Source organism: Pinus tabuliformis, chromosome 7 (assembly GCF_031772625.1).
Source record: "Pinus tabuliformis cultivar Carrire ecotype Pingquan chromosome 7, CPIR1, whole genome shotgun sequence".
In the NCBI taxonomy this organism is placed as follows: domain Eukaryota; kingdom Viridiplantae; phylum Streptophyta; class Pinopsida; order Pinales; family Pinaceae; genus Pinus; species Pinus tabuliformis.
Window position 1 is genome coordinate 1,319,062,231 of NC_142293.1, and position 72,089 is coordinate 1,319,134,319.

Consider the following 72,089-nt stretch of genomic DNA (forward strand, 5'->3'; position numbering starts at 1 on the left):
ATTTTTTTCTCATCATGAGTTTCCTTTACTACCCTTTCACCATTAGTAAGCATTTCTTGTAGCAACTTTGTCAAATCTATCTTCAAATCTTCCATGTTGCCTTTAAGTTTTGCTTTTATACCATCCATCTTAGCTTCCATGCCATCCATTTTAGCTTCCACGCCATCCATCTTAGCTTCCACACCATTCATCTTAGCTTCCATGCATTTCTTTAAACCATCCATCTTAGCTTCTGTTACTTTTTGTGAGAGTGAAAATTGTTGCACTTGGTCTTGTAATTTTGATATATCATGTTGCATTTCTTCCTCTTCTTCATGATTCATGGTAGAGCTTTCAGGCTGTTTACTAGGTGTTTCCATTTTCTTTCTTCAGAGCATTAATAAATGATAATTATGCCTCACTATGACCTTTGAATCACTTCAAACTAGTTTTTCAAACCAAACTTATGCAAATTAAAAAAAAAAAAAAAAAAAAAAAAAAAAATGCACACCTTTCTTCACTTTATAGGAGCTCGATATTGAATATGTTGTATCTATGTAATTCGGATCTCCAAGGTTTGAAATTGCGTCCTGTGGTAGCCCTCTGAGTCCTCTTTCTAACCACACTAGTCTGACCAATATTGGATTCTTCAAGAAATAGTTATGCCAAATCTCCCACGATGACCTAATTATAGACTAGTTCAATAGAGCGGACTTGTATGACCTGCCACGTGTCACTGTTTCGACCTTCGGACCTGAAAATAATACACAGAAAATCAAAGTCCTTCCTCTTTCTGTAAATTCTTACTAAATTTCAATCTGATGCTGAGAGAGAAAGTTATGACGATTTTCCCAAGGTCACATGTTTGGGATGTAATTCGAGAGCCTTCGAAAACCCTAACTTCCTTGGATCATATCTCCGAAAATGTAGCGAGAAAATGTCTGAAATTTGGATCTGAGGTTCATCAGGATTTCGGCTCAAATGGATTTTAATTTCAACTTTTGAAACGTCGTAGAAAAAAGTTATAGAGAAAATGCCACGATGACCTGTTTGGAGCAACAAAACCCTAGAATCCAAAGCTCTGATACCAAATGTTATGCAACCAGCTCACAAAATAGAAGAAAAGATAGATAAATGACTTCAAAATCAAGCTCTTCGAGGGGGAAACCTCCTTTACATTACACAAATGAACCATTCTTGAATGATACAAATGACAAGACCTCCTTTCTATATATAGGAGTCTAAGGGGTCACAATATAATCAGAGCCGACATAACAATAATAATGTAAGGGCATAACAATAACAATAGTGGGCTTCTATGGGGCACAATAATAACAATATGGGGACAACATGGGCACAACAATAACAATAAGGGCTACAATGACAATACTAATAAAGGAATACACTAGTATTATAGGGACCTAACATATTGATCTTGTGGAACCAATAAGATGTAATACATACACACATTAATGTATATAATGTTGTTAAATCATCTTTACAAGATCACCAATATCAAAAAAAAAAAAGGAAAAAGCTTTTACCATTGCTTATAAACTGTTGTTGTTTTTTGTTTTTAGTTCTTTTAGTTTTATTGACTTTCAATTTAGACTCTTCTATTGCTTTTGTTTTCTTTTGTGTTTTTTCGTATTTCCAATTCAGTGACCTTTGCTTTTGGCATTTTCTCATGTTTTTTCCTATTTTAAATTTAGTAGTCACCACTTTGCAATAAGACTTGAATTCTCTCCACCAAAAGAATGATACAAAGAAATATACATCACTAAAAAAAATTATTATCATTTTTTAGATCTAAAATTGGGTGAAGCTAGTATCAACAATCAACAAGCTAATACTAGTAGGGATATGTAACTTGGCAAGGGCTAAGATATTCATAGAGACTCCATTCAAAGATAATTTGAGGGCCCACACCAAGGGGGACACATACTCCTCAAGTATTATCATGGCGATCCAATATTAATCAAACAACACCTACAAACTATGCCCCCCTCTAGTTTTGAACCTACGATCTCCAAGGAGGAAGCACAAGTCCTTAACCAATTGGAGCCACAATATAACTAATGCAAAGTCAATGACTAATTGATTGCCATGGTCTTGATGTAAATCCATTAAGGTTAAGGGCGCATTGGGGTGCACGTGAGTGCTTAAAGACGATCACCTTAGTTTGATTACTTGCACATATTTTGGGGTTTCCTTACTTGGAAACACATGGGAAACACCCCATATCATGGCACACCATTACACATTGGGAAACCACACGACTTGCCTATATCCATGGGTGGGTAAGCAGATGAGTCACACACCATCATGATGACTTGGTGAGACAAGTTTTGTGAGATGAGTTGGGTGCCACACTGAGTTGTGACTTGATGGGCACGATTGTACGACATGTGTGTGCCCAAACATTTAATCAGATCCTTGCACGAGAACACACATGCATGAGCAACCCAATTTTGGAGTTTCTCATATCATGTAACCATGGTGGGCAATGTGACGAATAGGCATGATCAACATGACAACATGTTAGCTAATGAGAGTTCAGTTAGTTGGTTAAGCACAACGCAGGGGGTGCATCCACTTGAATGAATGAGGGGACATGTTAGAGAGAAGGACATGTTGTCGCGTTGGCCCAGTTGGTTGGAAGGAAAAACGACATCTACAAAGGTGAAGGGGCATCGATTAGCATGGGTATGCGCGCATGGTATATATAGCAAAGAGTTGAGTGGGGAGAAGACAACTTTAAATGACAGAGACATACAACCGTAGATCGAAATGTGTGTGTACAGTGAAACACATAGCACAACGTGATGGATGGACATGAAGTCTAGATGCGAAGTGAGGATGTACCTTGCTTGACAAGTGTAGGGGCATGCGAGCTTGGTGTTCTATGGTTATACCACGTGTTGGCTTTATGACTAGCTAAACATAAATGAATTTTGGGGATGTGAAACTTGGGGTTTGGAAAAATTTGGTGTTTTATAGAAAATTTGGGGATTGACCAATGTGAGGTTGTGTCGTATTTTTAGTTTGGTTTTTCCAATGTTGTAAAAGCCTAGCAATTATTCTATGTAACTCTTTGCCATTGATATTATACATGAATTTGTGTATAAGGCGAAGGCCACCCATCTTATTTGAGTCTTTTGCATTATTGGAGATTGTTGGAATTATATATTGTTGAAATCAGTTATGTAACTAGTAAACACTTAACTAAGTGTTGACGGTGTTGGACCTGCGAACATGTCAGGGGATCTCCCTTGTAAGAAGTCCCAACAAGACCTCATACCGTTTGGTGTAGGAGTCCCAATAGCGGGTCATACAGTATCGCCTTGACCGCGGTTGCGCGCAGAGGCAAGTAAGATGTCCTTGTTGGTAGCAAGGGTGTGAGATATGCAACAAGTCAAGGAAGGTGCATGAGCGGTTCTAACACACAGAGGGTGAGGTGAGTGTGCCCCTTGGAAACCTATGAAAGCACGTAGTTAAGAAGGGAACACACAAGCAAAAATGCGTCACAAACTAGAAGGCAAGCAAGCTAGCAATCCAAAAGTGATGGTTAAACCAACAACACATTTCAGTAAGATTCATACATACATATACATACATACATACATATATATATATATATATATATATATATATAAAGAGTCTATACACACATGTGTAAGCAAACATATACATATATCATTTAGAGTAAACAAGATAGCTGAAATACAATACGACATATGCATGAAACATGTTGGCTCTGTTATATCAAGAAGTGGAAGTTCTGATCATACAATACAACCATGATCAACCACTACTTCCGACAACGGAACATTACAATCATTGTCGCCTACTCCTCTAAAGAGATATACCATCTTTGCACAGTGGAGAAGCCAAGGCTCGTTACAATACTCTCCAAGCTTTCTCTAAGATACTCCTATCAGAAGCTTGGCTAACCAAAAGCCTCTACAATGAGTTATGAGGGACTATATATAGAAAAGGGTGGGGTGGCCCTTGACATTCCCCTTTGTGACTGTTCATCTACCCTCATGACTCTTCATCTACTTTATGACTGTTACATCCAATTATCGACACTTGAACTTCACTTGACAAGACGTTACATACAATCTGCACATGTACCCATGTGAGACAAAATAGGTTTGAGCAAGCCATGCAAGACATCACTATGACTCAGACAACTGTGGGAAGACTAACTCTTCGACATCCTCACGATGGTCGACGGTGGTGAACTAATGCCAAGCTTGGTAGTCCGTGTACTCTGTGGTGACATCTTTCTGGAAATGAACTCTTGCCTTCATTGCATCTAGGTACACTGCTCTAGCTCCTCTCTCCAACTCATCTAATAACATGCACATCATTGTATTGAGTGCAGTCGAACCAGCGACATACTGATGCATGGTGTCTGCACTGATCACCAAGTCCACGCTGGTGGCTATGCGCATCAACTCGTCAAAGTACGAGTCAAGCTCCAGTCAGACTTCTGCCTTTGTCTTTGCCTCGGTGGTTGTCCCAATAGATGGGATCGCATGTGTGTGCACAACAACATCCATACCCCTGAATACCTGTGCATGGGAAGCCTGTAAACTAGTGATGAGCTGCGGGAGATCTTCATAGTTCCGCATTTGACTCTAGATGTGTGCCTTCAGCTCGACCGCTTTGGGCTTCATCATCTTGGGCAAGGGTAACGAGGCTCCCTTGTATCTCATTTTCCATGTTTGCATGTAGTCAACATCAGTATGCACATTTGACAAGATACGTGCTCTCCTAGCACATCACTGCTGCCAACTGTTGAGATGGACAACTACCTTATGCATAATACCAAGCTTCTAATACAACGCCTGCATGACTGTCTCAAGGGACGATACTTCATCTAGTATCGCCTTCTTCAACTCTGCTCAGGCGGATGCTGTAACCAGTTCTCCTCCTTGCTTGGCCATTTGTAACTCCTTAGCCATTCGCTCATTCTCAGTTATCAAGAAGTGAACACTCGAGCTAGTGGCTTCGACATATGCTCTGGTAGCATCAGTCAATGCTATTGGATGCTTGCGCACGTCAAACACGATCACTTGTTCCTCAAACTGCGCAGGAGATGTGTGATCGTCTAGAATAGACACTCTGCATGATTGCACTACTCCATGTTGTGACTCGTCAAATGATATGTTGTGCATTTCTCCGCTTGGTCACTTGGGACTTGCTCTACTTCTGGATCCGATGAAGCTGGTGGGTCGACCTCTTGATGGTAAGGCGTGAGGTTGATGTCTTTCTCTAACTCTTGTTGCTCCATATCCGTATCCATCTTCTCAAGTGCTGGTTCAATCTCTTGAGCAAAGTCCTGCTCCTGCGACTGTTCACCCTACGTGCTTTGTGCCAGTTGTTCGAATGATTCTACTACCTGTACGGGCACAATTTCACTTGTCTGTACATGTTGCGCCCCTTGCTGTACCTGTAATTGTTGCGCTTCCTTCTCCTGTATGTGCAGCTCCCATTTTTTCTGGAGTTGCTCCTTCAACTCATGCAACTCCTTTATTGTTTCCTTCATTCTGTGTTTTTCTCTTTGCCTCTATGTGGTCCTCTTGTCGTGCTATTGCCACTTCGCCTCTATTGCCAAAGATGCTTTCTGCATAAGTGGGTCTACTCTAAACTTGCAAATTTGTTTTGCCTCTGCGTTGTTGACAATCTTTCTCTTGCCTTTGTCGTGCGTCGGTATGTTTACCTCTATTAGTGCTCTCCTGGATGTTGCTTCACACTACTTTGCCAACCATTCTACAGCGATGCCGACCAGTTCATTAGGTTTGGAGAAGCTGTAATAATATCTCCATGGGTCTTCCTCCACCCAATGACATGCCCTGTGGATCCACTGAAACTGTACTCTCGCGTAATGATCCTTTATAAAACAATGCGGGTCATACGGATCGAAGCTTCAAGTGTTGAAAGGATATTTCTTGACCTCCTTTGTTTTGACATCTGCATGCTTGAGATTCTGTATCTTGTACAACCCGATCCACAATGGAAGAGTGGGCCAAGGTGCCTTCTTCTTCCGGTGCAGCCTAGCTAACAATCATGTCGAGATGTGGTATGATACTTCTTGCATGATGAGCTTGTCCATGGCAAACTTCGGCAAAACATGTGGAGGCTTCTTCGTGCTGTACATTCGTATGAAGGTGCCAAACGGTGAGGCATACCATTCCACTATGTTGATTAATGCCTCCATTGCTGCCTTCGACATGTAAGGTGGATCCTGCTCAAATATCATCTTGTACACTAGGGTGACAAAATGATCTGACAGCTATGTGATAACTCCTCTGAAGTTGCATTCGGAAAACAATTTACAATAAGTATTGGCAGAGGTTTCCGTTTGTGTCCATGCCCACTTCAAACTCGAGAACCCCTGATGGGCATAGATTTCATCCAAGGTGTAGGTGAACATGTAGATTTATGCTTACTGACCTTTGGGCGGTTTCTGAGCTCCTATTACCTATTACTTCAACCTATGAGCCAACATGTCAGACCAGTTGCATGCTTTTCCTTCGCTGGCTAGTTGGTCCAACGCAATCACCCAACTTTGCGGGAAGGTCTCCGTGCTCTCTTAGCCATACAAGCGACATGCAAAGATGACCAAGTATTGATACGCCTTCCGCAGTATCTTCGTCTTATAAATCTGGTTGGGTGTCATCCTGAATTTGGCCGGCTCCTTTACCCAATTCTTCAAGATATCCCTAGAGTTGGCATTGTTGTTGGGTGTCTCCATGGCGATCATTGGCTTCCACAAATGGCACATCTGCTGATAATCCTGTGCCCTGAAGTTAGCAATCTCCATCCCGCTGACACTGCTCAATGTCATTGTCTCAGGATCAATGTGCGAGACAATCCAATGCATCATGTCCATGCATGGGAATGCAGGATACCTGCATGCAATTTGGTACAAGCCAGACATGTGAATGTTCACATAAACTTGATAGTCTTTGAGACCTTCTCCAAATGTGCCTGAGAATGCATCATTGACCTCTTGTCACTTCATCTTGATGTCCTTGTCTATGATTAACTTGGTGTCTTCATAAATCGGCAAACTCGTAGACACTCGCTCAACTGTTGCTCCAGTTGCGTTTCTGTCGGTGTCCTTTGACCTTGCTCTCTTGGAGGCCATTGATCCTGAATTGCTGAGAGACAGACGAACACCTGTTGTATCTGGAGACATGGCAACATGCATGGAAAGGAATCTGTCAGTTAAAACCAAAGCAAACTTAAGGGATGACATGCAACACACCCGAGGATATTCTCATGAGATGGATGCGACTACTGGATTAACTACCCAATTAATCCTGACCACGGGGGAGCTCAATATACATCAACATGTCATAGGTATTTTGGGTATTGGTATAGGAGTATGTCATGAGGTGGACATGAAGATTTCCTAGTGCTATGTGACTGGGAGTTGCAACCTTGTCTAAAGTAGGGACTTAACAATGAGGCAACACTTTGCTCACAAAGTTGACTTTAATTAGTGACTTGAGGGACAAGTTGTTGATTGGAAGATGGCTGAGGATGACAATGATTTTGAGAGGGGTGGATGTAAGATTCTGAAGCTCAAGGACACATTGAGCACACAAGTGCACTTAGATATGATCACTTCAATTTGATTACCTACACATATTGTTGGGTTTCCTTACCTTGGCGTTGCATGGACGACATGCCATGTTATGGCATGCCAATGCACATTAGGTAGTCACAAGCCTTGGGCAGACCCATGGGTGGGTGAATGGGTGAGTTGCATGCGATTGCAACAACTTGGTGAGACAAGATGGGCACCATTCAGAGTTGCGACATGATGGACGTGATTAGATGGCATGGGTGTGCCCGAGCATTCTTTTAGGACCCCATACGAGAACGTATGGGCATGAGTGACCAAACAATGGGGTTTCTCATATCATGTGTGCATAGATGGATAACGTGACAAAGAGGCATGACTAGCACAATGACATGGTCAACATGACATCATGTCGATGAGAAAGAGTTTGGTTGACCAATTAAGCGCGATGTGGGGGCGCATTGGCTTGAATGAACGAGTGGACATGCTAGATGAAATTGCATGTGGGTATGTCAACCTGGTTTGTTGGAAGGTGAAACAACATGCGTGAAGTTGAAGGGGCACATTAGCTCACTCCACCTAACCGACACATCAGTTGACATGGTTGCACACACATGGTATATATAATGGAGAGTTGAGTGGGGAGAAGACAACACCAAATTACAGAGACAAAGAATCATAGATTAAAACAAGTGTGTATCGCAAAACGAATGACGCAACAAAGGAACATGCACAAAGTCTAGATGCAAAGTGAGGTCACACCTTGCTCAGTTGGGGTAGGGGCGTGTACGCCTGGTGCTTTGGGGTTATACTATAGGTCAGCTTAAGTGTTGTGAAATTTCAGGATGGAGCATAACCAAATTTTAGGGATGTGAAATTTGGTGTTTGGTAGAATTTGGTGTTTGATTGAAAATTAGAGATTAGGCAAGGTGAGGCCATGTTGTATTTTTGACTTAAAAACCAATGATGTAAAAGCCTAGGTTTTGTTTCATGTAAACTTTACCATTAATATTATACATGATTTTAGGTGTTAGGTGCAAGGCACCCATCTTATTTGAGCCTTTTGTATTATTTGAGATTATTGCAATTGTATATCGTTGAAATTGGTTAAGTAATTAAATATTTTGCAAACACTTAATTAAGGAAGATTGTAAGGTGTAACCCAAGTCTAGTACAAGTGATTTAGGCAATTTGTTGAGTAAAACAACATTCATGCTACACAATTTAGGAGTTCATGATGCACCTTGATTCATACAAATTTACTTAGAAAAATAATATATCAATTAGTTATTATTATAAAATAAAAAATTCAACACATTACTTGTAAAAATTAAATCTCCATAAAATAAAAAATAACAATCTAAAATAAACCCCATTAACAACCTTGTATAATACATCCTTAAAACCACACATTTTCAGCAAATTCGCAGTATTTATCATCTTCGCATAGAGTAATGGCAGCGCCTAACGAGCCATATATTAAGTATTAAATGCATCCGGAGATGCACGCTATATAGCTCGTTAACACGCAAAATGCAAAACTCGTCACTAAATAAAAAAAGGCATTTTGCGTGTTAACGAGCTATATCGCGTGCATCTCCAGGTGCATTTAATACTTGATATATGGCTCATTAAGCGCTGCCTAGAGTAATACCCACTTTGAGTTCTTAAGCGCTGCCTAGAGTAATACCCACTTTGAGTTCTGGTCCGATCAAAATGAGCCATAAATTCCATCTTACAATCAGTACGAAGTCGCTCTCAATTCATGAAACGCACCAACGAGGTACGACGAACTCGGTCTTCACCCGTGAAACGCACCAACCAAATCGTTTATAAATACAGGCCCCAAAACAAGCATGTTGAATAGAAGAAGACGGGAGGACAAAAAGTAAAAGAAGACGGCTGGAAGAACGCGTCAAACAGACGTGGCCAACTTCACTTTGAAGCCAATCTAATCCCAGTTTCTTAGGGACGGAGGAATGCAAGGCAAACGAGGATTACCCACTTTATTAAGTCGGAGATTCCATTTTGCTATAATTTTGCTTTACTTCTCAGTCTCCTCACTGAATTCCGACGGCTTTTTCCTTGCTGCCGCAGTGGGGATCTTTCTTCTTCACTCAATGAGGATTCTCCTGCAGGGCTCAGAATAATGTCAAGGGCCGAGGTGTTTGCAGGGGGGCAGTCCAAGAAGGAGAAGGATGATAAGGAAGAGGCAGTGAGGAGGCTGAGAAATGCAGAGGCGAGCCTGAGAGATGCCATCGAGGAGGTGCAGAAGAAGCACAGACATCACGAGGGGCAGGGCCCTCCCTGTAATCATCCGGACTCCTGCGTGGCCAATGCGATTGGGAATCTGTGCCAGAGCTTTCTCTTGGCGTATGGAGTTAGGGTGGGAATTGGGATCCTTCTGAGGGCATTCAATCTTGCCAAAGGGCAGTCGTATCGCTCCATCCTCGACTTGAAGGTCAGTTGACTTTAGATTTTGGTAAAATTTGGTTCTTTGGGTATGCGTATTTTCATTTTTTCGGGGCGGGCCAGGGAGAGAGGGGTCTGCAGTTTTGATTAGTATTAGAAGCCAGGTTGATTGATTTGCAGAAAATGGCTGCTTTCGTTTATGGAAGATGAGTGTTGATTGCTTGGGAGCAGGAATGGATTATTCTTATGTCATCGATTTTAGGATTTTTATTATTACTGGGTCGGTGCTGTGAATCGCTAATTCTTTGGGCAAAACATGGTTTCCTTGTTTATTGTTTTGCAACAAGTGGTTGTTGCATGTATGGTTTATTTTTGGTTTTTTAGTATGTCAAAAACGACTTTGTAGCGTTGATGCCCACCTGACATGTGACTTACAGCAGTTGTCCTGAGGTTGACAGAAGGCACTAACTTGGTGGGATCTTATTGGCAAGATGACAGATCTTATTTGATGCAGTACTACATCATCAAGTTGAGGTTGGACTGCAATATCTGATATCAAAACAGGTTACCATGATGAGATTGGACTGCAACGCGTGATACCAAAAATTATCATCATGATGAAATTTGACCGCAATGTGCGATTAGCTTTTAGCTGGCAAAGCAGGGCTCAAACATAACTCTGTGCTTATTAGGCACCCTTGTTCTCACCTTGGCTTGCTCGGTTCAAACTTCACACCTCGTATTTGTGACGTAGCATCACATCCTTAGAATTAGATTGGATTATATTTTGTGATATGGATTATATTGTGTGATACTCATGCCTCAGAACATGCTGTCTCTAATAACTTTTGCTTTGTAGACAAATGTTCTAAAATGGAGAGGAGAGATTGATGTTATCAAGAATGGCGTACAGGTTTGGATTTTGACAACCTCAATGTTGTTCAAGATCTATCTTGCTTATGAAATTTTGTCAGCAATTGTGGTCGGTCATCAACAACAAGAAATACAGTTACCAAAATTCCCATAATTTTTGAACTTGGACTCTGAAGACTGAACTAACAGTGAATATTGTTAACACTAATTAGCTCATTAAAGTGTACTCTCCATTGCCTTGTTTAAAAAGGAATGCAAATTTGATCATCAGCGACGATCAAATTCCAAGTGGAGTTTTGATTCATAGCCTCGGTGATACCATTGTGGCCTTTCAAGCGGAGACAAGGAGGTAGGAATTGTCGGATTCTTAACTGTGAATAGTGTTCCCTCCTCAATCTGATATTTTCTTAAGTTCCTCATGCCTACTTTCCATCTTCGTTGTGCTCCACTGCAGTTGCCCATTCTTCACGTATTCTCCTTTCATCAACTGTATAAGTTTCTGTAGTTTATGATGTAGGCTTTCTTTATTTCCAAGACAATTTTGCGCAGCCCCTGCCAAACCACAAGCCACAAATTCCAAGGGCACCATAGCCTCCTGATCATATAGCAGTTCAACTGAATGTGTTTGTAGTTACTTTATATGGATTTATGAAAGCCCAGGTAATGTTAAAATTGGCAACTAGGGCCAAATTCCGCCTTAGGACAGCTCATATGATGGAGATTATTATTGCATTGGATTCCTCTTTATGAAAGGTCCAATTTTGATATAAAGATCATCTCATTTGGGCAAGTGGAAGTGGAATTTTGAATTTATTCTCTCTCATGTACAAATTGTCAAGGTTGGCCTTAGTGAAATGTAGGCTCAAGAAGCCCAATGGATGTGTCTCCTCACCCTTGGGCCTCAATGAATTGTATAAATAAGAGTGACCTCTCTCCTCATTGGGACATCAGTCATCACATCATTCTTCTCTCTCTTCTCTTGATTGGTTCGTACAGCTTGGGCAGCCTTTCTCTCTCCCTCATGTGGCATAGAAGGACAAAAATTTCAGAAGTGCAGGCCAAAATTTCAGAGAAACAGACCAGCGTTGACCAGGGCTCATTTGACCATCTTTGACTTCGGTTTTCAAGGCAGAATTTCGATTTTCCTAGGCCAAGTTGCTGGGCACAGAAACTGAGGTGTTTTGGGCAGTTTGACCAGCATTGACCTCAACATTGACTTCAGATTTGACTGCAAAAAATTACAGTAGTATTTCTCTCTCCTTTGACCAAGTTTGACTGAGCTGTTTTGGGTTGACTTTGACCTCTTGTTCAGGCTGAGTTTGACTTGGGTTGACCGAGCTGCATTAAGGACGTGTTGCTGCTATTTTGACCAATGCTGACTTTCTGGTTAGGGCTGAAGTTTGACTGCAGATTTGATAGGGCTGTTTTGGGCAAGTAAATTTGATATTTGTTCTCTCTCTCTACTGAACTATTGAATAATAATAAGAAGATTTGATCAAAGGGTTTTATCCACATTGGGGTTTTTCCCTGGCATTCATTCACCAAATCTTGTGTCCTCTTGTCTTGGCTTGTCTTCTGCATTTGTTTTTATGTTTTCTCTGCATTTACTCTCAACGTGATTGCTACTGGAAATAAGTGGAAATTGTCTTTGGCCTGATAAGGAACATTGAAGTAAATTGTGCTAAAGCATAGAACATAAGAAAGGCAGAATATTTTTTTATACTTGATAATTATTTGTGATGTTCTTGACTTCTTATTAAGTTTTCGTTATATCTTCTTTCTTTAGTTCATCAAGCAATTACCAAAGCGAAAACACATAAAACAATGGACACCAGATATAGGCACTATGCCAGCACAAAACCCCCCTCGAGGGGAAAACCCAGTCAAAATTCTCTTCCTTTCAATAGTATTCTTTGAGACTCTTCACCCTAGACAAAGACCAAACCTTCTCTCCACACCAAGTCAACCTCCCAGATCTTCGACCTCTTTTCCAGCAACTTCGACTATGTAGCAGCTTCCGGCATCAAGCAGCTTTAGACATTAAGCAACTCCCGGCATCAACGAAACTTGGAAGACTTCAATGTCCCAAACTAGGGTACGAAACAGAGAGAGAGGCAACACAATTTCGTCTTTCTTCTTCTCCTTAGACTCCACCCAACTCACGCTTCTTTTGGCTTCCCTACACCTACTTCCACTTCTCTGGCTTCCTTAGAGATATTGAACTAGCTTGAGATGCAATGCTCCAAATGAATTCGACTTGCTTCTATTTATAGGCTTCAAGGGAGGTCGAATTGAAAGAAAGAAAGAAAGAAATTATTTTAACGTCCATGAGGCTAAAGATAGCCTATGGGACAAATTGCTTCTTCATCTACTTGATGTATTCGACCCTTTTTTTGTGAAGCTTCACAATAAATGCTCCCAACTTCTCGACAAACCCCTCGCTAAATAGATTATCCCAAGAGCTAGCTGCCAGCATATCTGCATAATTTTCCCTATTGTCTTTGAAGGACTCACATTCTAAAATGAAATGCTTTTCTGTTTCCACTTTTCCGGAAGAACAAAAAACACATACTCTTTCCTCCCACACTTCTTTTGGCCTTTTCTAGCGCTCTGTTTCACAATGAAGTTGATGAGAATTAGTCCTTAACTGAGCAACGAAGTTGATGTCCTTAGGCCGACTTGATCTCTTTTAGGCCGACTTGGTGTGGAGGAAACATAAATTATATTTGACTTAATACTAAACATTTTTATATGATTCAAAAGCCCAAGAAGGGTCTCTTTAAAAGTACAATGACTCTATTGACTTAGAATAAATCATAGATATCCTCAATGGGGACTTTGACCTAAAACATGATGACCCAAGCATGAAACCCATGCTTTAAAAAGTCATAATAATAATAATAAATTCTTTTCTTTATTCTTTTGACAAGTACATTACAAGATGACTCAGTTGCATTAAATGAAGACTGAATCTAGTTACATTTTCAACATTCCCTCTTAACTAGGGAGGTATTCATAATATACAAATACAATGGAAGATCTCAAACTCTATGAACAATGAAGAACTTTAGGCACCACAATGCCATGGACTAGATTCCTGATTAGGGCAATCTGTTCATTGGTCTCTCATCAATTTAAGCACCACAATGCCACAAACTAGATTCCTGACCAGGGCAATCTATCCATTGGTCTAAAAAATTTAGGCTCCGCAATGCCATGAACTAGATTCCCGACTAGGGCAATATATCCAGGTGGGAATAAGATGGATTCAAACTTTCAGCTTCTCTAGGTACCATCAAGCTTACTTGCTAACCATCAACCCAGAAATCCAGGTGCGTGTCAGAGCTCAATGACCAATGACACCTTTCCAACTTCGGGACGTAGACATCAACACAAAGTGCTAGATGTCCTCCTAGGCAATGCTTCACTCATAAAACCTCAACACCCCTTGATTTAGTAGATCAAGGACCACAAATCTCTCCCGATCAAACTGATCGGTAACTAGCATGCTATAAAAAACCTTCGAGAGATTTACCTGTACAAACACAACCCCAATCAATAATATACTTTCACATGTACATAATCAAATACAAACCTTTGAGGTCTTTCAGACAATAGATGTTGCTTCTCAACACAGTAGGACTATCAACCGAATCTTTGATAGAAGATTCCTTAATCATACACTTTCCTTTCCTACTTCACATGCAACAACATATCCTTCATTCTCCAATCAAAACTATGCTATGCCCTCCCTCTCAACTAGGGAGCTTTCCTTTATCCAGGCTCCCTCTTAATTTAGGGAGATCAACTACTTTATTTCGACATCGGAGAATCTTTTGCGGGTTCCAATCATTTCATTGGAGTTGTCATCATCCACATCATTCTTATTAATGAGCATCTTCACCTTATTGAAGATTGTGTACCTGTACAACTTAGATAACAAGTACAACGAAATCTATAGAAGCATGAAGTTAGCCATATCAGAATTACAGAGCATTTCAACCTTATATATCAGATACCAAAACAAACAAGAGACATATACTCTTTCAACATCTTACTAGGGACTTAGTCATAAACCGTCGACTACTTCATAACAACTTTCATTACATCTAGGGTTCCAATGTTTATTCCAAAGGTATGCCATACCTTTCCCTTGAAACAATTCAAACAAATATATATCAACAAAGCATCTAACAACTTTCAGAATTCATATGTTAGACTTCCCACTAGGGTTTCATACAAATCCTAGATTTCATACATGGGAGTTAATCAATCAAAGCCATTCACAGCTTAGTCATCAACATGACCAACTTCCACTAGGATTAGTTGCAAACCCTAGATTTTTCAATCAAACATTAATCACAACTAAAACTCAGATTTCAATGATCTTACACAAATCTCAAATTATCACATTGTCATCAAAGATTTTTACTTCTACTAAGGTTTAACTCCAAAACCCTAGAATTTCACAAATACTATCATCCTAGAGAAACAAACATTGACTAGGGCTTAGTTCCAAACCCTAGATTCATGATCACCGATAAACTCATACATCTAGGACTTCATCATCATGCATAGGTATTTCGTATCATGTGTTAGTCAAACCCAATTTCACAAATATCAATAAGAGTTAGACATATAACAAACTTGATTAGACTAGGGTTTGATCGAACAAACACACATTCCAAGGAAATCATTTCTAAGACATTATAAGGGTCTCACTTACACATTCCTCCAAACCCTAGTGAGTTAGGGTTTCAATATAAGAACATATCAAACCCAAAATTACGAAAACTTCAAAGGTTCGGGATTTTGGACTTTATCATTCAACCCTAACAAGATAGGTTTTCCTGATCATATCGAAAATCCCAAACATGACATCATCAATTAAGACTTCAAATAGCATTTTTCAATAACCCTAAGTAGTTTAGGGTTTCAGTCATTCACATTAACATACCCTTAGGTTAGGGTTTTTCAGAGAACCTGTCTAGTGTTTTATAAAATCAATTAAGAATATGATTGGGGTAGATTTATCAAGTGATGAATCACCCAAAATAAGAATCATTATGATTCAATATAGCTGGACATAGCAATGTTAGTAATATATTGTCAAATGAGTAAACATTTAATATAAAAAAATCAATACTTTGTGGTTTTAAGGCATACCTTTGTTTCTTGACAAACCTTATCTTGGGTGGCACTCTTCAAACTCCTTGAGGATATGGTAGATGTTTTCCTAATCAAGACAATAGGAGGAGAATGGTGATTAGTATTAATATAATCAAAACTTAAATAAGTACATGAAACCAAAGATTGAAAGGAAAAGAGATACTTCTTTGGGAGATGTTGGGGGCTCCCTCCAAAGCTTTTACGGGATCCCTATAAGCTTATAAAACAAAAGAAAATGTCTTTTCCAAAAGCATGTTAAAACATATAGATTCTAAAACATCAAAAATACAAAATAGGACATCTAAGACTAAAAACAAAGGACTTAGTAGTGCAAGTCCCTTATGTCAGATTCTTCGGGTTTGGCTTTCTTTGGATCTTCTTCTTTAGCAATGTTAGCATGATCTCTTTCTCTCTTCTTATTTCTTGGGTTGTCGGGATAGTCACTTATGTAGTGACCCTTCTTATGGCATTGATAGCATTCTACCTTGGACATGTCAACTTTCTTCCTTGGTCCTTTCGATTTCTTTCCTTTATGTTGAGCAATGTAGGCATTTGAAACATCTTCAGAATTGGCAACTAATGAGATCCTTAATTTTTCCTAATTGCAGATAGTTCATAGTTATTCAAAAGTGGGAGCTTCCTTCCAACTGTTAAGTAAAGGAAAACAAATGCACCCCAAGAAGTTGGAAATTCCAATAGAGCAGTAATCATTAGTTCTTTGTTTGGAATGATTTCATCAATGGCCAAAAGATCATCCCCGATTCTTGCTATCTTCACAAAGAAGGAGGCCACTGTGTCTTCTTTAGTCATCTTTGTGGTCCTTAGCTCATTCTTCAAAATTGCTACTTGACCAATGATCTTAATAGTGAATAAATTTGACAAGGCTTCATACATTTATTGAGCATGATTGATGTTGGCTATGTTGTCCTTTATTCCTTCTAACATTAGAGTCATGGCCACCAATTCTAGTTCCTTGAACTTTACTTTGTCAACATCACTGGAGTCTTCTGTAGGCTTCTTTACTTTTCCTTTAACCAAGTCTAGAACCTTGTTCTTTTCAAGGATGAGGTCAATCCTCTTTTTCTAAGGCCTGTAGTTAGAGGCTCCTTCAAGTTTGCTTTATCCCTTAATTATGTTATACATGGTAGACTTCTTTCCTTAAATAACCCTTTTGAATGATTCCTTGTTTAAGTGCTTGAGAATACCTTTTTCTTCTTTCTTCACCGAAGATCTGATACCATGTTAGAAAATCAGAAAGGCAAAAACGTTTTCTTATACTTGATAATTACTTGTGATGTTCTTGACTTCTTATTAAGTTTTCTTTATATCTTCTTTCTTTAGTTCATCAAGCAATTACCAAAGTGAAAGCACATAAAACAATGGACACCAGATATAGGCACTATGCCAAGGCAAAACCCCCCCGAGGGGAAAGCCCAGTCAAAATTCTCTTCCTTTCAATAGTATTCTTTGAGACTTTTCACCCTAGACAAAGACAAAACCTTCCCTCCACACCAAGTCAGCCTCCCAGATCTTCGACCTCTTTTCCAACAACTTCGACTATGTAGCAGCTTCTGGCATCAGGCAGCTTCCGGCATCAATGAAACTTGGAAGACTTCGATCTCCCAAACTAGGGCACGAAATAGAGAGAGATGCACCAAAATTTCGTTTTTCTCCTCCTCCTTAGACTCCACCCAAGTTGCACTTCCTTTGGCTTCCTTAGACCCACTTCACACTTCTTCGGCTTCCTTAGAGATGTTCTTTGAGACTTTTCACCCTAGACAAAGACCAAACCTTCCCTCCACACCAAGTTAGCCTCCTAGATCTTCGACCTCTTTTCCAGCAACTTCGACTATGTAGCAGCTTTTGGCATCAGGTAACTTCCGACACTAGTGAAACTTGGAAGACTTCGATCTCCCAAACTAGGGCACAAAACAGAGAGAGAGAGGCACCAAAATTTCGTTTTTTCTTCTTCTCATTAGACACCACCCAACTCGCACTTCCTTTGGCTTCCTTAGACCCACTTCACACTTCTCCGGCTTCCTTAGAGATATCGAACTAGCTTGAGATGAGATGCTCCAAAAGAATTCGACTTGCTTCTATTTATAGGCTTCAAGGGAGGTCAAATTGATGTCCTTAGGCCGACTTGATCTCTTCTAGGCCAACTTGGTGTGGAGGATACATAAATTATATTTGACTCAATACTAAACCTTTTTGCATGATTCAAAAACCCAAGAAGGGTCTCTTTAAAAGTACAATGACTTTATTGACTAAGAATAAATCCTAGAAGTCCTTAATGGGGTTTTGGACCTAAAACATGATGACCCAAGCATGAACCCATGCTTTAATAAGTCATAATAATAATAATAATAATAATAATTCTTTTCTTTATTCTTTTGACAAGTACATTACAAGATGACTCAAATACATTAAATGAAGACCGAACCTAGTTACATTTTTCAACACATACCATTGTTATCTAAATTTAACAGGTAACCTTTTTGCCCTATCATTTTGATGCTTCTACTTTGTCATTACCTCTGGGATAGTAATGACCTTGTTAAATTTTCTTTGAAACTCTGCGCACTACTTAGATGAATCACTGAAAACAAGGCAACTGAAAACTGAAACCAAATTTACTTTCACCAAGATACAAAGTTTCTTAATTTTCAACATGTTGTGGAAAATAATCAAGATAAAAACACATCCACACAAAATTGACACGCTTGTTTTACTTAGGAAACCCAAAAGGGAAAACTTGCTTTCTTTGTTGTGGTATTTTATTGATTGTTCTTTGAGCAAATGGATCTATTACAATTTACGCTGCTACTGTAGCCAACAATTTGTCTCTGAGAATGCACTAGGCTTCTCATCATTCTTCTCATCTCTACAACTGTTCTCTGCTGAAGATTCTCGAATTGCCCTGAGAATCCTGATCCTTGCTCCACAATCCTTGTGCACTTTTGTCCCTTAAATCCTTGTGCACTTCAGGCTCCTAAATCTATGCGCACTTGTGGCTTCTAAATCTATGCACACTTACTTCTCAATTATGCACACTCCACACACAAAGAATGATCTATGATCTTGTGTCTTCGTCCTTCTCTTTATAGATAGAAATCGATGCATGTAAGGAGGCCTAGTCAAATTTCAGTTCACACCAGTGTCACGAGTTTCCTACTTGATTTCCTCTAGTCGTGATTGTGAGTTAACTGAGAACTCAACTCATTCTCTCTCCAATTGACACTGAAGTCTTAACTTGCTCTAACTAAACTTGTCACTGCCACCTCATCCTGTAGTTTAACTGAAGAAGACTCCAACACCACACATGCAAACTTGATGACCATTGTAGTAAATTGGAAATCAACTCATCGAAACTGAAGTCTATCACATGAACTCGCATTCATGCTAGAGAAAGACTAAGTCGAGGTCTTCATTGGCTAAGGCACAAGCCAAAAGACTTTCCATCGCTACATTTTCAACACTCTCTCTCAGCGAGGAAGGGATTCTATACAACTCCCAACTTATCTCTAAAGTAGACGAAATTGTCTCTTGCCAATGCCTTGGTCAAGATATCTGCTGTTTGCTCCTCTGTTGGAATGTACGGTAGCTTCACTATCCCTTTCTGCACACAGTCCCTGAGATGATGATACTTGATCTCGATATGCTTGGAGCGATCATGAAACACTGGATTCTCAGAGAGATTAATGCAACTTTGATTGTAACAGTGTATTATAGTGGGTTCTATCCTTTGCCTGAAAAGTCCCACAAACAACTTCCTCATCCAGATAGCTTCACACGCTGCCAAACTGGCAGCCATGTACTTGGCCTTTGCTAAATTGAGTGCAATTGATCTGTAATGTCCTCTTCAAATTGAGAGTTAATGAGAGACAAACTAGCCTATCGATCCCCGTAGGCTATAATCCTCAATAAAGGTGAAAACCCCAAAATACCTAATGTTTGGGCGTGTTTTGGGGTAGCTGGGCAAAGAAACCCAAAATTGGGGTTTGAAGTAAAATATACTCAATTAGTTAAGAAGAAGAGACCCTTCTAGGAAATCTATAAAGACAAAAGGGTTGAATTCATTTTGGATCATCTCATTCGTTTCTTGAGCATTAGATCTGAGGGTTTTAAGACACCTTTCTCCTTGTCAATTTCGGTGGTGAAACCCTAGTTGACATGTCTCTATTTTTTCTTATTCTGTTCTGGTACATGAAAACTAGTTCGAGGGCAGCAAAATTATTTGTTGGTTCTTGTTTTGGCACAACATTACTTTCAAGAAGGCAATGAAATTTCCTACTAGTTCTGATTCTTTGTTATGGGCACAGGGTATCATTGGAGAGGTAGCGAGGTTCTTTGTGCGTTGTTGATGTTCGTTGGCCAAGAACCTCGATCTCACCCTAACACAAAAGTCAAGCAAGGGTTTCTCTGAGGTTGACGTACCTATTGAGGGCATACAAATTATCCCTGTGATAAGCGAAGACAATTCCTGAAGAAAGCAACTTGAACAATTCTTATGTGATCTGATCAAAATTCCTAGGGTCAAGCGAGAGGGAGGTTCAGGATTGGTTACAACAAATCGACTTCAAGGCAAAGATTTAGTCAACCCCCTGACTCGGGTTTCAAGGATGTTCCCCTTCTGATCAACGAGGGTCCTATAGTCAATCGAAATCTATTCTTGTGCAATTCGACGGGGTTTCCACAGCTTAACATTATTTGGTGACAATACAACATCCTCAACAATTTTGTAGCAAATTCAGACGATGGATTCCAACGTTTCTAAATTAGTTATATCGTGACTCCCTATAGTGGGTCCAAGTTCCAAAAACAGACAATTGAAGGTTCCTGTTGTAGACTCAGGTTTTTGAAGCACTGCGAATCTTTGTAGTATAGTAGACTAAGCACCTGAACGTCCTAGTCCGTAGCTGTAGAGTTAACTGAGACAAGTATTTTTAACAATCAAGACCTTGTGTAGGATTTCATTTGGACAAAAACTGGAATTTTGGTTAGGGTATCACACATTATCAAATTTGGTTTGAATCACACTATGTGGATTCATGGCATTGTGAGAAGTTCATGAACACATTGTATTGGATGGATTTATGATTTGTTGTTGTGAAAGGCTTTCTGTTGTATTTTTTGTATTATTGTGTGAAGAATTGTATTCATTAAGTGATACACTGCTCTTTCTGTGCACCATTAAGGAGATTGGTACTGTTCATCAATTGTAGTGAATTAAATGTGTACTGAAAAAGGTTTTTTGTTTTTGTTTTTTGTGAAACCCTAGTGCAACAAAAATTGCCCTAGAATACTATAGTGGTATCAGGGCTTTGGAATCTTGCTACCCTGTGAGTATATAAGCATTGTATGCTTCTGAGAGATACAAGTAACATTACAGTTAGAAAGAATTAAGGTTAATTGTAGAACAACCATGAAGGGTAAGGAAGAACAAGGAGATCCAGATGCCAAGGAACTCTTACATGTATTGTTGCATGGATAGACAGAAATAACAAATATGATATTACAAGGGCAACAACGAGGACAACAGTTGATGCAAACATTAGCCCAAGGACAACAACAACTAACATTGGAGGTAGTGGGACTCATAACCTGGGCCCCCCTAACACCAGAGAAAACAACGGAAGAAGTCATCGACCATTATTTCCTCAATTCACAAATAATCAAGCTGTGACAATCCAAGAAACTATTGAATCAAATAGATTGCTGGACCATTACTTTCGGGAATACGCAGCGTTAGAAGAAAACATGCAAGCGACCATGACCTTCAATGAATATAGTGATTTCATATTTAGAAATAGACCCAGGGGACAACCTAATTTTGATTTAATACGCAAGGTAAGTAAACTTACCCTTCCCTCATTTGATGGATCATCTAAATGTACAACAAGAGCTTGGGTGCAAAAACTGGACACCTACTTCAGGCTCAATCCTATGGCAAAAGTAGACACGATCCAATTTGCCACATTACATCTAGAAGGGGAAGCGCATGAATGGTGGTATCATGGTCTAGTAACTTCGGGGCATGCCAACATCACTTCCTATGAATATTTTACTCAAAGCCTGATAGAAAGATTTGATCGGAAGATCCCAGACATCCACTTCAGAGAATTGGCGCTACCCAAACAGACATGATCACACGAAGAGTTTAGTGTAGAATTTGAACGAATTGCTATCATGGTGACAGATATATCCGAAGGAAGATTAGTCATGCTTTTTGCAGAAGCTTTATTTGAACCCCTACAAGGTTGGGTCAAGGCGTTCAATCCCGCAACCCTTTAAGATGCCATCAAGAAGACTTAAGACATGGGAAATGTGACAACTAAAGCTAAGGCTCTGTCCAAGCCTCCCATCCCTAAAAAAGATAAGGAGAAGAAACCTTTTTAAAGAGATTGGCCCAAAAGAGACGGGTTGGATGAGGAAACTCGAAGCGAACTAAGGCGGAAGAAGCTATGCTTCAATTGCAAGGAACCAAGACATCACTGCTTGGGCAAGGGAAAGATTCATTACATCGAAGTGGTCTCTGACGACGAGGATGAAGATGAAGAACCCACTTTAAATGATGATAAAGAAACTGTTCCTAATGTCAAACCTAGCAGTCCAAAGGAAGAACCATGTCGGGAGGAAGCTAAAAAATAGGAGAAACTCAACAGAGAAAAGAAGTCTCAACCACAAGTTAAGATTGCTACTCTTTCAGAAATCCCTAAATATTACACTTTCAGGATTAGGGGAGTTATCAAAGGATAACGCATCACAACAATAATTGATGGTGGAGCTACACACAACTTCATTGATGCAACATTAGTAGCGAGGAGAGGACTTCTCACTGAAGAATTTGAGGGACTAGATGTGATAGTAGCGTATGGATACAACTTGGATTGCACATGGATGATTCCAGATTTGAGTGTAACCCTTGGTAATTATACTTTTACTAGTGACTTTTGCGTAATAGACCTTGCATATATTAATATGGTATTATGAGTTCAATGGTTATATTCATTGGGGAAGCACACTATGGACTACCAAGCTTTGGAAATGGAATTTAAAGCCCCTATTAGCAGTAAGGTAGTTTTGAGGGGCATGACTAATGGGGGCCCACAAGTCGTTTCTGCCAGAAGAATGGAGGCCATATTTAGGCATGAAGATGTAGCATTTGCAAGCTTACGAGCCAAAAGACTCCCAACAGTGACAAACCACAATACATAACAAACATTCAATGAGTGCTGGACAAGCATGGTGACGTTTTTGGTGATATTCCCCCAGGATTGCCTCCTAAAAGAGGATTTGAACATACTATAGAACTGGAAGAAGGGGCCAAGCCAGTTATCACCACATCATATCGACACCCAAAGAAATTCAAGGACGAGATAGGATGGATAGACCATACAAGAACTGTGAGCAATGAGACACATCAGAGCCAACTCAAGTTTGTTTGCCTCATTTGTGGTTTTGGTGAAAAAGAAGGATTGCATGTGGAGAATGTGTATTGATTATCGAGCTCTCAACAAAAAAACCATTAAGAACAGGTACCTTATTCCCAGGATCCACGAGTTATTAGATGAGCTATGTGGAGCAATATACTTTTCAACGATTGACCTACGATTGGGTATCATTAAATTCGAGTTCGAGAGTAAGACGTGCCAAAAACAACATTCCAATGCCACTATGGACACTTTGAGTTTTTGGTCATGCCATTTGGACTAACCAACGCTCTTGCCACTTTTCAATCTTGCATGAACAATATGTAATGATCCTAAATAGGAATACAAGTGATAACAACAAATATTCTATGTAACAAATTACAAAAATGAAATATTCATCAAGCACCCATAGAAAAACTGCAAATGGAGAACTTCTAAGCCATTTTATTTAGTTTTTGAAAGCCAAATACAATAGATGATGAAATGGTACACCTAGGCTTGTCTCAATGGACAAACAGGACCAAACCCAGGTAGGAAAATGGCTGAGCTGAAGGCTGCTGCACCAATCTTCATTGCACAACCTAGAAAATTACTGCTTTGCTGAAGTTTGAATGGATGGAAAGTGCACTAAAATTGCCCAGAAATTTATACGCTTTTAACCCCAGACTCTTTGGCCAAAACCCAGAAAAACCCAGAAGGGATTTTAGCTGGTTTGGACTTCTGATTTTCGACCCCTTGGAGCCTCACCTCAGCTGTAGCTACAAAACTCGGCCTGCTGAAAACTGCCTGTAAATTCACTGGAAAGCTCCTCCAAAATGCTAAGTTCACCCTTGCTATTCAACCCCTGACTTCCCGGATGAGCTCTTGGCCCAAATCAACTCCTCCCAAGCACCATGAAAATCTGCTGAGTGGCCACTGCGCTGTCCCTCAGCCCAATAGTTCGAATTGCTGGAATGCTGGCTCAACTGGCTGTAAAACCCAACAAAGATGCTGGTCTAGTGCTACCACCTCAGCTTCCTGACTCCCCGACAAGCAATATGATCTCTGCTGGCCTCAATCTACCTCTGCGTGTTTCCAGACTGCCTAGAAATACGCACTTCTTGCTTTGCGTTGGCTGTTGGTGTATGTCATTGCCCCAGAACTCCTAAAAACTCTTGTAGAACAACCTCCCTAGGGCGGGCACGGATGGTCCCTCGAAGTAGAGGTTGAATCTCTCGCTTGAGAGACTCGTGGCTAAACAGCCGATAGACTCACTAAACAACAGAGTGAACAGATGAGTAGTTGTTTGCAAATGTCAAAGATGAAAACCAAAATGAGAGCTGATCTCTCTTTATAGCTCCTTGGGCCTCCTTAGCCTCATGTGGGCCCCTCCATCCACCCATTCTATTTTGCCCTCCAAGCATATCAAATGGCTAATTCAAACTCCCATGTGGGTGGCCCCTACATTCCACTAGCAGCTAAATAAAGTTGATTTGGCCCCTAAGTCCCTAAGTCGAAAGTGTGGGGTCCTCATCCTTAGTAAAAAATGTCCAAAATTGTGTAGCTGCACCCTGTTACTAATGTGTTTGAGAAGGGACATGACACAGTATTTTCAACAAGCAGTTGATGAAGTTTCTACTAGTGTTCTTTGACGACCTTCTCATATATAGTAAGACATGGGATGATCACTTGTGGCATCTAGATGAAGTTTTGAACATAATGTAGGCACAGTGACTCTATGCCAAAGCATCAAAATACGAATTTGGAATGACGAAAATTCACTGTTTGGGACATAATTAGTGCAAAGGGGGTTCAGGGTCATTAAGAGAATATTCAACAAATATTGGATTGGCCCACACCTAAGAATCTCACTGAGTTGTGAGGATTTTTTTTTGGGATTTGCAGTTATTATCAACGATTTGTCAAAGGTTTCTCTAAATTAAGAGCACCTTTAATAGATTGGATGAATAAAAGAGCATTTAGGTGGACGAAAGAATCAGACAAGATGTTCAACAAACTCAAAGAAGGGATGAGCTCGTGTCTAGTCTTTGCTCTCTCCGATTTCAGTCAACCCTTTGTATTATAATTAGAATGTGATGCATTAGGAGAAGGATTAAGGGTTGTCTTAATGCAAAAGGGCCACCTGATTGCATTCGATAGTCGAAAGCTCCAAGATGTTGAGAAAATTTACTCCATATACGACAAAGAGATGCTCACTATCATGCATGCGTTGGCACACAATATTTGGTGGGAAACAGGTTCGTAGTCAGTACAAACCACAACAACTTATGTCATTTCTTGGAGAAAAAGGACCTGAATGAACGAAAACAAAAGTGGGTAAGTCAAGTCCAAGCCTATGATTTTGATATTGAGTATGTAAAGGGGAAGAAGAATACTGTGACCGATGCACTTTCCAGGAAACAATAGCATGTTCCTTCATAGAACTTGCAAAAGATTGGAAGGCTCATCTCTTAGCAGAATACGCCAAGAACCAGTTTGCATGTGCATTGGCCGACAGACCCATTCAAGATGGAAAGTACAAAATAATCGATGATATTATTTACTATAAAGACAAAATATTCTTGGTTCCTGAATTTGCTTTTAAGGAGAGGATTTTGAAGGATATGCATGAAATCCCATTAGCTGAACATCAGGGGTTCTTCAAAACCTACCGACAGATTAGGTAATGATTTTCATGGAAAGGTCTTAAGGAAGATGCAATGAAATACGTCAAGGAATGTGTGACATGTCAACAGAATAAGGTTGAGCACACATCTTGCATGGCTCCTTCAACCTCTACCAATTCTTGAACCAAAATGGGAGAGCATCTCAATGGATTTCATAATAGGGCTACCCAAAGCACAAGGCAAAGACTGTATCTACATTGTGGTGGACAGGTTGACAAAATTCACACACTTCTTTGCAATCTCAGCTGATTATTTGACTAAACAAGTCGCAGAATTGTTCTTCAAAGAAGTCTTCAGACTGCATGAACTACCTGAGAATATAGTTAGCAATCGAGATAGCAGGTTTATGGGGGTATTTGGTAGGAGCATTTTAGGCTAGTGGGAACAAAATTAACCTCTAGCACTAGTTACCACCCACAAAAAGAAGGCCATATAGAAATTGTAAATAAGTGGATAGAAGGGTACTTACGTAATTATGTGACAGGTCGGCAAAAAGCATGGATCAAATGGTTGTACCTTAGGGAGCATTGCTACAATACCACTTATCATTTATCCATTGGAATGACGCCTTTCAAAGCACTACATGGGTATGACACACCAATTGCTGAAGACTAGATATAGGAAAGTCAGGACATTCCCAGGGTACTCAAGGAAAACATGTAGACTACTCAAAATCGACAAAAGATGTACATAGACCAACATCAAATAGAACACAATTTTGAGGTAGGAGACCTTGTTTTCTTGAGATTGTCTACACTCAAGATGTACGTAGACCAACATCAAACATAACACAACGTTGAGGTGGGAGACCTCAGTTTCTTGAGATTGCAGGTTTATAGACAGTCTACACTCAAGAAAAGCGGTGCATAAAAGCTAAAACCAAGGTTTTATGGACCCTACAAAATTCTCCAGAGGACTAGCGAAGTGGCATATGAGTTAGAACTACCTAGCGACAACAAAATCCATTATGTCTTGTCTCAAAAACGTTGTGGGACAATAGGTCGCCACCTCCATTGAATTGCCACCACTAGATGAGGAAGGACAACTAAAATTGATTCCATAAACAATCATGGCCGTATGAGAAAAGAAGTTAAGATGGCAAGTAAATTCCAGAGTAACTTATTAGATGGAAGAATTTACCAAAAGAGGACACCACATGGGGGGGAGAATGAATTTTACAACTCCCAAATTTGCAATTGCTTGAGGGCAAGCAATGTCGAGAAGGGGGGACTGTAATGTCCTCTTCAAATTGAGAGTTAATAAGAGACAAAATAGCCTATTGATCCCCGTAGGCTATAGTCCTCAATAAAGGGGAAAACACAAAAATATCGAATGTCTAGGCGTGTTTTGGGCAGTTGGGAAAAGAAACCCAAAATTCGGGTTTAAAGTAAAATTTATTCAATCAATTAAGACGAAGAGACCCCTCTAGGAAATCTATAAATACAAGAGGGTTGAATTTATTTTGGATCATCATTGTGAATCATCTCATTTGTTTCTTGAGCATTAGATTTTAGGGTTTTAAGACCCCTTCTCCTCGTCAATTTCGGTGGTGAAAGATTCCACCCTAGTTGACATATCTCTATTTTTCCTTATTTTGTTGTGGTACACAAAAACTATTTGGAGGACAACGAAATTATCTGTTGGTTCTTGTTCTAGCACATGGTTACTTTTTGGAAGGCAACGAAATTTCCTACTGGTTCTAATTCTTTTTTCTGGGCACAAGGGATCATTGGAGAGGCAGCGAGGTTCTTTGTGTATTGTTGATGTTCGCTGGCCAAGACCCTTGACCTTACCCTAAGACAAAAATCAAGCAAGGGTTTCTCTGAGGTTGACGTACTTGTTGAGGGCATATGAATTATTCTTGTTATAAGCGAAGACGATTCCTGAAGCAAGCAACTCATACAATTCTTCTTTGATCGAACCAAAATTCCTAGGGTCAAGGGAGAGGGCGATTTAGGATTGGTTACAACAAATCCGCTTCATGACAAAGATTTAGTCAGCCCCCCAACTTGGGTTTCAAGGACGTTACCCCTGTAATCAGCGAGGGTCTTGAAGTCAACCAAAATCTATTTCTGTGCAATTTGACGAGGTTTCTAGAGCCTAACAATATTTGGTAACAATACAACATCTGCAATAGTTCTGTAGCAAATTTAGACGATGGATTTTAGCATTTCCAAATCAGTTATGTGATGACACCATGTAGTGGGTTCGAGTTCCTGAAGAAGACAATTTGGGGTTCTTGTTGCAGATTCGGGTTCCCGAAGCACTGCGGATCTCTGTAGTAGAGTAGAATAGCGCCTGAATGTCCTAGTTTGTAGCTGTAGATTAACTGAGACAAGTATTTTGAATAGTCAAGACCTTGTGTAGGATTGCATTTGGACAAAAACTGGAATTCTAGTTAAGGTAACACACATTATCAAATTTGGTTTGAATCACATTATGTGGATTCATGGCATTGTGAGAAGTTCATGAACAAATTGTATTGGATGTATTTATGATTTGTTGTTGTGAAGGGATTTTTGTATTATTCTGTGAAGAATTGTGTTCATTAAGTGATACGCTGCTCTTTCTTTGCATCATTAAGGAGATTGGTAGTAACTGAGGATAGGCTTCTGTGATCCATATCTTATGTGTTGAAATCTTTTCGGAGAAATCACATTAGAGATAATTCATCGATGCATTTTGAACCATCCAGTATGGTTCATCATCAGGACAAGATGGAAAATTAGATCATGGAAAAACATATCATGGTATTGTTCATCAACTATATTGAATTAAATGTGTACTGATTTTTTTCTTGGTGAAACCCTAGTGCAACATAAATTGCCCTAGAATAATACATGTTCTTTGCTTCCTATTGAACTAGGAACCAACTACTAACCCAATGCTAAAGACACAACTTGAAGTACTTTTTCGATCTGTGGAGCTCCCTGCCTAATTTGCATCCGTGAAGCCCTCAAGCCTCACTCCATCAACCTGCCTGTACCATAATCTGTCGTGTCTCTGTGATATCTCAAAACATGCTTCGCAGCAACCCAATGAACTTTGGTAGGATCCATCATGAACTGGCTCAATTGGTTAACTGCAAAACATATGTCAGGTCGTATGTTGACTATGTACGTCAATGACTCGATGGGCTGCCAGTATAATGTAGCATCTACTTGCTCTGCTTTGCTAGTGTCTACCTTCCTCCGATTTGTGACTAGAGACGTGGTCATGGGCCCACAATCCTGCATATGAAACCTCTTAAGGATCTCTGTAGTGTACTTCCCTTGCCCCAAGAAGATTTCCCCATCACCCTGCCATACCTCCAGCCCAAGGAAATAGTGCATAAGCCTTATGTCCTTCATCTCAAACTCTCTTGCAAGATCTACCTTACAATCCTGAATCAAGCTGTCTGCTCCAGTCAAGATAAGATTGTCAACATAGAGCACTAGAATGAGCGGAAGCCCTCCAACTGTGATGTAGTACAGGTTGGCATCCACCTCACTCTTAGTGAAGCCCAATCCCTGAAGGTAGCTATCAATGCGAGTGTACCATGCTCTCAGTGCTTGTTTGAGCCCATAAAGAGCTCTCTTTAGCAAACAAACATGAGTGTCTCTGTTGAAGGTCTCAAACCCCTCTAGTTGCTCCATATAAATCTCTTTCTCAACCACCCCATTGAGGAATGTTGTCTTCACGTCCATCTGGTGGATCTTCCACCCCATCTGAACTGCAAGTGCTAGAATCGTCTTGATGAATGAATAACATGCTACTGGAGCGAATGTCTCCTCATAGTTAATACCCTCAACCTGCGAGAAGTCCTTGGCCACAAACATGGCCTTGTACTTCTCCACACTCCCATTTGCTCCATGCTTCACCTTGTACACTATTAATTTTAGGTATGTTCTATGCTTAGAGCAATTTATTTCAATTTTCACAGTTAGCTCAATATCTTTTTCAGATTGACAATCACATCAGCATTAAAGTAAACTACAGATAGAACATAAACATAAATCGCAGAAGACAAGCCAAGACAAGAGGACACAAGATGTGGCGCTAGCCAGGGACAAACCCCAATGTGGGGAAACCCTTGATCAATTCTTCTTATATGTTCTTCAATAGTTCAACAGAGAGAGAGAGAGATAATATTGACCTATGTTGCCATATTGACCTATGTTGCCATATTGACCTATGTGCTGGCTGCATCTTGCTTGCTTGTTGTCCTTTGCATGCTTGTTGTTGCATGCTAGCTGTAACATTGCATGCTTGGTGTATTCGCTGCTAAGTACCATACAACTGTCCCAATGTTAGTTAGTTGTCCCTTGCATGCTGCTCTCCATCGGAGACAAATGATTTGGCTATTCCGGCAGTTTCGGCAATTTCGGGTGTTCTCGCAGTTTCGGTAGTTTCGGCAATTCCGGCTATTCCCGACAGTTCCAGCAGTTCCGGCAATTCCCGACAGTTTCGACTTCTGCCCTCTGCGTTAGCTTTCCCGATTGTTCCGACAGTTCTAGCTGTTTCGACAATTCTGGTTGTTCCTGATAATTTCGGCTATTCTCGACAATTCTGGTTGTTCCCGATAATTCCGGCTATTCCCCGTAGTTCCGACAGTTCCGGGTAGTTCTGGCAGTTACGGCAATTCCGACTATTCTAGCTATTCCCAACAGTTCCGGCAATTCTGGCTATTCCTAGCAGTTCCGGCAGTACCCGGTAGTTCCCGCTATTCTCGGAAATTTCGGCAATTCCCAGTAGTTCCGACTTCTGCCCTCTGGATTAGGGCAGCGTTATCCCTTAGGATCTCTCCTCCTACTAAAACCCAAAGACAAGTAGAGAGGAAGAGATCCCAAGTGTGTTGAAATGACTTGAAGGCCACCTCTATTTATACTAAAACGTTGAGCACAAGTGGGGTTTATTTGGTTGCTGGCCGACCTTGACGAATTGTCCCATAACACAAATAAATTCATATCTCCATGAATACTTATCGAAATCGGATGATCTTTAGATCAATCCTACACCTCTCGATGAGAGGGATCCAAGAAAAATATCAGCTTCCATTAATAAGATGACCCACATGGAGTTTGGCCCTAGTTGCCAATTTTAACACTCCCTCTCAACTAGGGAGAACTCCATCCGCTGATCCATATGTCTGATTGTACTATCTCTGCCATCAGTGCCCTGCACTGCTCTGCTGAACCATGAAGAAGAAGAATTGATCGAGAATGTCTCATACCATTCTCTACTGACCCAAAGTCAGTTTCATCTGAAGAGAGTGTGTCACATCACTCTTACTGGCCCGAAGTCAGTTTTATTGATCCTAGATCAATATCACAAGAGAGTGTCTCAAACCACTCATACTGATCCCAGATCAATGGAGGTCATCCTAACATAGGGAGTACGGTAGATGCAACGATGCGTCCATCGATAGTACTACTATGGTCCCTAACCCCATTTCCTTGCTCATTGATTAGATGAGAGGTACTTCCCATGAGTCCCAGACTACATGGGTAGGATGCCTTGACAGGAGAACTAATCATCCTGTTTCATAGTTGCCACAGGAGAACTAATCATCCCGACCCATAGGAGAACTAATCATCCTGTTCCACAGTTGCCACGGGAGAACTAATCATCCCGGCCCACAGGAGAATTAATCATCTTGTTCCACAGTTGCCACGGGAGAACTAATCATCCTGGCCCACAGGAGAACTAATCATCTTGATCCACAGTTGCCACGGGGGAACTAATCATCTCGGCCCACAGGAGAACTATTCATCCTATTCCACAGTCACCACGGGGTATCACAGGGGAAGGTTGAACTTGTCATCTTGTACATAGCACACCACCAGGGGAGGGTGAGTTGCCCTGTGGTGGTATGTTGCTCCAGTAAGTACCCCAAGCTCCCCAGAGCTCCCAAAGTTGAATGCATGCAACATGCAAGACCCTTATAAGGTCTCTCAACGACTCCAAGTCGTTCGAGAAAGTCACAGATTTGACCTTTCCCCGGGGCTTTGACAAAATGTCTGCGACCTGTACATCAGTCTCAATGCGATGGAGCCTCCTCACTCATTGACTTACCATATCCCAGATAAGGTAGTATCTGATGTCTATCTGCTGGAGCAATCATCGAATACGGGATTCCTCAATAATCGAATCCCCCCTCTAGTTGTCACAGAGAATCACAGTGGTATTCATCATGTGTACAAATAGCTCACTTAAGAGCTTCTGCAACCATGCAGCTTCACACGAGATCATACTCGTAGCTATGTATTCGGTCTCGGCGGTGCTTATAGCAACCGACTTTTGCTTCCTGCTCATCCATGATATCGAAGCAGAATCCAAAGAGAACCAACACTGAGAAGTGCTCTAGTGATCCTCCACATTGCCTGCCTAGTCAGCATTCGAATAATCATGCAGTTTCATATTTCCGGCAGTGTATCTCAATCCATGAGAGATTGTGCCCCGAAGATATCTCAGAAGATTCTTGGCACCAATCCAGTGAGGCTCAACCAAATATGAGCTCACCATGCTAACTGCAAAACATATGTCTGGACGGAAGTTCACCAATAACATCAACGCGAATGAGTTTATGAAACTCAGAGGCATTTCCCAAATCTGGTCCGACATCACTACCATATAACTTCTGAAAGTTAAGATCCTCGAGGTAGTCACAGGCTTGCAGTTTATCATTCCACATCCGGAATCCAACTTCCTCTTACTTCTGCAAATGAGAGGGTCTGCACCTATCAGAAATAGGTCGTCCTCATAAGGTGCTGGCATGAGAGGTCTATCATCCACAACCTTCAAACAATGGTTTGGATTGGCTTCACTCTTAGTGAATCTCAGCTTCATTTGACAACTATCAATCCTCTCATACTACGCCCGGGGAGTTTTGCTTCAAGCCATAGAGGGATTTCTTCCACCTGCATACGTGAGATTCCTGATCATCCATCTCAAACCCCTCGGGTTGTTCCAAACCTGGGGAGCTGCTGCATGAGTGGAATGGTCCCCTTGTAAGATTTTCCTTCGGTACATCTCAGACATGTACTTTCATGCTCTTTTTGAATTCAGGCATCCCTGTCACCATTTGAGTCACAGACCTCCGGTGCTATGTGTCAATGGACATGGTCCCCAGTGGACTTCCTACAACTTGATACAACCCTGAACTGAAAAACATCTTTGAAAATTCTATTTTCAAACACGTACCTTTCCATCGATGAGTGTCACCTCGTAACCTTTGACTTCCATTGCTGAAATGGACACCAGGTTCTTCTTGCGATCAGGTACATAAAAGAGATTTTGTAAATGAATCTAGTTACCCTCATTCAATTGAGGGGTAACATTCCCTACACCCTTTCCGGGATAGGTGGCATCGGCTCCATGTATAATCCCACGATTGTTTCCATCTCTACCAAATTAAAGAGTACACCCTTCTATTCGATGAAGTGCCTTGAAGCACTACAATCAATAAGCCAGATTCTTAAAGAATCTGAAGGAGAGGGCCAATACAAGATAACACTTCTTTATCTTATCAAAAACAATTTTGACTAAATCAATTCTTTAGAAGTGTATTCCCCACCATTGTCAGATCTCAAAGTCTTTATTTTTCTTTCGGTTAGGGTTTCCACTTCAGATCTAAACTCCTTGAATTTTTCAAATACTTCATCCTTTTTCTTGAAAAGGTATAGCCATGTCTTTCTAGAGTGATCATCAATGAATGTTACATAGTAAAGGTGACCTCTAAGTGATTTGTCAGACATAGGCCTACACACATCAGAATGAATTAGGTCTAATATTTCTTTAGACCTTGTTTCACTATTTGCAAATGGTTTTCTTGTATGTTTACCCAAAGAACATCCCTTGCAAACTCCTTCACGATCTTCTTTGATATTGGGGATGCCATGAACCAGTTGATTAAGAGTGGGAATGACCTTGTAGTGTAGATGACCATATCTTCTATGCCATAGCTCAATGGAATTGATTTCCATATGAACTAGAGCTTGAGGAGATGGTATTATGACTCTATATAAGCTTCCTTTACCAACTCCAATAACCATAGTTTATTGATACTTGAATCTTTTCCCCAAACCAAAACCTTTCCATCAACAAAAGCAACTCTATCCCCTTTATCTTCTAAGCAAATTATTTTTCAAATCTGGAACATATAGTATATTGTTGAGGTGTAGCTTAGCTCCATGTTCCAGCTTTAAAGATGTTGATCCCAGGCCTCTAACATCATAGCTTTTGTTGTCTCCCAATTCCACTGTATGAGAAGATGGTTCCTTTGATAGAGTGTGAAGTTGTTTACTCTTTCCTGTCATATGCCTTGATGCTCCACTGTCAATAATCCATGCACTATCATGATTAATTGAATCTGTAAGTGCAACCAAGAACCCTTGACTTTTGACCTTGTTGAACAAGTAGTAGAAGGTCTTTTTGATCCAACTTCCTATAGTATTGAATCCCATTCTTATATAACTTATCATAGAGGGAGTAACCATTTCCTTCAAGCCAATAGAGTGATCTTCAATCTTTCTTGACCTTGGCTCTGATACCATGTTGAGAAATCAATGCAAGTAGACTTAGGTCTTAGATTTCTCTTTCTCGATAATTACTTGTGAATTATGTTGGCTTCTTTTACTTCTTTGTTATAGTACCTTTCATAAGACAATTACCAAATTATGTGTGTATGAATATCACAAAACAAGAGACACAAGATGTAGGCACTCTGCTAGGGCAAAACCCCTATCTAGGAGAAAACTGAGTCAAATTCTCTTCCTTCAATAGTTTTCCTGAGATAATCCTAGACTCTTCACCCTGGACACAAACTTCCTCCAACCGCCAATTTAGCCCTTCCAGCAACTTCGATCTAGATCTTCAATCTTGTAGCAACAAAACTTCTATCTATGCAGCAACAACTACTTCAACCTGTGCAGTACTTCGATCTATGCAACACTTCGACCTATGCAACCCCAACAACTTCAACCCCAACAACTTCGACCCTTTTGTAGCTTCGACCTACTGCAGCAGCAAAAATTCAACCCTGCAACTCCAAAAACTTCGATCCTGTGGCAGCAGAACTTCAACCCAACAATTCCAACAACTCATTGTAGATAGTGAGGGCATTTGTACAATTTTGTACAAAGTTGCGGATATGTTGTGCATCCTCAATAATGCTTCCAATCGAAAACACATAAGAAGCAATAGATTTAAGTGCTAAATTCAAAGAATGGACAATGCAAGGTGTCCAAAATACTTGTGGATATTTAGCTTCCACAATCATGCCAACAACGTTGCAAACAAGTGCATTATTTGTAATGATTTGCACACAAGAATCAACACCTACATCTTCAATAACTTTAATGAACAACTCACCCATATATTGTGCATCCTTGTATTGTCCAAGTGCATCCACTGATTTCAAGAAAACTAGACCATTCAAGGAAGACACCATGAAGTTGATGAGTGGGTGTTGTGCTGGATCTATCCATCCATCAGAAACAATGCTAACCCCAGATGTTGGCCATGCTGATTTAATAGGCTCAAGCATTTTGTCCACCTCTTTCTTTGCCTTCGTCAACAATGTGGTTCTAAGCTTCTCTGACCTAGGAGGCACATACCCTGATGGAGCCCCTTGAGTTAGAGCTCGACACATATCAATAAATAAAGGTGAGCGTGCAACATTAAAGAATATGAAGTTTTGATAGAAAAAAATGCAATGGTGAGATCAAGCTCTTCCCGTTTCTCTTTCTGAAAAATCTTGTCCACTGGACCAAGTGCCATTGCCTTTCTTTTTGCTGCTTGTCCCCCACTAGAACTCTCAAATGGAAATTTGTTGTTGTTTTTCCTCAAGAATGGAAGGGGATCATCATTCTTGTTTTTTTTAGATGTTGCAGCCACCTTTGCCATACCAACATTGACCTCTTTTTCCATTTCTTTCCTCTTAGCTAAAGACACCTGTGTACATGCTGCAATTCCACAACTTGGTAAAGCCAACAAATGAGCTTTCACACGGTAATATGTGCTCATGAAATGATTGTTGCAATAGTTGCATTTCCAAGCAACATTGCCTCCTCCCTTCATCTTGCTGCCTGGCCCTTGCTCTCTTGTGACATATTTCCACAAGGGATATTTGTTATCTTGAGGCTGCTGTCTTCCCTCAACATTTGAAGCTGCTGTTGCAGCCCCACTTCCAATAGAGGGAACACTTGCAGACCCTGATGAAATTGGAACAGGAGGGGCATCTCCAATGGGGACATTCTTCCCCTTCCTTTGCCCCTTCCTTGCTGCCCTTGATTGAGCCATGAATGCTGTAAAAAATAAAGAAAAAATGCACAAATTTGTAAAAAAAAATGCACATGCAAACTGCTGTAAAAAAATAGACAAAATGCACTTACCCGTTGCTTGAATCGCCTCCAAAATGCTCCCACACCCTTTGCTCTTCGCTCTCACACACCCACAACAAGAGAAAATGAGAAATGTGATGTTAGAATGGTCCAAATCTGCCTTTTATGTCCGCGCGACAGTCCAAAAATCGGGACTTGTGTCCCAGAATTGGAACACGATCGGACACGATCTAGAGGACATGTGTCCCTCCGAATCGTGTCTGATTCGCTTGATTCGGGACACGAGGGGGCCTAGGCACGAATCCGGTTTCTTAGGTTACAGTGCACCAAAAAAACCTTTGAGAAGATTACCATTTTGTACTAGATACGTGTCAGTATATTTGAGGGCTATAGCACAACTTTTGACTGGAAGCCATTTTCTCTTTTCTTTTGTGTCTTGCCTAGGACATCTTCTATTTCACAAACACTTGCATATAAATGCTCTTGGGAATAATGCTTAAAGGTTAAATCTTTGATCACACATGATTGCTCGAGCACAATAAACACTCAGAAAAACTTTACTGTTTGAGGCATTTTAATCAATAAATCTTATGATTAATCCCATTTACATAATCAAATCTTAGCCGCATTCACTCACTTCTACTAAAACGATAGACTTGAGATTTAGTCTAGGAAATCCCTCCTTAGGTAGGAAACCATCTTTTGAGACCTAAAGTGAGGGGCAAGGCTGCAGAGGTGATATTGGATAGTTTGCCTGATAGTTTCCTTAGGCTTTCCCCTTGGTTAGGTTAGGACTTTTTTCTCTAGGGAGAATCCGAGTGATAACAGATCCCAAATTCAGATATGCAATATCTCTTTCCCTGATGTATCATTTTACAGTTTTAGTTTTTGAAAACAGAGTTTTAATTGGTGTTTCAACATCTTTCTTGTTTCAGCTGTATATTTGGGTCTTTGGAATCAGATCTGTATATCCATAAATTAAAATTTCAATAGTGATAAAGGAATTATATTTTTCAAACACATACTAATGCTGTCGAGTACATGTCTAATTCACACTAGAAGACTAAAGAATCTACGAAACAAAATGCACTTAATGTCAAAACTGGAGCTAACACAACATGTTTCTTCTCTTCCTAAACCATTGATATACGACTGATTGGAGCACAATTGTTAACACGACATGTTTCTTCTCTTCCTAAACCAGCGATATACAATTGATTGGCACACAATTCAATCTAATATGACAAAGTCGGACTGTGATAAAGAAATGATCAACATTAACTGGTGTTTACATAGTCTTTATGCTGTAAAGTTTTCTTAAAGATTGACTTGTTCTTGTGAGTTGTTGTGCTTGTTCCTTTCTGACTGCAGTATTTGCAGTCTACAGTCTTTACTTGTTATAGCTTTTGCTTATGCACTCTGCACTTTGTGTTTCATCTCTAATCCCTAGGCATTAGTGTTGTTTGCTACTTAAAAACTTAGCTCGAGTCGTTGATTAACTAGCACTTTGTAAATACACTAGTTTTAAAAAAACTGAATTGCTTTTGCTTTTGTAGCTGCTTGTCTCAGAGAAAGATTTGATTGTAAGAGAAGAAGCTTGTCGGATTGGGTTGCTATTTGGTGGCTTTACTGGATCTTACCATGCTATTCGTTGTTTGTTGCGAAAAACAAGGAGAAAAGAGACACCTTTGAATGGGTAAGTGCTTATGTTACTCACTGCTACACTGTATTTTGCAGCTGCGATGGATCTCCAGGTCATAAAGAGTTTGATTCGTTTTCTTGAGTTCCTGTTTAGCTGTTATTGGACTCAAATAGAAATCATTATGTTTAGCATTATGCCTTTTATGATTGGTTCTTCTAATGTGGGGGATACATTGGCATTTTTGGGGGTTTATTGCTGCAAATATTGAATACTGTAAATCAATACTGAGTGAGGAACATGTAAATAGATTTTTGGCAGGATCAGTGGCAGGATTATCAGTGTTAGCTTTAGATGATCCTTCCAGGAGGCGTACCCTAGCTTTATATCTTCTTACTAGACTTGCACAGGTAGTGAGATTTCTTCTGGGAGCAACAAGGAGTGGTAGTTATGTTCCATGCTTTCTGTCATTGTTGAGTTCTTTAATGTATTGTCTAAATTATAACTAAAATTTCCATTTCCATTTATTATTTATCTGAAATTAGTGAAATGTCATACAGTGTACCTACAACTCGGCCAAGTCCAAAAACAAATTTCATCTTTGGGGCAGCTCTTGGAGCCATGGAGATTCTTTGTTATTTGCCATAGCATCTGCACAGGTGTGAGCAAGTTAGAAGTTGAATTGCCTATCTTATTTCTTTTCAGATATTAAAAACTTAAAAAGAAATAATTATCTACGGGAATATTCGCACTAAGTTTCAAACTCAATATATATTTACATGAATACTGTTTTGCTTTATCGGCTTGGTTTTTGGCATAATTTTTAACTCCATTTTGTGTCATTTGAGTCATGAGCACATTATTAGTACAAGGTATATCACTTTTTATTTTTTAATAAATTTTAGTTTTAAGTTGTCAAACACATGCAAATGGTTGACTATAAATTAGCTGGCTTATAATTAATTGCAGACAGCCCAGACGTTTGAAGTTTTTGGTGGGCGTTTTCTAATCTAAAATTAGATGGAATGCTACTTAATTGACGCTTTAGGGATGGAATTGTATTTGCACCTTTGAAGAGGATTGTTTCTGCGTAGATGGAGGACCATAGAAGTATACTGCTTATTCATGATGTTAGGTTTTGGAGTTGTTAAACATATACATATAGCTGAATATAAACCAGCCTAGATTCATCTTAACTCCGGATCTACCAAGCGTCGAGAGGGATCAGATCTCTTTTCACTCTAAAAGATGTTTGCATATTAAGAGATTTGATCCCTCTTGGTTCTTTGTAGATCCGGAGTTAAGATGCATCTAGGTGGTTTAATTTCCCTCTTTAAATAGGCTATATTCCACATGAATACCATGGGTCAATGCCATGGGCCATTTTTATTTTTATTTTACTTTTATAGGGTTATTTTTGCTTTTATTTTTTATTTTATTTTGACTGAGTTAAAATGTTTACATTACATTAATTTTTTTATTTTTATTTTTATTTTATTTTTATGTAATTTGACTTAGTCAAAATGTTAAACATTACATTAAAACATCTCTACCATACTGGGCTGGAGAGCGCCTCTTGGTGCAATTAGTTAGCTTGTACTAAATACTAGCTCATACATTTCAGTTTGATGTTGGCCGGTCTGGTTGCTAGTTGATTAGCTATGAAACCGGATTCGCTGGAAATCCCCTGTGTGTTCGAATCCCACGAATCAGACACGATTCGTTGGGGATTCGAATCCCAGAATGGGACACGTCATGTCCTAACGGGACACGTACGAATCCCGTACGTGTCCCGATTTTGGGATTCGAATCCCAAAAAAATGAAACCCGCGGGCTTAAAAAGGCGATGTTCTTTCACTGATTTACCATTTCTCTCTTTCAGTTTTGCATACATTGAGTTGTGGGCAAGGAGCTAAGGGTTTGGTGTAAGGAGCTAAGGGTGTGGAGCGTTCGGCAAGGAGATTCAAGCACCAGGTAAGTGCATTTCATGTCTTTTTTTTTGCATTTCTATTACAACAATTTGTATATGATTTTTTTTTACAAATTTGTGCATGTTTTGTTTATTTTTTTTTACAGTATTCATGGCTCAATCAAGGGCAGCAGTAGGGGGCAAAGGAAGGGGAAGAATGTCTCCATTGGAGATTCCCCTCCTCCCCCAATATCATCAGAGTCTGCTGCAAGTAATGTTGAGGGAAGAGGAGGACCTAAAGACAGCGTTGAGAAATATCCCTTGTGGAAATATGTCACAAGAGAGGATGGGACAAGCACCAAGGGGAAGGGAGGAGGCAATGTGCAATGGAGATGCAACTTTTGCCACATTCCTTTCAAAAGCACATATTACTGTGTGAAAGCCCATTTGTTGGCTTTACCAGGTTGTGGAATTGGAGCTTGTAAAGCTGTTCCTTTACAAAAGAGGAAAGAAATGGAAAATGAGTTCACTGTTGGTATGGAAAATGTGGCTGCAAAATCAAGAAAAACCAAGAATGAAGACCCCCTTCCATTTTTGAGGAAAGGCACCACCAAATTTCCATTTGAGAGTTCTATTGGGGGACAAGCAGCAAAAAGAAGAGCAATTACACTTGGTCCAATGGACAAGATTTTTCAAAAAGAGAAACGGGAAGAGCTTGATCTCACCATTGCCTTATTTTTCTATCAAAACTTCATATCATTTAATGTTGCACACTTACCTCTATTTATTGAGATTTGTCTAGCTCTAACTCACGGGTCTCCATCATGGTATGTGCCTCCTGGTTTAGAGAAGCTTAGAATCACATTGTTGACGAAGGCAAAAAAAGAGGTGCAAAAAGTGCTTGAGCCTATTAAAGCATCATGGCCAACGTCTGGGTTAGCATTGTTTCTGATGGATGGATAGATCTAGCACGACACCCAATCATCAACTTCATGGTGTCTTCCTTGAATGGTCTAGTTTTCTTGAAAGCAGTGGATACACTTGCAGAATACAAGGATGCACAATTTATGGGTGAGTTATTTATTAAAGTTATTGAAGATGTAGGTGTTGATTCTTGTGTGCAAATCATTACAGATAATGCACCTGTTTGCAAGGTTGCTGGCATGATTGTGGAAGCTAAATATCCACAAGTGTTTTGGACAGCTTGCATTGTCCATTCATTGAACTTAGCACTGAAATCCATTGCTTCTGATGTGCTTTGGATTGGTAACATTATTGAGGATGCACGACATATCCGTAACTTTGTGCAAAATCATACAAATGCCCTTGCTATATACAAGGAGTACAACAATCTATTATTGTTGAAGATTGCTGATACACGGTTTGCCTCTTCATTCATGATGTTGAAGAGGTTGAGGGAGGTCAAGACCTCTCTTGGGGCCATGGTTATTTCTGAGTTTTGGTCTTTTTGGAGAAAGACAGATCAAGTAGCCTCTAAAAGGGTGAAGGACACAATGCTAGATGATGCTTGGTGGGAGAGGGTAGATGTAATTATTCAGATCATGGACCTTATCATTTCTTTGCTTCGATTTGCAGATACAGACAAACCCATCCTAGGAGAGGTTTATGAGGGATGGTATTCCATGATTGAATCTGTGAGGAGCATTATTCTACAAAGTGAGTGCCCCGAGTATGAGACATCACCAAGGCCTTCTGTGGTACTATATAGGATATTCTTGTCAGCAGATGGGACAAGAATTGCACACCTTTACATTGTTTGGCTCACTCATTGAACCCAAAATACTATAACCATGAGTGGCTGAATGGTGGACCTTCCCCCAAATTCACTCCTCACATGGATGGTGAAATCTCACAGGGGAGGAAAGATGCATTCAGGCGGGTTTTCCAGGATAGAGCATCCCTTGATGAGGTGGAGGATGCCTTTGCAGAGTTTTCCACTGGCACTGGTCGATTTGCAGGGTATGATGTGATTAGAGACAGGGGGGCTAAGAAGCCCTATTCTTGGTGGGCAAATCATGGGGCAACAAGCCCTCCTCTTCAGCAGTTAGCCATGAGGCTCCTCTCTCAGGTGACTTCATCCTCTTGTTGCGAGAGGAATTGGAGCACATATGGAAATTTGTATAGTGTGAAGAAGAGCAGGCTTGAGTAGTCCAGGGCAGAGACAATGGTGTATGTGCACACCAACCTTCGTCTTATTTACAGGCAGAGGGAAGAGTGGGTGAGGGGAAAGACAAAGATGAGGGATGTCTTTTCTAATGATATGGGTCTGGACAACAGTGTTGAGTTGGCATTGGCCAACATGGATCTCAATGATCCAGTGCTAGAGCCTGTTAGATTTGATGACGGTGATATTTTCGAGGGGTCATCCTCCACACCAGCAGATGCAGAGGCGACTATGGATACAGGGGAGGAGGAGGATGCAGAGGAGAGCAGTGGTGACCATGATGATGAGGACATTGATGCTGATTCTGATGATGACTATGAGGATTGTTGACTCATGAGTCATGGGCTACCTATTGCCTTGAGGCTTGTATACCTGTAGTTGTTTTATATTTTCTATTTCTATTTGCCATTGCGGCATTGCCATTGCACTACCTATGTAACACATTTTGATTTGATGACTTAATGAGAAAACTACAGTTGTCAGTGTCTTTATCTTACTATCTTGTAACTGTAAGTTGTCTTTCATTTATGAATCATGATTTATCATTTTATGTGACATGTATTTGAATTTTGTATGTACTATGCATGCTAATTGCTATAATGTTACTAACTTACTATTACTAACTTACTTTGTAAACAGTAAAACTAACATCTAGATGATCTATGTTTGAAATCAATGAATTTGTATCATTAATGAGAATTTGTGTAAGAAATATCTAATTTTTAATATATATATATTTTTAAATATAGACATATATGTATGTATATATATATATATATATTTAATAAAATAATATATAACGAATCCTACGTGTCCTGTTTTGGGGGGTCAATGTGTCCGAATCTGACTGTTGAATCCCCGTATCCTATGAATTCCGAATCCCCGTGTCAGGTGACTTAGTTGATTAGTGCTTTAGACTAGAACTGTATTGTAATCTCCAAGTAGGTCTGGTTTTGGGTCTGAGTCCAGTTCTCAAATTCAAGGAACATAGAAAGGCATTGGAGGACATAGAACTAGTTTCTTACAATAGAATCATTTGGAAAAATAATGTTAATACATCTGTCTCAGGCTTGATTTGTAAGGGAGAACGTAAAGGATCCGGCTTCTAACAGTTGTGCATGAATATGAGCAGTAGTTTTATTTATTTCTGTGGGGTAAATTTTTTATTGCCTTCTAAATGGGAATGTACATGAAAGAGTAGAAAAGTCTAGGTCAGTCTTTCACTAGGTAGAACAAACCATCTCCAAAATTGCACTATGTGCAAAGATGCGTCAGATATCAAAATAGTCACAGAAACTAAAAGACTTAGATGATTGCTGAAATTCAGGCTGAGTAGACTGCCAAAACAGACTATAGGACCAGAATACAGAATAACCATAGCCATAATAGGAATTAAGCAGACGGATTTGAATCACTAGCGACAACTTGAATTGGGACTTCACTATCGCCAAGGTTTCTAGTAGTAGGAGGTGTTAGTGTCGGTCTTGAGCCCTCCATCGGTGATCAAAAGCTCTTTGCATATGCATAGGTAGGTGTCTCATCAGTGTCAGTTTTGCATCCCGTTAGGCATGCCATAAAACTGATGGAGCTGGTCCTTGTTCCCTTCTTGGCTTTGCTGGATCAGGTCATATCAGTTAATGAACTTGTGTCACGCTTGTTTTGTTTTGTCTTGAAGTCCCAAGTTTTAGGTCTAGGGTTTTGGTCAAAAATCACTGCAAGGTCATGAGTCAGAGGTCTAATAGTCCCCAGCAAGCTGGAAGGAGGTATGTAAATATGTTTCATGGATATTTTCATCAGGTACAGCTCATTTATACCTTGGATTTAAAAACCCTGTTTTTAAACCCAAGGTCATGTGAAATTTGCAAAAAATAAGGAAAATTTTCAAAATTCTTCAAAATGCCGGCAATAACCCTGGTCTCCTCGCTAGAGTCCATCAGATGGTCAACCTGCAAAAAGAATGAAGTTAAAGCGCCTCAAAAGCTAAATTCAGGACAAAGCAACTCAAAAAGCAGTGTTAAAAGTGAATGCCAAAATAGAACATTAGAGAGTGGGTTTTGTGATTTAATTTTTTCAAATTCAACCTACAAGAGCTAAATTTCCCTCTAAACATTTCATTATGCCTCTATGAGCTAACAAAGAGGAGCAAGAGGGCGAAAATAGTGAAGGAGGTCGAATTGCAGTGAAATTGGAGAGTTTCTCTGGTGCGCGACCACTCGGGCAGGGTGCGCGACCACCTGGGCGGTGCGCGACCACTCGAGCCCTCCTCCGCAGTGCAAATTTTACACTCGCGCTACCACTCGAGCTGCGCGCGACCACTCCAACCTTGCGCGCGACCACTCGAGCTGTAACTTGCAGAACCGGCCCAAACTCACTCAAATTGCCTTGTGACTTGTAAATTGCTCGAGGTAGGCCTCTCAAATGTTTTGAATGTTGAAAATAAGGATGATGAGCTTGTGTTTGTGCATTTTTATCATCAAAATTATGAAGAGAAATAGGTTAAGTGATTGCTTGTTCTTGTAGGCAATTTTGCTAAGGTTGGTGTTTGCTTTCAAGGTTTTTAATTCCTCTTTATTCCCTCCATTACTCCTATTAGATTTACAATTGTCATAATGTGTCTCTATCTCATCACATTTGCAATGAATATCAATTCCCCATTCCCTATACCTAAAACCCTAATTCCTTCCCCACAACAATATTATAAAAAAAATATATAAAAACACAGCAAGAATCAAAATAGTGATGTGTAAAAGGAAAGAGCAATTGCAATGGTAAAAATAATAAAACAAAAAGACAAAAAATAGAGGAAAAGATTACTATGTATAGCCAAGCCATTGCAAGAACAAAAGAAACTTATTGCTGTGCATAGTCCTCACAAATACAGTGAAAAGAAGGCTGTGTTATTCATAACAAAAACAAAGCAAATACAGCTGTACATATTTATTAAAGGACATGCTGCTCTGAAACACTGTTTGCAAAAGAATGTTGCTGTGTCTCCAAAACCTAACCCTAGGCATCCTTTTCCCTTCTATCCCCCTAATACCCTTGATGCAATGCATCTCCTTTCTCTTTTGAATTTGTTAAGTAAAGCCCTCCTCCCCTTATGACAAATGTAAATTAATTCCTTATTTCCCCTTAGCATCAAAAGTACATCAATCCCTTGGAAAAACAGAGTATGCCTAATAATGTACAGTCAAAGGACAAAATCTAAGAGCTATCTGTTGATGCTAGTAATCAGTGCTGCCCCATCTCCTGTATTACATGCTATCCCTTACCCCCTGTTGTAAAATGTATTGTCCTTTCCCTTGGTGACCCTATTACATGTCTTCCCTAATAAAGATATTTCTTTGCGAATGATTTCCCGATGATGAGAGATGAGATAACATGTTTGACATTTTGTGAATTTTTCCTTAAAAGTTCCCTGTTTTTAGATATTTTCCCATTCCTTATGAAAAAGTCCCTCCCCTAACACTTCCCTCATGATTTTTTCCCCTTGAAAACAGCATACTTCTCAGCATTTTGCAGGCAGGGCAGCAGTCAACTTTGCCTATTTTCTCCGCCTTGCTCAATAACACCATGTCAAACACTGAAACTAATGAGCAAGGTGATGACCGGTCTTCTTCTACGGAGGTTGAGACACAGCAGAGGCCTCGTAGGGGTGGCAAAGGTGGTCATCATAGGAGAGAAGAGCCCACATCTTTAGCAGAATTACAGGCTTGCCCATTGGCAGTGACTTGTTTCTAGTACATGTCATGTTTCCAGTTTTGCGAGAGGCTTGCCCAAATTCAGCACCACAGGGAGTTGGCCCGGCTATTTGTTTTGCGCCTTCATGATGGGCAGGTTACTCTTGCAGGGGTGAATTTTGTGTTTTCTCCTGAGATGATTTCAGAGGCTACCGGGATACCCAATGTGGGTGAGGTGTGGCCAAAGCGCAAATGGCTGGATTTTGTTTATTTTGAGCCATATGTTAGGCCAGCATTCGTACATCACTTGTCAGGGAACTTTCCTTTCAGATTCCTCCGAGAGGAGTATGCTCCGATCATGCGGCTTATCATGCATTACTTCACATGTGAGGGAAGGTTTTCACGAGTCTTTGCTTGTCACATTCGCCTGTTGATGCACTTTACCCGAGTGAGGATGATGAACATCCCGGTTTACTTCTTCCAGGACATTCAGAGGATGGTGTCCGTTTTTCAGAGGCAGTACGGGAGGGCAAGCAGCCCATGGTTGAGGATGAGAGATCTGGCGATACACGTCATGATTTCATTGACCTTGATGTTCATTCTCCTTCTTCAGATTTTTATGAGCTTATCAGACAGAGAGAGGAGGAGAACCTCGTGTTGCAGCAGAAGCTCCAAATGGCTCAATGGACCATCACTTATCTGGAGCAGCGCAACAGACAATTAGAGGCGGAGAAAGAACTTGATGAGCTATGGAGGATCTGCGGTAATAGAGGCTTGAACCGTAGGAGGCCTGGGGACCCATTGCCTGCTGACCGGGAGTCTTTGCTCATTCAGGCAAATGCTCGCTTGGAGAGATTGTTGGAGAAAGCCAACCAAGACAAAAGGCTGCTACGGAACATGAAAACTCATTATTGGGCGAGAATGCATGTTTGCAAGGCAAAAATGAAGATACTCCAAAGGAAGTTGTCCGAGGCCCGCAAGAGGAGGAAGAAGACCAACCCGCTCCGTATCTTGGCTGAGGCCTCTCTTCCTCACCATGATACTCATTAGCCTCCTCCTAGCAGCAAACTCAAGAAATTTTGAGAGTTTTGAGGCATTTTTGAGAATTTTACAGGTTTTGGCCGTTGGAGTGGTCTCACCCCGCGCGCGACCACTTGTGGGGACAGCTCAGAACGGGGAAAACTCTACATTTTTGGAATTTTCATGCAAAAATACACTTGCCTATGGATGGACTTCAAATTTTATGGAGATTTGGACTTCCAAAAGCTCAAAATACATGCAAATTTTGACTTTCTGCCCCTTTTTTGAGTTGCAGAAAGCTTCATTGGGAGAAATGACTTTTGAGGGGTCAAAACAACTCCAAATTCAGAAATTCCAGTGGGGTTGGAAAGTAGACTCACCGACCTTTCCAATGAGCTATCTTGCACCTGATTTGGACACCGGGAAGGCCCTCAAACACAGCTGCCAATGTGCGCGACCACTCCAAGGGAGGGGCGCGACCACTCAGGGAAATTTCACCATTTTGACTATTTCGGCCTGCAAAACACTGTTTTTACTTTGGTTGACTCTTAATGCATGTAAATGATGGATTGTTGGGTAATTTTCATGGCACATGGATACATTTACTCTCCTTTAACACTTCTAGAAGTTTCCTTGATGTAAATAGTGAATATTAAATGCATGAATGGGTTACCTAAGTTTTAGAGGCAAGTTGTTTTGACTGCCTATTATCTAGTGCTCAGTTTAGAATTAGTTCAAACTGCTCCTAGGAAGCTGAGCTCGACCCCTAGAGGTGGGGAAAGGAGTTAGATGATCTATATTATGCTTTCTCTTGCTCATTTTCATGGTTGGACTCTTGAGGGAGAAGCTCCTATTGTATATTTCACTTGTATCTCTGCAATTTGAGGAAAAGGAAGGCCAGGGTTTTGCAGACATCATTGGGATTCTTGTGGATTATTGTGCTGATGGTGTGTTTCCTACTTGTCATTGTAAGTGTGTTTATGTTTTCCATCTCTTATTCTATTGCTGCTAATTAAACAAAAGAAGTGATAAAGTTTGAATTCATGCATGCCATGCTCAGCTTTCAATTTTGTTTAATATTTATGTTTTCCACTGTCTAAAGAGGATTCAAAGTCATTGTTTGCCCTCTTTAGCTCCCTCTCTTTCTTCCTTGATCATCCATCTCAGCTCAAGGCATCAGCACAAACTCCTACCTTGCCCCAAAGACCCACCTGCAAAAACTGAGCTCAATCCCCACACCCTGAATTGCACTCCCTCCAATTGCCACCAAAAACCCCGAAAAACTTTAAATCAACCCTCCTTATCAGTTTACTAGCCTAATATCAGTGTTCCTAATTGGGTCAGCTCATCCTATTGAAAGATCTACCGAGTTTGACCGGAGAGAGCCTTCTCATACCCCGTAGGGCTAGCTACGAGGTGAAATGGTTTGATGTTGCCTTGAAGGTTTACCTTCCTCAGCCTAGGGTGAAATCTCAAGCGCTAACATAGTGGCGACCATACTGGGGAGAACAAACTTGTTTGTGTGTTGACGTGTTATTTCATAAGTCTTAGACGGAGCCTGAAGTTACGCCAGGTAGCCTTTGAAAACGCTCTTGTTTTACATCGGCGTTAGTAGATAAACGCTGCTTCAGTCAATCTCCGTGAGCTTGTGAATACAACACTTCATTTACATTTTACCCCAGTACATGTATCAAGTTCAGATCTGATTGTTGATGGTGAACAACGATCAGACACTTGAAAGGCTGAAATCATTCACTTGGCGACTCCAAATCAGTTTTGAAGATCAGATCCAAAGACTCCACTGGAGGATGATCCCGACCAGCAGAAACATGAAAGGACAATATGGACATATCAGGTATTCAAGTTGGAATTGCATCCAAGACATTTTGTTCCTTGTTCTAAATTATTTCTTCTCTTTTCCCAAGAATGTCAAGAAGGTTTTGCAAAGCATATTGTATTTGAGAAGAGATCCTCGGCCTGCAGTTGATTCTTTCCCTTCGAAGATTGTGAATACCAAAGATTTGCATGCTTTTGAGCTTGATCAAGATCCTTTTTCCGAATTTTGTGATGAACCTATACCTGCTGTACATACCCCTATACCTTGTAAAATTCCAGATCGGTATAAACCTCTTGTTTTACCTCTTGTTCTTCATGCTTTCCCCAAAAGCTATGATCTATACTTGCCGAGGTTTGATGGTGAAAGTAACAATGTCAACGCTAAGCAACATGTCCAGAATTTTGAGTTATTTCTTGACCTTTTTGAAGTCGATGATGAAGATGTCAGTATGAGGCTTTTTGCTCTTTCTTTGCAAGCTGAAGTTAAGAGCTGGTTTAAAACCCTGCCTGATGCAAGCATCTCAGATTTCCAGCAGTTCGTCAAAGTTTTTCTCGATAGGTGGATGATCGGGCAGAACCTTTTCTTGATTGTAGAAGAGTATAACCAGCTGAAAAGATTGCCAGGTGAGACAGTACAACAGTTTTCGGCCAGATTTAATCAAGTTTATTATTCAATGTCGGCTGATATAAGGCCTACTCCTAGATCTGCTCTCTTGCACTATCCGGGTGCCTTTGATCCGGAGATAGAGTTTCAGCTGAGAGAAAGGGATATTGCAACACTTCACGAGATGCAAAACAGTGCAGTAAGTGTAGAGGCTCATCTGTTGATCCGAAGGGCAAGGATGAAGGAAGAAGAGATGAAAAACATAGATCCGGCCGAATCTCTAGAGGTAAAGCTTGACGTTTTGGTAAGTGCAGTAGAAGAGATGATGGACAAGATCACCGCAAGGAATGATTATGATGTTCATCGCTCGCATATTGAAGAAGAACAAGTTGCTGATCCAAAACATTTTGTTTCCCATCCTAGTTGTCATAGCACTCATAGTGATTGTTTTGTAGATCATCTAGGAGAAGAAAGAACTGTTGATATGCCCTGCATGCTTGATGATATGTTTTATACCGATGATTTGCCTCAGTTTGATGAATATGATGATGATTATGTTCTCCAAACAGAAGCTAATCTTACAGACAAATCAGCAGCTCGTTTGTGGGAGGAAGAAGTTCATTTTCAGCAGCTTGAATACAATGTTCAGTCATCACATATCAGCTATGACATTGATGAGGAAAGTGCAGCACAGTTTGAAGTAAGTGGCGGATCTTTGCCTTTTTGTTTTGATTCATGTCAGTTCATCAGAGATAACTACCATGCAATCAGGAATCAGCTGTCAACAAGTCTTGATCTAGACCATCTTGAAGGCAATAAAAACCTTGTTCAAGACTTCTCATATTCAGATTTGCAACCCCCGAAAGCCATTGATTGTCAAATTGCAGCTGATTTAATGATTCAAGGCGACTCCGTACCATTCTGTTTTGAATCATTTCAGTTTTTGAAGGGTCGATTGCATAGTACATCTTCAAATGAAAAGCCTATAACAAATCAACAATCACTCAGTTTTAATGTTGAGGATGAAGGTCAGATTATAGATGAAGTTGTGGAAGATGAAATACATGATGTGATGATGAAGGAAGATTCTATACCCTTTTGTTTCGAAGCATTTCAGTTTATAAGGCAGAATTTTTGTAAAATCTCTCAAGAACAAGATGAGCAGCATGTAGGCAATCATGTAATCACAATGGAACCAATAGAAATGGGATTGCAGTAGTCTTTTCAAGTTTTTCATGATCCAATAGCTGATGTTTTGGATGAGGTTTGCAGTCAAAGTCTTTCTCCATTTACTATGTGTGAGCTTGAAAAATGTGCTGATATGAACTTGATCCGGCAGCCGGTTTCTTTGTCATTTTCAGCAGACGTCTCGTCACAAGGCTCAGATCAAAGTTTGCATGCATGGTATGAGGAAAAGAGGAGTAATCCATTGGATGAGCTAAGTTCCAGTGTGCTTGCATTTCATGATCCTTATGCAGTGTTTATGGAGGCGGATAAAGAATTCATATTATTCAATGGATCTGTTCCCAAGCTGCCATCAGAGTTGCCTTTCAGTAGTTCTCTCTTGTTGTTCATAAGCGAACACTTGTGGAGAATTCGAACAGCAGACGGGATACTTACTTGGTTGCATTGGTTGTTTCATTTCACTTGATCAGGTGATGAATGAAACTGTTAGAGTAGGTTGTGATGAATAAGCTCCACTTTGAGCCTCATTTTCAGTTTGTCGGTTGTGTTTAAGTATCGAGTCAGTTTCTAGTTGAGTCATGAGTCCTTTATGAGTCAATTTTTAGTCTTGTTGTTAAGTTAGTTTGAGTCGGTTTTCAGTCATGCATTTCAGCTTGAGTTTTTGACTCCATCGCCCAATGATTATAAAGCACTGGTCTGCTCTCACAGAGGTCTAAGGTTCTTGGCACCTCCAAGGAGCTACCATCCCCATTGGAGCCAATGTCAGTGTCGGTCTTGAGCCCTCCATCGGTGATCAAAAGCTCTTTGCATATGCATAGGTAGGTGTCTCATCAGTGTCAGTTTTGCATCCCGTTAGGCATGCCATAAAACTGATGGAGGAGCTGGTCCTTGTTCCCTTCTTGGCTTTGCTGGATCAGGTCATATCAGTTAATGAACTTGTGTCACGCTTGTTTTGTTTTGTCTTGAAGTCCCAAGTTTTAGGTCTAGGGTTTTGGTCAAAAATCACTGCAAGGTCATGAGTCAGAGGTCTAATAGTCCCCAGCAAGCCGGAAGGAGGTATGTACATATGTTTCATGGATATTTTCATCAGGTACAGCTCATTTATACCTTGGATTTAAAAACCCTGTTTTTAAACCCAAGGTCATGTGAAATTTGCAAAAAATAAGGAAAATTTTCAAAATTCTTCAAAATGCCGGCAATAACCCTGGTCTCCTCGCTAGAGTCCATCAGATGGTCAACCTGCAAAAAGAATGAAGTTAAAGCGCCTCAAAAGCTAAATTCAGGACAAAGCAACTCAAAAAGCAGTGTTAAAAGTGAATGCCAAAATAGAACATTAGAGAGTGGGTTTTGTGATTTAATTTTTTCAAATTCAACCTACAAGAGCTAAATTTCCCTCTAAACATTTCATTATGCCTCTATGAGCTAACAAAGAGGAGCAAGAGGGCGAAAATAGTGAAGGAGGTCGAATTGCAGTGAAATTGGAGAGTTTCTCTGGTGCGCGACCACTCGGGCAGGGTGCGCGACCACCTGGGCGGTGCGCGACCACTCGAGCCCTCCTTCGCAGTGCAAATTTTACACTCGCGCGACCACTCGAGCTGCGCGCGACCACTCCAACCCTGCGCGCGACCACTCGAGCTGTAACTTGCAGAACCGGCCCAAACTCACTCAAATTGCCTTGTGACTTGTAAATTGCTCGAGGTAGGCCTCTCAAATGTTTTGAATGTTGAAAATAAGGATGATGAGCTTCTGTTTGTGCATTTTTATCATCAAAATTATGAAGAGAAATAGGTTAAGTGATTGCTTGTTCTTGTAGGCAATTTTGCTAAGGTTGGTGTTTGCTTTCAAGGTTTTTAATTCCTCTTTATTCCCTCCATTACTCCTATTAGATTTACAATTGTCATAATGTGTCTCTATCTCATCACATTTGCAATGAATATCAATTCCCCATTCCCTATACCTAAAACCCTAATTCCTTCCCCACAACAATATTATAAAAAAAATATATAAAAACACAGCAAGAATCAAAATAGTGATGTGTAAAAGGAAAGAGCAATTGCAATGGTAAAAATAATAAAACAAAAAGACAAAAAATAGAGGAAAAGATTACTATGTATAGCCAAGCCATTGCAAGAACAAAAGAAACTTATTGCTGTGCATAGTCCTCACAAATACAGTGAAAAGAAGGCTGTGTTATTCATAACAAAAACAAAGCAAATACAGCTGTACATATTTATTAAAGGACATGCTGCTCTGAAATACTGTTTGCAAAAGAATGTTGCTGTGTCTCCAAAGCCTAACCCTAGGCATCCTTTTCCCTTCTATCCCCCTAATACCCTTGATGCAATGCATCTCCTTTCTCTTTTGAATTTGTTAAGTAAAGCCCTCCTCCCCTTATGACAAATGTAAATTAATTCCTTATTTCCCCTTAGCATCAAAAGTACATCAATCCCTTGGAAAAACAGAGTATGCCTAATAATGTACAGTCAAAGGACAAAATCTAAGAGCTATCTGTTGATGCTAGTAATCAGTGCTGCCCCATCTCCTGTATTACATGCTATCCCTTACCCCCTGTTGTAAAATGTATTGTCCTTTCCCTTGGTGACCCTATTACATGTCTTCCCTAATAAAGATATTTCTTTGCGAATGATTTCCCGATGATGAGAGATGAGATAACATGTTTGACATTTTGTGAAATTTTCCTTAAAAGTTCCCTGTTTTTAGATATTTTCCCATTCCTTATGAAAAAGTCCCTCCCCTAACACTTCCCTCATGATTTTTTCCCCTTGAAAACAGCATACTTCTCAGCATTTTGCAGGCAGGGCAGCAGTCAACTTTGCCTATTTTCTCCGCCTTGCTCAATAACACCATGTCAAACACTGAAACTAATGAGCAAGGTGATGACCGGTCTTCTTCTACGGAGGTTGAGACACAGCAGAGGCCTCGTAGGGGTGGCAAAGGTGGTCATCATAGGAGAGAAGAGCCCACATCTTTAGCAGAATTACAGGCTTGCCCATTGGCAGTGACTTGTTTCTAGTACATGTCATGTTTCCAGTTTTGCGAGAGGCTTGCCCAGATTCAGCACCACAGGGAGTTGGCCCGGCTATTTGTTTTGCGCCTTCATGATGGGCAGGTTACTCTTGCAGGGGTGAATTTTGTGTTTTCTCCTGAGATGATTTCAGAGGCTACCGGGATACCCAATGTGGGTGAGGTGTGGCCAAAGCGCAAATGGCTGGATTTTGTTTATTTTGAGCCATATGTTAGGCCAGCATTCGTACATCACTTGTCAGGGAACTTTCCTTTCAGATTCCTCCGAGAGGAGTATGCTCCGATCATGCGGCTTATCATGCATTACTTCACATGTGAGGGAAGGTTTTCACGAGTCTTTGCTTGTCACATTCGCCTGTTGATGCACTTTACCCGAGTGAGGATGATGAACATCCCGGTTTACTTCTTCCAGGACATTCAGAGGATGGTGTCCGTGTTTCAGAGGCAGTACGGGAGGGCAAGCAGCCCATGGTTGAGGATGAGAGATCTGGCGATACACGTCATGATTTCATTGACCTTGATGCTCATTCTCCTTCTTCAGATTTTTATGAGCTTATCAGACAGAGAGAGGAGGAGAACCTCGTGTTGCAGCAGAAGCTCCAAATGGCTCAATGGACCATCACTTATCTGGAGCAGCGCAACAGACAATTAGAGGCGGAGAAAGAACTTGATGAGCTATGGAGGATCCGCGGTAATAGAGGCTTGAACCGTAGGAGGCCTGGGGACCCATTGCCTGCTGACCGGGAGTCTTTGCTCATTCAGGCAAATGCTCGCTTGGAGAGATTGTTGGAGAAAGCCAACCAAGACAAAAGGCTGCTACGGAACATGAAAACTCATTATTGGGCGAGAATGCATGTTTGCAAGGCAAAAATGAAGATACTCCAAAGGAAGTTGTCCGAGGCCCGCAAGAGGAGGAAGAAGACCAACCCGCTCCGTATCTTGGCTGAGGCCTCTCTTCCTCACCATGATACTCATTAGCCTCCTCCTAGCAGCAAACTCAAGAAATTTTGAGAGTTTTGAGGCATTTTTGAGAATTTTACAAGTTTTGGCCGTTGGAGTGGTCTCACCCCGCGCGCGACCACTTGTGGGGACAGCTCAGAACGGGGAAAACTCTACATTTTTGGAATTTTCATGCAAAAATACACTTGCCTATGGATGGACTTCAAATTTTATGGAGATTTGGACTTCCAAAAGCTCAAAATACATGCAAATTTTGACTTTCTGCCCCTTTTTTGAGTTGCAGAAAGCTTCATTGGGAGAAATGACTTTTGAGGGGTCAAAACAACTCCAAATTCAGAAATTCCAGTGGGGTTGGAAAGTAGACTCACCGACCTTTCCAATGAGCTATCTTGCACCTGATTTGGACACCGGGAAGGCCCTCAAACACAGCTGCCAATGTGCGCGACCACTCCAAGGGAGGGGCGCGACCACTCAGGGAAATTTCACCATTTTGACTATTTCGGCCTGCAAAACACTGTTTTTACTTTGGTTGACTCTTAATGCATGTAAATGATGGATTGTTGGGTAATTTTCATGGCACATGGATACATTTACTCTCCTTTAACACTTCTAGAAGTTTCCTTGATGTAAATAGTGAATATTAAATGCATGAATGGGTTACCTAAGTTTTAGAGGCAAGTTGTTTTGACTGCCTATTATCTAGTGCTCAGTTTAGAATTAGTTCAAACTGCTCCTAGGAAGCTGAGCTCGACCCCTAGAGGTGGGGAAAGGAGTTAGATGATCTATATTATGCTTTCTCTTGCTCATTTTCATGGTTGGACTCTTGAGGGAGAAGCTCCTATTGTATATTTCACTTGTATCTCTGCAATTTGAGGAAAAGGAAGGCCAGGGTTTTGCAGACATCATTGGGATTCTTGTGGATTATTGTGCTGATGGTGTGTTTCCTACTTGTCATTGTAAGTGTGTTTATGTTTTCCATCTCTTATTCTATTGCTGCTAATTAAACAAAAGAAGTGATAAAGTTTGAATTCATGCATGCCATGCTCAGCTTTCAATTTTGTTTAATATTTATGTTTTCCACTGTCTAAAGAGGATTCAAAGTCATTGTTTGCCCTCTTTAGCTCCCTCTCTTTCTTCCTTGATCATCCATCTCAGCTCAAGGCATCAGCACAAACTCCTACCTTGCCCCAAAGACCCACCTGCAAAAACTGAGCTCAATCCCCACACCCTGAATTGCACTCCCTCCAATTGCCACCAAAAACCCCGAAAAACTTTAAATCAACCCTCCTTATCAGTTTACTAGCCTAATATCAGTGTTCCTAATTGGGTCAGCTCATCCTATTGAAAGATCTACCGAGTTTGACCGGAGAGAGCCTTCTCATACCCCGTAGGGCTAGCTACGAGGTGAAATGGTTTGATGTTGCCTTGAAGGTTTACCTTCCTCAGCCTAGGGTGAAATCTCAAGCGCTAACAGGAGGGATGCCCAAGTGCTGCTCAATTGATCCAAATGCTAGTCCAAGTCCCTCAGATGTTGATGGATGTGTTCCAAAGAGTGAAGGATATCCGCTCTGTGTTCAAAACGATCCATCAGGATGCGACCCAAGAGAAACTTCAAGTGCCAGTATAGGTCGATGGTATACATGTATTGATTGAAGTGGCCTCGAGTGTGGCTGACATCCAGAACCCAGTTAGCTAGCTCAGCGAGAATCTCCATGTCATAGAGTTGCTGTCACGCTGAGGTTCCTTCATGTTCCAGGTGGGTGAGTTCTTCCTGAATAGGGTCAGGAGTGACATCTCAGAGTCTAGTAGTAGTTTCTTCCAGGTGTTGGTGGGTTCAAGAGTGGCCTTGAGAAGCACACTCTTGATAATACGCTGCACCTCGGCGGACATGTGCCCGTTGTCAAGGCATGGGAAAAGCAACAACACGAGGACATAATCCAAAGGTCTAAGGCAAGAGGGGGAAAGCATGTGGCCAAGAAAGAGAGGCCCAGTAGGAAGGGGATAGGAACAGGTGGCAAGAGACCAAAGACAACCACACAATCAATATAGCATGAGTGGGCGGAGGCCAACCAAAAGAACGGATTATAGAGGAAAGGGAGAAGTTGAGGGCGAATTGATAGGCATACCGATAGACACATGAGAGTAACAAGGGTAGGCCAAAGGAGGAGCACTGGGCCATAAAAGAAGGGAGGTTGCAGGGATTGATTTCAGATGTAGGAAAATCCGGAGGCGAGACCGAAGATAGAACATAATCAAAAAAGGAAATAAGACTATGGAGGGGATTCGAACTAGAGATGAAGTCGACGGTTGCTAAAGACTGCTCAAAGGATTCACTTCAGGATTGACAACATGCACGACATTGTGGAGTGAAAATGGAAACAACAACTTTTCCTCAGTGTGCCATGGAGCCAAATGTGGTGCGTCGTAGAGTAGTCATCTAGGGAAGTAGGATTTTCCAATTGAAGGAGGGTAGGAGGAGTAGGGCGCGGGAGTTGGGCTTGGTTGAAGCTCACAAAAGTGGGCTTGCCAGTGCCCACAAAGCGACTTGGGGGGGGCACGCAAATGGCACGAATCGACATAATACCAAGGCCAACAAATTCCTTGTCTATAGCTCCTCGAGGCAATGACATATAAAGCATGGTTATGGGGGCATGCTGCCATGTCCCCCAACCATTTGGCTTGGTGTGGTGGTGGCAGACACCCCCCCCTCTTTTGCAAACTTGTCACCACATCTGTGATAGATGAGTCTCGCTGAATAAATTGCTAACACTTGTCTTTGATTGGAGATTCTGGGAGGAGGTTGGAAGTAGAAGAGAGAGCTGCTTGAGAGTTTGAACATCCATAGTTAGCTAGCAAATTGACTACCTTGTTGCCAGACTGCCGCATGTGAGAAGGAGTGATGGCTAAAACTTGAGCCAGAAGGGATGAGGCTATGCATATGAGTTCTTCGAGGCGCCAACTTATTGAGACTTTATGAACTGGAGTGTCGTTCTGAAGCTTGCTAATCATATAAACAATAAGTTGAGAATCACCCTCCACAAATATTTTGGAGTAACCTTGAGCCTGAGCGATTTCCAACCCGGTGGTTAAGCCAGTGAGCCCCACTGCATTATTGCTATTGATGCCCAAGGAGCCTGAGTATATAAAAAGAGGATGGCATTAATGATCTCTAACAATACCTCCAAAAGCTGTTGGGCCTGGATTCCCCTTCGAGGCACCATCGAAATTAACTTTGCGGAAACCAGGGGGAGGAGGGGCCCAAGCAGATGGAATGGTGGGCGGAGAAAGGGGGTGATGGGAGGTAGATGGAGAAGAGATGAGGGGGAAAGATGCCATCAAAGGAGGAGTCGAGCTTCCTGGCCATGGGCTTGCCAATTTGACGAAGACCAGGGGGAAGAAAGAATAGATTCTTTGATATTGGAAAGAATTGTTGTCCAAATTGAATCAGTGGGGAGGGAGGAACCTTTAAAAATTCTCTTGTTTTGTTCTTTCTAGATATTCCATAGGATGAAACCTGGGGAGAGGATCCAAATACGGTTGAGAATCGGATTGGAAAACATGGACTTTTGCCAATTAGCAATAGTATTGGGAACACTAAGGAGGTCTCTTTCAGAGTAGTAGAGCTGGTCTTCAAGGCAGATCCAAAGTGTTGTATCAAAGATGTAGGTATTGAAAAGATGCTCCTGGCTTTCAACATGAAAACGGTATAACATGCATCTGGAAGGGCCTTGATAATGGCGCTTGAGAATATTGTCCCACGTTAGAGTTTTGTTTTGATACAAAATCCAAAGAAAAAAAGATATTTGCAGCGAGGTGTGCTATTTCTAGATTTTGATCCAAACCTCTTCTTTTGGTAGGTTCATCTATAACTTTTTACCAGTGAAGTTTCACTCTGTGAATTTTTTAGGGCTTCGAGGAGACACACTAAAGTACCTTAGGTAAAAGTTTTAGAATCATATTTGAAAAATTTGGTAGGTGGTATGCCACGCAATTTTGCGATGCAGAAGAGGCCAAAAATCAAGCAGTTTTGGGAAAGTTATTGTAACTTTCATTGGGCACATAAAATTTTGGTCAGAACTCTGAAATTGCGGAGAAGACACATGAGAGTATTATAGATTGAAAATTGAGATTCGGGCCAAAATTGCAGAGATACACTAGAAGAAAGGTTGGCTAAAAGGATAGACTCCATAACAAGGTTTTAAAAGGTATGTTAACTTCAAACCATCATAAATTTTCACTGGGATGTTTGATTGACGTGAGCTGTTGGAAAGAGAAAATATAATAGATTATATTAGGAAAATGGTAATATCTATATTGAATCATTATTGATAATATATTGTGTTTTAAGTTGAGGGTTTAGGTTTGGCCTCATTTAAGAGTCAATGGCAGTATCTAGATTTACAAGAAAGGAAGATAAATATGACCTCAATCCTTTGGAATGGTTGAGGGTTGTCAAGGAAAATTGGACTCCTCTTGAGGCAAGTTATTATTTTTCTGATGAAGATTGGAAGTGGTGATTGAGTATTGATAATAGAAAATATGTCACTTGGGAAGTATTTGAAAAACTCTTCTCAAATAAATGGATCAAGGATACAAAAATGGAGACAATGTACAGAATCAAAGATAAGTTAAAAGAAGCAAAAGAAGAGATCAAGAAGAAAGGGAATGAGCTATCTAAGTTAGAAAACCTTAACAAACTCATTAAAGATATTTAACAATTAAAAAAGGGAAAGAGTAGCAAGGGGCTTTGGAAAAGTGATGATTCATGGGAAGAATTGAAAAAGAAAGATCAAGAAATATGTAGATTACAAAACCATATTAGAAAACTACTAGATGATGTGAAGAGATTGAAGAAAGAAAAGAAGTGTTGTTAGTGTCAAGAAGAAACATGGACCTAAGATGAAGAGACTACTCAACGACTTGAAGAGGAAATTTACAAGAATATTGAAGAAACCCTAGACACAGATGAGGTAAAATAAAAAATGCATTCTAGAATCGAAGATGTCGAAATTTGATACACGAGGTCACATTGCAGCGTCAAAAGGAGAAGGAAGAGAAGATTTAGGAAGGTCACCAAAATATACTTGAAGTTTAACTCCATCTAGAGGATGTGCATGCCAAATATGAGATTATTATTTCCAAGGCTAGAGTAATAAGACCAAGCAAAGAGGATAGAGGAGGCCATTGTCTCTAAAAAGAAGACAGATGAAATGGGTATGTAGAGTGAAGGAAAGCTGTCAAATGTGAAATTGTATCAACATCCTCATTGCGGAGGAAGATTTCATGGAAGGCAAGAATATCAATATCCACATTATTGAGGAAGTTGGAATAATCATCAATATTCATGGAATAAGACATCACAAAATCATTATTCAACGAGATATTACTGAAGGCCAACAACTATTACAACTAGGAGACATCATAACAACTCTACTTGGAATCAACAAAAAGAAAATTATGCAACAACCAACCATCAAGGATTAAGACCAAAGAGAATTGAGTTTGGATTGTTGAATGATTATTAATGACAAGAAGAATGTAGGAATACAAGGAAATATTGTTATATGGTTTCATCGCATGTAACTAGTGTTGTGAAAATCACGATTGGGATAAAATCGACGAGGGTTCGAAAAAAGAAAAAATGGTAAAAATTGGCAAAACATCGCCAAACTTAAAAAAAAAAAACAAAAATATACATTTTTTTTCAATTTTTTAGTATCTAAAGCGTCCACAACATAAAATAAATGCATTAACACATAAATATGAAAAGAAAACCAATATATAAGATGTGTAATATTTTTAGTGCTACATCCCACTTAATAATGAATCATGTCTTGAATCCTGACTGTTGGAAATACTGAGAGGAGGGTGAATCAATATTTCTTTTCAATTGTTATTATTACCAGTTTAGATTCTTTACAATTTTAATCAAAGAAATGATTTTATTAAATATAGAAAAAGATTGAATACAATATCTGATGAATTTTGCCAAGCACCAACTTGGACTTTGATGAGGCTCCAACCTCTAGGGCTCCGACCCTATCTTGTCAAGGCACCAACCTTGGATTTAGGAGCACCAACTCCAAGGACACCAATCCTTCCAATTCTGAGGCACCAACCCCAAGGGCTCCGACCCTATAGTTTTGCTTTGTCAAGAAATGTTTTGATTGTATTACACTGCTCCCTGTCCTTGTGATCTTTGTAACAGATCGCGGTCTGCACTACATAACTGCTTCAGGAGTGACTGCTTCTCACTGTCTTACTTCCAAGGAATATACTCATACATACTTCAATGCTGATGTAGTCTATTGCTTCCTTCAAACGATGACTGATGAACCCTTATTTCGTTTACAGAACTGTTCTCCAGATTGCGTTCTGTACTTCTTCCACAGATTACAGGTTTGAGCCCTTTTAGAGATTAACCCAACCAACAGACTTGCTCGACCTTCGACTTCCTTCCTTTTGCTGGACCTTCGACTTCCTTCTTCATGCTGGACCTTCGGCTTCCGTCTTCGACCTTCGACTCTCTCTGTTTCTTCAAGTTCACGAGTTGTGAACTGTCAATTCTTCTCTGTGCTCGATGCCGAGATTGATGCTTGAGGTGAGGTGTTTTAACCCGTATTTATACGAGTCTCACCAATAACCAAGAGACACGTTCATTGGAGGGAGAGGCCGACTTATGAATATTCATCCAATTATTCACAAACTTGTTTATTTACAGAAAATTTCATAGGAGAGGCCGTACCCACATGAGGTCCCACATCCACATCATTACCTCAATCGCAATCGCAACTTTCAAAGGTCTTTTACAAGTCGTGCTCATAACATAGCCGATTGCCGATTGCCCCTACTGGATGCGATATTATATTAAACTGTTTTGATAACTCTGTTGGGTCCACCACACTATTGCAATCGGTGGTCCACGGTCCACCACTCTATCGCAATCACAACTTCATAAGACCTCGCAATCGCAACTTCGGAGGTTTGCATATAACATTGTCGATCCCCTATTACCGACGGAGCGAATGCGATGTGATATTAAACTGTTTTTGATAAGCCCGTAGAGTCCACAACTCTATCGCAATTGGCAGTTTGAATGTGTCAAGCCTTTATTGAAACTTGTGATACGTAACTTTCGATAGGCAGATGTGATATTTCTTTAGGGCATATTATAACGGTGCAGCGGGTCCACAATATTATATCGCAATCGGCGGATTTGAACATGACATCCTTTAAGACTTGTGATATGACAACTCCGATACAACGGACATGATGTTTCATTAAGTTGTATTGTAATGGAGCTATCGGGTCCGTGTTGTATATCGCAATCGGGGGTTTTGAGCAGTGTTACATAACTCAATATAATAGAACCGCCAATAAAGTTCCTCCAATGACACTGTTAACTCCTCTCGACTCTTCCTCTTGGGCATATGCGTTTTAAAGGGTTTCCATGGTTTAATACTTGGATGTTCCTTAGCTTGTCGCTCCTATGACTTCTGATAGCTACTCTTTGATTCTCGATGGCTTCCAACGACTTCTTCCTCTTACTCTTGGGTTCTCGCTCCTGTGACTTCTCTTCACTCTTTCGCTCTTCCGATAGCTCTTCTTCGCTATGTGTTCCTCTTTGCTCCTTTCGATGTCGCTACTTTTTCGATGTAATGCTCCTGTTGCTTCACGGATCTGCTCTGCACGTAATGCTGTTGGATCTGCTCTGCTTGGCTTCACATCATCATTTAGTATCCCATAATATTGCCATATTGACATCAATGACAAACTAGATCAACACTGAGTTGTGACTCAAGTTCAAAATATCAACAAAAAATATAATAATTTATCTCATATCATGAGTCATATACATTGAAATGAACAACTAAGTAACTAATGATTTCCTCTGCCCCTGTTGCGAGAAAATGTAAATATAACACCCTTAATTACGAAGCTTCAAGGACAAATCTTTTTAAAGGAGGGTACTATGATATGACCCCAAAGGGGGCATATATGGTGTTAAATGTCTATGATATGACCCAAAGGGGGCATGTATGGTGTTAAATGTATATGATAAGACCCAAAGCGAGGGCATATATTCTTAAATTTCCAAATACCATCCAGATTCATTTACTCACAACAATTTATTTTATTTCCAACAATTTATTTATTTAGCCAAATAAATACTGAATTATCGAAAAATAAAACCATTGGTATTTTTAACTTCTAGAAATGAATAAATGTAGAGGAATTTAAATCAGACAGATCAATCACACATTGCAAAATAATTCACCCGCAACAATTCTTCATCACATATTTATCTGGAAAATCTGGGTTTTCGACTCGCAAAGATACAAGGGAAAATACAATAACTGGAACTTGTAACTTGGCCCCCACAAGATGAATTCAGCTTGTTGCTTAGATTGTACAGGCACTGCGGTTGTCACTCTGATCCTCGGCCTCTCCGTTTTGTTGAACAATGTAACTAGGTTCGGTATTCATTAATGTATCTGAGTCATCTTGAAATGTACTTGTCAAAAGAATAAATAAAATAATTTTTATTATTGTAACAATGATTTATTACAGCATGGGTTTCATGCTTGGGTCATCATTATACTAGGAAAAATAGTGCTATGCAAAGCAAACAATAAAAACACTACCATAAAATTGAAACATTCGGTGCACACCCATAAAAAGTCAAGGAATAACCAACAACTGAGCCATTTTATTATAATCTGGGAGGAAAGTACAATAATGTGGAAGTGATGCACCTAGGCTTGCCTCAATGGCAAGCTACAAGCACCAGGTGATGAATACTAGAAAGCCCAACGACTGCAATAACCAGCTCCTCCAGAAAACTACGCTGCTGCTCCAAAACTGCACTGTTGCCTAACTTTACCCCTTGAGTTTTCCCACTCTAGGGTGCCCAGAAAGTTCTATAAAATTAGGAGTGTACTTGCTGCCAGAAACCCAGAAAAACCCAGAAAGGGTTTCCCTTGGTGCCAACCTTTAAAAATTGACCGTTCACAACTTGGCCCTCCTCCAAATACAAATTCTGTTGCTGTGACTGCTCCTGTGAATCTTTGAACTCCCAACTCCAACAATCCTCCTCAAATGGTTCTCCAAATGATCTCCCAACTCCCCAACTCCAAAATCCCCGGGATAATGTTGCCCTAACGAATTTCACTCCAATGGCTGCGCAACCCCTACGCTGCTATTACTCTCCTGTTTTGCGCTGTTGTTACTCTCCCTGTTCTGCGTTGCTGCTACTCTCCCTGCAGCTGGAAATCAGCCTCCTTGCTGTCACTCGACCTTCTGCTGCTCCTTTCACAGCAGCTATAACTCCGTTCCGCGCTGCTGTTACTCTCCCTGCTCTGTGCTATGGCTACTCTCCCTACTGTTGGAACTCAACCTCCTTGCTGTTACTCAGCCTCTTGCTACTGTACTCGACCCTCTTGCTTCTACTTTCCTGCTGTTGTAACTCGGCCCTTCTGCTGCTCCTTTCCCTGCGGCTGTAGCTTGGCCTCCTGTTGCTATACTCGACCCTCCTACTTCTACTTTCTTGTTGCTGTAACTTGGCCCTTATGCTACTCCTTTCCTTGCGGCTGTAACTCGGCCTCCTTGCTATTACTTCCCCTTGTTGCTGTAACTCGACTTGTTGCTGTTGCAACTCGACTCACTGTTGTTGGTACAACTTGAAACGAAGTAGAACTCCCTCCTAGCGCTGGCACTCCAAGTCCACTGAAGCAAGGGTTGAGATCTCTGCTTAGAGACACTCGTGTGCTAAACAACACAGTAACCTGGCTAAGCAGCTCAAGCAACTAAGATTGAGTTCAATATGTCAAAGATAAGGTGCCGAAATAAGGAGAGCTGCCTTCCTTATATAGATTTCGTGGAGCACTTTTCCCTCCATTTTCCCTCCATCGTGGGTCCCTCACCTAACCATTGATTTCCCCTCCATGCAAATCGAACTAGGGAATGCGTATTCCCCTAGTATGGGTGGCCCCCACGTATAACTTATCCACATCGCAATAACTTCTACTAAGTCTAGCCTCCTAGTAAAATCAAATGCCCCCCATCACCTCCAAAATTGGCCCCAAAATGTAGAAATTAATCTTGTTCCAAAATAATTTAGGAAGGGACATGACATATGGTTATCTACATTATAAGGTCATCCCTACTCTTAGTCAATTGGTTCATGGTATCCCCAATATGAAGCTAGATCATGAAGGTGTGTGTAAGGGATGCTCTTTGGGAAAGCATACAAGAAAGCCATTTCCGAATAGTGAAACTAGTTCTAAAGAAATATTAGACCTCATCCATTCTGATGTGTGTGGGCCCATGTATGACAAATCACTTGGAGGTCATCTCGACTATGTGACATTCCTTGATGACCATTCCAGAAAGACATGGCTCTACGTTCTCAAAACAAAAGATGAAGTATTTGATAAGTTCAAGGAGTTTAGGTCCGAAGTGGAAACCCTAACCGAAAGAAAGATAAAAACTCTAAGGTCTGACAATGGTAAGGAATTGATTGCATATTGTAAGGAAGCAGGTATTAAGAGGGAGCTCATTGTTCCCTATAATCCCAAACAAAATGGATTGGTCGAAAGAAAGAATAGGTCAATTGAAGAAGGCATTTGAACTATCCTCCTTGATCAAGACCTACCAAAATTCTTATGGGGAGAAGCAGCAATGACAACCGTGTACATTCAAAATAGAAGTCCTCATAAGAGTCTTGATAATACTACACTCGAAGAAGTATTCACAGGAAAGAAGTCTAGTGTGGATCACCTCCGAATCTTTGGAAGCCCAACATATATCCATTTTCCAAAGGACAAGTGAAATAAGTTGGACTCTACAAGTATCAAGGGAATATTCGTTGGATATAGTCTCTCCCCAAAAGCATATAGAATCTACATAAAGGAAGGAAGACACATTGAAGTAAGCAGGGATGTCATATTCGATGAAAATCAAGCATACAAGAAATCAAAGGATATTCCTATTGATTATGATGACGAAGAAGTTCCCATATTTGAAGAAGAAGAAGTTCATCATGAAAACCCTACTACAAATCAAGAAAAGAAGAAGGACCAAGTGAGCGTATTCAGTTAGTGTTCATCCCAACCATAAGGAAAAGGCCAAATTGGTTAAAAGCCACATTAGAGGATGCTGAAAGACATGAAGCTGCGAAAGGAATCTTCAGGGAAAGTAAGAGACTGAAGAGATATTCTGGTTATGCTACATGTATGACGAAGTTGATTGAAGCCAAACCATCTACTTTCAAGGAAGCTGTGCATCAAGAGGTTTGGAAGAAAGCAATGCAAGAAGAACATCAATCCATCATGAAGAATAGGGTTTGGGAAATCGTTCCTAGACCTAGTGATAAATCGGTTGTCACATCCAAATGGATCTGTAAGATCAAACATGCTGTTGATGGAAGTATAGACAAGTACAAATCAAGATTTGTTGCAAGGGGTTTCTCTCAAAAGGAAGGCATTGATTATGAAGAAACCTTTGCACCCACAACAAGTTACACTACCATTAGATCTCTGGTTTCATTAGCTATTACAATGGGTTGGAATATCCATCAAATGGATGTGAAGACTGCATTTCTGAATGGGACCATTGATGAGGAAGTGTATAGTGAACAACCCGAAGGCTTTGAAGTTAATAGCAGGGACTCTCATGTTTGCAGACTCAAGAAGGCCCTATATGGTTTGAAGCAAGCACCTTGGGCATGGTATGCAAGGATGGATGCATATCTACTTAGAATTGGGTTTGTGAAGAGTTATGCTGATCCAAATCTTTACATCAAGGTCGTGAATAATGAGTCCATCATTATTCTACTATATGTGGATGATCTATTCATCACAGGTGTAGAGCGAAGAATTCAAGAATGCAAGAAGATGTTTGCAGTTGAATTTGAAACGAAGGATCTAGGTCTGATGCACTATTACTCGGGTCTAGAAGTATGGCAGAGACCTAGGGAGATATATTTGGGGCAAGGAAAGTACATCATCAAGTTATTGTAGAAATTCGAGATGATGGATTCCAAGCCGATGACTACTCCTATGATCATTAACCTTAAGAAGTTGAGGGGCTTTGACTCTAGTCTCGTGGATCCGACCTCCTATCGACGGTTGGTGGGTTCCCTAATGTATTTGGTAAATACTAGGCCAGATATATGTTTTGCAGTGAATATTTTTAGTCAGTTTCAGTTGGAGCCTCGTCATGATCACTGGATAGTTGCCAAACATATATTGAGGTATCTTTGTGGCACTATACATCACTGCCTAAAGTATGATAGTAAGGAAGTCAAGCTAATTGGCTTCACAAACTCTGATTGGGGTGGCAGTGAGACCGATGGAAGGAGCACTACCGGAGGATGTTTTAGTCTGGGAGCTGCTATGATCTCATGGATGAGTAGGAAGCAAGATCCCGTTGCTTTAAGTAGTGCTGAGGCAGAATATGTGGCTGCATGTGAAGTAGGAAAGGAGGTTGTTTGGTTAAGGAAGCTTTTGACAAATTTGTTCAAGAAGTCTTTGGGTCCTACTGTGATTAATTGTGACAATCAAAGTTGTATCAAGATGTCTGGAGATCTCGTGTTTCATGCTAGGACGAAACATATCAACAATAAGTTCCACTTTATTAGGAACTTGGTGCAGGATGGGATCGTGAAGTTAGAGTATGTCTCGACAGATGAACAGGTAGCAGACATACTAACAAAGGCTCTTCCTAATAAGAAGTTTGAATATCTAAGGAACCTGCTTGGTTTGGTAGATATTGTTGATTGTATTGATGATAAGAATGTGGAAGAGATTTGTTGAGGCTTTGTGAGTGAAGCATTGCCTGGGAGGACATTTGTTGATGTCTAGGTCTCGAAGTTGGAAAGGTGGCGTTGGTCATTGAGCTCTGACACACACCTAGATTTTTGGGTTGATGGTTAGCAAGTAAGCTTGATGGTACCTAGAGAGGCTGAAAGCTTGAGTCCATCTTAGTCCCACCTGGATAGATTTCCTTGGTCAGGAATCTAGTCCATGGCATTGCGGTGCCTAAATTGTTGAGAGACCAATGGATAGATTGCCCTGGTTAGGAATCTAGTCCATGGCATTGCGGTGCCTAAATTGATGAGAGACCAATGGATAGATTGCCCTGGTCAGGAATCTAGTCCATGGCATTGCGGTGCCTAAAGCTCTTCATTGTTCATATAGTTTGAGATCTTCCATTGTATTTGTAAATTATGAATACCTCCCTAGTTAAGAGGGATTGATGAAAAATGTAACTAGGTTCGGTCTTCATTAATGTATTTGAGTCATCTTGAAATGTACTTGTCAAAAGAATAAAGAATTTTTTATTATTGTAACAATGACTTATTAAAGCATGGGTTTCATGCTTGGGTCATCATTATATTAGTCAAAGTCCCCATTGTGGACTCCTATGATTAATATTGAGTTTATAGAGTCATTGTATATTCAAAGAGACCCTTCTTGGGCTTTTGAATAATGTAAAAACGTTTAGTATTGAGTCAAATGTAATTTATGTATCCTCCACGCCAAGTCGGCCTAGAAGAGATCAAGTCGGCCTAAGGACATCATTTTGACCTCCTTTGAAGCCTATAAATAGAAGCAAGTCAAATTCATTTGGAACATCTCATCTCAAGCTAGTACGATATCTCTAAGGAAGCTAGAGTAGTGCGAAGTGGGTCTAAAGAAGCTAAAGGAAGTGCGAGTTGGGTGTAGTCTAAGGAGAAGAAGAAAATCGAACTTTTTGTGTGTGTCTCTCTCTGTTTCGTGCCCTAGATTGGGAGATCAAAGTCTTCCAAGTTTCGCTGATGCCGAAAGTTCCCTAATGCTGGAATAGTCAAAGTTGCTGAAAGAGAGGTCGAAGATCTGGGAGGCTAACTTGGTGTGGAGGGAAGGTTTGGTCTTTGTCTAGGGTGAAGAGTCTCAAAGAATATTATTGAAAGGAAGAGAATTTTGACTGGGTTTTCCCCTCGAGGGGGGTTTTTCCCTGGCATAGTGCCTACATCTTGTGTCTCTTGTTTTGTGATCTTCATACAAACATAATATGTTAATTACTTGATGAAAGATAAGATAATAAAGAAGTAAAGGAAGGCAACATAACTCACAAGTAATTATCAAGAAAGGAGAATCAAATCCTAATCTATTTGCACTGATTTTCCACACACTCTAGATGTCTCCCAACAACAGGCTATGGGGGGTAGTCCCTATGGAAATGTGAAGATGAAGGACAAGTTGACAACCAACGAGTCCGGGAGACACGATTGAATGGCCTAGCTACTTGGTTAATTTTAGCAAGACTTAAAGATTAGATTAGATTTGAATGTGAGACCAGTGCCTTATGGAGTCAACTTCTTGCTTATTACCAATTAAATGCCTAGTAACCAGATGAACAATCGTTTCTTGGATGCTTCACTAACCTAGATGAAGTGCAAATCCTACAAGCTAGGTGAAATGCAAATCTTGGTTGATTTTAAGTTAGATGCCTATTCTAAATGTAACCTTCCTCTCAACTATTTTGGAACTAGTCTCTAGAGTAGGTTGTGGAATGGAAGCCAACGGGAAGTAAGCAAGGGCTTGAATAACGATGCCTCCCCCTGTGTTCCAACCACCTGGTGCCTCCGGCGTTGCAGAGACTGTGGCTTTGACAACTGCAAGGTCACCATGTTAACCACTAAAGAGGTGCTAAGCCCCTCAAGCTAAATTGGGAAAGGGTGGCCCTAAATGTCTATCTACCAAGCTTATGCTTGGAGGTAAGTTATTAATGTAAGTATACTTAGAATGCAAAGCGAGAAGGACTATGAGTGATTCTTAAGGTGAGATTACTTAAATGTTCTGTAAGTACTTGGTTGTGATTTACTTCAATTTAAGATATCAAGTACTTAACAATGCCTAGAGAAGGTAATCTCAACCACAAGACAAGTGTTCAAGTTCGACAATGCCAACAAGAGATAAAATGCCCATGATACAATTGTTCAAAAGATGCTCTTAATAATGATTCACGAGTACATAGATTTTACAGTAGATATCCACTTACAATATGAACAATAAATCCAATAACAATTAGATTATTAACGATCTTATGCCAATACTCTTTAAGAATTAGTCTCTTTTAACAAGGTATGCAATTAGATTCAAGCTAAATTCCCAAATTGCTTAAGAGACATTCAATGACATTCAATTCTTGATTAAGAGCTTCTCAAGATGTGCCAATATGCCAAGGATTTACAGTAACCATAAATCATTGATGGCAAAGGAGAACAAGAGCAACTATCCAATGATTCACTTAGAAACCCAACTCAATAATGCTAATTAGATTTCTCAATGCGAATGATTTAAACACTTAAGAGAGCAAGTTACTTGAATGCCAATTGGTAGAGACAATTAGATCAAAATGCCCAAACAAACTTAAAACCATTCAACACAATGCAACTTGAGATTAGAGTGCTTTAGTGAGTGAATTTATTAGATGTGTCCTTATGAAACTTCAATCAACTCACAACAACAAATGTGTTAGTGCAATTGAAACAATTAGAAACCAAATTGCTAATTACTTTCTTCACAATAGCACATAAAACCAAGAACAATTATTATCTATAGATTATGGGCAAGGAAATTTCTTATGTTATTTGTATCCCATTCACATTCAAATTAGAAATTATTAAACCCTTTGGGACAGCAGTAGATTTCTTAAGTTTTATAGATCTTTTAGGTGACAAATGAGATATGGGCTATGTTTGCTAGATATGAGCAATAGAGATCCAAGTGTAAAATCAACTTTGCCAACACAACTTTTTAGATGAATTAGCCTTTCAATGATGCAAATGTCACTGTTATACCAGATCTATTATGCAGAGATGATAGTCACCAAACCTTATAGATCTAAGCCAAATAATTAATGCCCAAATTGCTTAAGTGACTTGCCAATGTGTTGGATAGTTTATCAATTGATTTTATTCCACTTAGATGTGTTTCTTGTCACTGTTAAGAAGAGATATGTAAGGGTTTATAGGTCAAACCAAAGGCCCTAGGCCTAGAAGAAACTTGCCCACCTGCCCAAATTTTCTCCAACACCTGAAAACATCAATTTTCACTAACTTTTCTGCAAAACTCAGCAATGATTAGCTTCAGAAAATCAAATGTTCAGACAAAGATGAAATGAGGAGAAAAGAGGCAAGATGAAGGCTTGGATGAGGGGACAGCAAGCCTCTTAGAGGCTGCGGCTAAGGCTAAAGGCCTAGATAGGCCCGCGGCTCAAAGGAGGGTGCCCAAAGGATTCTTGGCAGGCCCTGCAGGGTTGCTGTTTGGCTTGAAGAAGGGCTGAGAGGCCTGTTATGGCTCACGGCAGAGGGAGAGGAGCTAGTGGACGGTAGGAGGAAGGTTCGAGTTCGGCAACGATTAAGTTCGATTCGAATTCAAATTTTCTGATGAGGTTCTTATGAGGTTCGAATTTAAGTTCGACTATACATATTTTTCAACATATATATATATATATATATACATACATAAAATAATAAAAAATCAAAATCAATCAATAAAGCTATATGAGTAGCAGTGAACATCCACGAGCCACAAATCATGACCACTATTCACTTCACGCTCCAGGTGGTGGGGACAAGCAACATTTAGAAATTGAATTCATGAAATTGCAGAGAATACAACAGGCAGCGACAACATTGAGCACAATAGAGCGATTACACTCGGACTGAAGTTGGCTTGTGAAAATCTATCGATAGCCATGGTAAATAAAGCCAAACTAGTGGCCACCGAGGGAAACTAACTGGTAGGAAGCGAAACAAGAGAAAACCATGTGTTGCCCATGGTTTTTCTCAAAACCTTAAAACCACTGACAACTAACCTTAAACGCCAATTTTTTTTATAAAAATTAATAATTAATCTTCAGGTTCGTCTTTAGGTTCGAATCCGTTGAGGTTCGAATTCGTTGAGGTTCGAATTTGAGGTTCGACTATCAGGTTCGCCATCGCCGAACCTGAACGATTTTTTTTTTTTGGGTTTGCCGAATTTCGAACCTCAAGGTTCAAATTCGGCAAACCCTGTGACATAGGGCCTAGGGGGGGAGAATGAGGGCTTTAGGCCTTACGGGTAGGCCTAACAAGGCCAAAAATGCCCACGACAGGGGCTACAAAGGCAGGTCGAGGCCGTTAGAGGCTTGCGTTAGCCTTGGAAGGCTAGAAAACGCTGATGCAAGGGCTTCTAGGGCCAAAATAAGCCAACGACTAGGCAAGGAAGGCTAGACGACTAGGGTAGGATAGAACACTGGGCCTTGAAGCAAGAAAATTTTGAAACCCTCGCCAAAAAATTGAATTTGCTTCAAATCTTCAATATTTGCCCAAAATTCATAGGTGCTGCCCTGCAAAAATTCTAGAGACTAGATCTTACCCTCAAGGGCCTAGATCTAGCTCCAACCCATCAAATCTTCTTGAATATCACCTGCGCAAGTAAAATTACAAGTGACCAAAACCCCAATATATACAAAAATAAAAAATAAAACCCCAAACCCCACTTGCACAACAAGGGTTAGAAAAATAAAATTTATTTAC

General features: G+C 40.4%; 1 protein-coding gene across 1 annotated transcript; it reads left to right on the forward strand.

Annotated features, from left to right (window-relative positions):
• Positions 1-9,459: 9,459 nt before the first annotated feature.
• On the forward strand, positions 9,460-38,761 carry LOC149252420 (uncharacterized). Its single transcript, XM_089454142.1, has 4 exons — positions 9,460-10,043; positions 38,014-38,153; positions 38,407-38,506; positions 38,657-38,761. Exons 1-4 carry the CDS (start codon positions 9,732-9,734, stop codon positions 38,759-38,761), a joined length of 657 nt encoding a protein of 218 aa, XP_089310268.1. The 5' UTR covers positions 9,460-9,731.
• Positions 38,762-72,089: the final 33,328 nt, after the last annotated feature.

What these genes read in the sequence shown, in the direction of transcription:
- LOC149252420 (XM_089454142.1), top strand. Translation starts at nt 9,732, where the DNA reads ATGTCAAGGGCCGAGGTGTTTGCAGGGGGGCAGTCCAAGAAGGAGAAG. An exon ending in GCTCCATCCTCGACTTGAAG is followed by an intron (nt 10,044 to 38,013) that starts GTCAGTTGACTT and finishes TTGCTTTTGTAG; the next exon opens with CTGCTTGTCTCAGAGAAAGA. An exon ending in TTCTTACTAGACTTGCACAG is followed by an intron (nt 38,507 to 38,656) that starts GTAGTGAGATTT and finishes AATGTCATACAG; the next exon opens with TGTACCTACAACTCGGCCAA.